This window comes from Helianthus annuus, chromosome 16 (assembly GCF_002127325.2).
Source record: "Helianthus annuus cultivar XRQ/B chromosome 16, HanXRQr2.0-SUNRISE, whole genome shotgun sequence".
NCBI classification, from domain to species: domain Eukaryota; kingdom Viridiplantae; phylum Streptophyta; class Magnoliopsida; order Asterales; family Asteraceae; genus Helianthus; species Helianthus annuus.
Genome location: NC_035448.2, coordinates 104504706 through 104576794, shown reverse-complemented (window position 1 = coordinate 104576794; position 72089 = coordinate 104504706). Strand labels below are relative to the sequence as shown.

At 40.6% G+C, this 72089-nt stretch overlaps 3 protein-coding genes and 1 non-coding gene across 4 annotated transcripts; 2 read left to right on the top strand and 2 right to left on the bottom strand.

Annotated features, from left to right (window-relative positions):
- Nucleotides 1–39840: 39840 nt before the first annotated feature.
- On the bottom strand, nt 39841–39912 carry TRNAN-GUU. The gene has a single exon. It is a non-coding gene; the product is annotated as a tRNA-Asn (tRNA).
- A 3987-nt stretch (nt 39913–43899) lies between these two features.
- LOC110937770 (probable protein phosphatase 2C 33) lies at nt 43900–50700 on the top strand. The gene is made up of 5 exons (XM_022180228.2): nt 43900–44849; nt 45470–45832; nt 46548–46665; nt 48203–48426; nt 50009–50700. The coding sequence occupies exons 1-5, from the start codon at nt 44598–44600 to the stop codon at nt 50459–50461; spliced, it is 1410 nt and encodes a 469-aa protein (XP_022035920.1). The 5' UTR covers nt 43900–44597; the 3' UTR covers nt 50462–50700.
- Nucleotides 50701–53801: 3101 nt separating this feature from the next.
- Nucleotides 53802–56364, bottom strand: LOC110937771 (aquaporin TIP3-1). Its single transcript, XM_022180229.2, has 3 exons — nt 55884–56364; nt 54892–55145; nt 53802–54391 (listed from the first exon to the last, which is right to left on the bottom strand). The coding sequence occupies exons 1-3, from the start codon at nt 56011–56013 to the stop codon at nt 54002–54004; spliced, it is 774 nt and encodes a 257-aa protein (XP_022035921.1). The 5' UTR covers nt 56014–56364; the 3' UTR covers nt 53802–54001.
- Nucleotides 56365–61220: 4856 nt separating this feature from the next.
- LOC110934115 lies at nt 61221–62609 on the top strand. Its single transcript, XM_022177305.1, has 2 exons — nt 61221–61633; nt 61769–62609. Exons 1-2 carry the CDS (start codon nt 61221–61223, stop codon nt 62607–62609), a joined length of 1254 nt encoding a protein of 417 aa, XP_022032997.1.
- The last annotated feature ends 9480 nt before the right edge of the window (nt 62610–72089 follow it).

Here is a 72089-nt window from a genome sequence, read left to right as displayed (position 1 = left end):
CCTAATTTTACGTCAAGCCGACAGCGGTGGTGTTGGTGGTGACGGTGTTAGCGGTGGTGTTGGTTGGAGATGGCGAAACAGTCATGACACTAGCATCCCACGGCGTTAAGTGAGGAGAACAGTGACGTCGGCATCCCATGGGGTAATGGTTGCTGATTTGGGTTGATTGCAAGGTTAGGGTTAGGGTTCCAGTGGGGATGGGGTAGTGGTTGCTGATTTGTTAATTTTGCTGGAAAAAAATTTGAATTGGGGGTGTTTGGATAAGGAAAAAGGGGTTAAATTTCTGATTTAGCAGCCTGTTTATGATCAAGAAAGCTTCTTGTGTACTGATGAATTTCAATGTTGAATCTGGTTCAAAATATGTTTTTGGTTTTTAGTAATTGATGAATGTTAATGTTGAATCTGGTTCAACAATTGTGTAATTTATGCCGGTTTTTAGTAATTAATGAATGTTTTTGGGTTTTGGTGATGGTTGATCGATGGGGTTGATGTTGATGGTGATGTTGGAGACGGTGGAGTGAGTGGTGATGGTGGGTCAGGCGATGGTGGATATAGTGTCATACCCCGGAATATCAGAGCTGGCGTGACTGGACTGGTATCTTCATTGCACAGCGGAAGCAAAAATCTCATAACGTTGTCAAAATAAATATACTTCTATATTTATTTTTATAAGAAAACTTGTATTTAGATAAGTGTCGTCTTTATAACAATATAAGTTTCGTAAGCCCAGTTTTTAACAAAAATCGAGCAGAGTTTCCTCTATTTTTCGAATAACCGGACAATAAAAGTCGTCGTATTTTGTCAAAGCTCAACAATAAATCAATCACTTCAAACACTATATGCTAAAATTTTATGAAATACGACAAAATAAAACGTAACTAATCATTAATCGATTCGGGTCGAGCTCGGCCGCGTAACTATCTAAAATCCAAATTAATGTAACAATAATAATTTGCTATGTTTAAGTTGTTACCGGGTCTTGGTTTGACCATCGATGACCTGTTTGACCGTTGTTGACCCGCGTGTTGACAGTAGACTTTTGTTGACTGGCTTTAACCAGTTGACAGATTTTGACCATGACCCGAAACCGTACCCGACTTGACCAGCATTGACCAGTCAACTCGCTGTGTTGACTCGGTTGAACCTGAACCGAAGACTAACTCAAAACTGAACCGTAACAGGTCTCGAGCCAACCCGAATCCTGCACCACCACTCCAGTCGAGCCGCTCCACCCCCAACAACACCCACAAGCCGCTGCCCCTTCCCGTGCAGTAACCACAGTCGACAACCACCACCATCCGACACCCGACGCCCCTGAAACTGATACGAATCGAAAAAAAGCTCTTAAAGGTAGAAACGACCTGCGATTTGAAAAGGGGATGGCTCAGGCGCTTACCGGAGTGAAAATACTGCTGCCTGTGTTTGATTACGTCCCTTCTGTTGCTCGAATCAGAAGTTGGAGGCTTGATTCATCTTCAGAGGCCTCAGTTTAGGTGGGGCGCCATCGAAACTCACCACCACCGCCGCCATAGCGGCGACGCTGCCATCCACCATTGCCGGCTTGTTCCTGTGGTTTGCTAAGTTTGGAAACGAGAGGGAGTGAGGGAAAAATTCTGGTGGGTGCGGATGTAGATGTGTGGGGTGTTATAGTGTTAGGTTTTGCTTTTTTTTAGATGAAGATAGAAAGAGGAAGCAGTGTGAGTGTGAGTTTAGATTAGGGTTTCTCCAAGAAGAATGCAATGAAGGAGATGAAATGAGGGGGTGTCGGCTGAAGTATGATGGAACAAATGAGGATTTTTAACAAAAAGTTGTTTATATAGTTAAGTTAACTAATGGGCTTGAGCCCAGGCCCACAAGCCTGTTACTAGTGTTTTTAAGCGGCCCAATAAAAATCCAAAGCCCGTTTTCGAACCCGATTATCGTATAACGCCATAAAATATAATCTTAGAGATGAAACGCGTGACAACCCGAGATTTCAAGGCCTTTCCGTTTGCATATCATTGATCTCGCAATCCTGTTTTATAGTTCACCTTCCATTGTATCATTTTATTAACTTTGAATGATTGAGAATTTATGTGTCGTGATTTACTGCTTAAAGCTTTAAGTTAAATGTTTAATAGAAACTTAGTGTGATAATAACCTGAATAATATCCTTAGACGAAACATGGGCCTTTCACAAGGGATCTTTCGTCATCATGAGGCCGACGAAACATGTGTCTCGTCGGTGGACTAGAAATTCGTCGCAAGGGGCTTCGGCCCAGAACCAGTTGTGGCCCAATGGCCTGTTTGACCTATTTAAGCGAGTATGAGGATTACGAAACATTTTCTTATCAAACCCTAACCTATCTCTGATAGTGCGATGGCAGCCTGTTCCTGTTTGAAGCCTTTTCGTGTATTGTTATCTTTCTTTCGCTCTAGTCAATCTACGTGAACAACACTTCCCGGTTAGTCCTTGTTCTTACAATCCAGATTTGATTTCCTGTGTGATTGATCTTGTTCTATTTGAGGTTTGATGATATGAATGCTTTGTAATGACAGACTGATTACGAGTGCTTGAATACCATAGGGTGACTGTTTAAGTGTGAGCAAGTAACAAATCATACTGAGCAAACCAAAGGTGAGTTCACTGCTCTTTTTCCAAGCATGCGTCCCGGGTTGGGACATCTGGTAAACGTTCAGGGAAGGGAATGTCGGGTAATGGGTTTGACTGGAATGTTAAACCTGGGTTGTTGGTTAATACACGTATGTATCTATCATTCAAGTCCCTCCTACCGATCGTTGCTTGTTGGGCAACGGGGTACTAGTTAGTACCGCTACTTAGGTTTGGCACCCTGACACCGCACCGAGGAGGTCGGGAGTGAACTAGTGACCCCTGATGTGCACAAAATGCAACATATAAATTACATCAAGTGTGGCATAAAACTAACCCTTTTTTTAGTACTAATGTTGTAAAAAGTGTGTTTTTGTTTTCCTTTTGTATTTTCGGGATTAAATGAGCTCAAATGAACAAAAGAAGCAAAAGGCAGCTAAATCTAACATAATTACAAGAAAAGGAACAAACGTGGCATGCCCGACCACCGACAGCATCTTCCCAAGCAAAAACAAGAGAACAGAAGGCTGAACACGCCCCGTGCTCAGTGAGCACGGGGGCGTGCCCAAGTGTCTGCAGAAAAGACAAAGTTGTAGAAGCTTCTATCACCCACCATGGGGGCGTGCCCAGCGGACACGGGGCCGTGGTCAACTCTATGATTCGCAGAATCTGAGGAAATCTTGATAGTACAGATACGCTTCTGCACACAGGGTCGTGCCCAGCGGACACGGGGGCGTGGTCAACTAATGCAGACAAACTGCAATTAATGAAGAAAGAGAAGGAGGATGGACATGGGGCCGTGCCCAATGGACACGGGGCCGTGCCCGAGCTGCTGTTCAGGCTATAAATAGGGGTGCTTGGCTCATTTGCAAACCATCTCTTGGCACACCACCTCTCTCACACTTCACCCACATTCCACCACCACCACAACACCATCATCCACCACCATCATCCATCATCCATCATCCATCATAGAGTGTGTGAGTCGTCTCGCGATCCAAGATTGATCATAAAAGTTCTTGACAATCAAAGGCCATGTTTGCCTAAGTCTCTTACATCACTTGGTGAAGACAAGTGTCTAGTGTAATACTTTTTATTTTTAATCTTTTTGCACTTTTTATTTGGTTATGTATTAATGACTTTAATAACTAGTTTCTTATGTTGAAGGTGATTCTTCCTTATCATTTGTATGTGGTGTCTTGGCATTATTTTACTATCTATATAAAATAAAAGATTTTCACCATTCATATCTCCACGGTCTCTATGGAGATATGTTGGCTACCTGGTCGGGGGTTAAGGGAATGGTTTGGTAAGAGTCTTGCCTTGTTCAGTGTATAGATCCTGCAAGGACCTGGGTCAAATTTAGTAGGACCTCCTTCAATACCCACCGGTATTGAATGGCGGGGTCCAAACTCTTTGATCCCCTCATATGTAAGCTACTATTAAAACTTTAACTCGGCTACTTAGGACTGTATCCCTACTGACTCAGACTACTTAGCCGAGGGTAACGTCACCTTCAAAAGAGGGCCCTACCACATTATGCATTAATAACTTAATTAATTATCTTTCAATAATCCGACCCTTTAGGATTGTATCTCTGCTGACTCAAACTACTAGGTTGAGGGTAAAGTCACCTTCAAAAGAGGGGCCTACTACAATAACTAAGATAATCTCTTAAAAATTGCAAAAGTGCGGTGCGGAAATAATCAAAGGTTACACTACACACGAGTCGGATCCAAGTGATTCATCTTGTCTATCTGTTTTTACTTTTATTTTCAGCATTTTTAGTTTTTATTTTCTAGTTTAAAACATTTTTCTAAACTTTTGATTTGATAAGACGTTGAGGATAAACCGGTACTCAAAGCTCTTGTGTCCTTGGACGACCTCGGTATCTTTACCAACACTATACTACACTCACGATGGATGCACTTGCCCATATATGTGTTTGGTGTTAGTAAAATATTGTGTTTTATAGATTTAAAACTTGACTAACGTGTAAAAAGGGCTAAAAATATATATATAAAAACATACAACACCACACACGCATCAACCCCCATCTTGACCATTGCTTTGATAGAGGCAATGGGGTTTAGGGCAAATAATCTGGAGCCATCGGCGGTAAGCGTGTGATTAACAACATCGTATCTGTGAAACACTTTAATCTGGTAACTGGTATCTAAACACGTTAACAAAACTTTGAACTCACCAGCGTTGTCTAACACACTTGTCTGCATGCTTGCAGGTCGTTAGATTCTTGATATGGACTTGCTATCTGGGAGTGCTGGAGTGGTCATGGGTCGAGACTCTTGGATACTTGTTTGCTGACTATGAACATGTTTTGAAACAATTGATTTACTGATTACATTATGCTTCCGCTGAACATTTACTTTGGTTAAACTTATGACTTGGATTTATATTTTGAAATGAATGGAATGTTTTATTTAAATATTATGCATAGTTCAATGTGATTGGATCCTGGTACGTCACACGTCCCGCGGTGAGTCTGCATGTGGTATTTTTGGGGTGTGACAGTTTGGTATCAGAGCCACTAGTTATAGTGAACTAGGTTTTAAAACGTTTTATAAAACCAGACTATAACCGAACAACTTCGGAAATCGACCATGACACTCAGCTCAAGATTGCAAGGTTCGTCTTCTGTATACTTTATGCATTACTTGTTTAGTAGTCACACACTCACAGCTTGCATGAAACGACATACTAGATATTATGGTGATTTTATAGCGTGACACTACTCTCCGACTTTTGTGATTCATAATCCTGTAATACCTTCTGTTTTGCTACTTGAATGCGGGGAAACTCTTAGTGCAAGATAAGAGGCACTGACATGAGCATGCAAATTGCCTTATTATTATGGGTGCACACATAATAATAATGTGAGGTGCATGTGAGTCCCAGTGAGGCTTAACGAGCGTGAGAAGGGTTCTGCCCTATTATTTGGTGTAAACTATGTAGTTTGTAGATGTCAATGTGATATTTGACCCCTACCTTATCTTGACTCTTAAATTTGTTCCCTCTCCTTATATAGAATCATGAGTGGACGAGGTCATGGATGTGGTCACATCGCGATGACCTAGGCTGAGCTGACAAACTTAATCAACACACGTGTGGCTGAGGCTTTGGCAACCTACCAAGCCGGTACGATATGTGCCATTTACCTTATTTCTTGTGTCACGTACACAACTCTTACCCCTGTGATGTATTTTCTTTCATCCATTAGGTCAGCAAGCGCATCAGAACAACCCGCCTGCTTGCACGTTTAAAACATTCATGGATTGTAAGCCATAGACGTTTAGTGGGACTGAAGGGGCTGTGGGGTTACTGCGATGGTTTGAGAAAGCGGAATCGGTGTTCGCCATGTGTAACTGTCCCGAGGGGGACCGTGTGAAGTATGCTACAGGCACTCTGGAGGATGGTGCCTTAATTTGGTGGAATGCTCAGGAGCAAATGCTGTGTATCGAGATGGCTAACGCCACTACCTGGGATGACTTTAAGGAGCTAATGCGGGAGGAGTATTGTCCTCGTGATGAGATTCAGAAACTGGATAATGAGTACTATAACCTGAAAATGGAGGGATCTGAAATTGAAGCGTTCACGAAAAGGTCTCATGAGCTAGCAACTTTGTGCCCTAACCTGTCTAGACCTCCACCTCGACGAATTGAGTTGTATCTCAAGGGCTTAGCACCAGCTGTAAAGGGGTATGTCACTGCTGCCAACCTAAACAATCTGCCCCAGATCATCTGTTTGGCATACAAGATTACTGACCAGGAGGTTGAACGTGGCTCATTGCCGCCACGTGTCTCTGCTACTACCTCTGCTGCTACGGCTACCACACCTGCTAGTGATAACAAGCGCAAGTGGAACGATACTGACAAAGCAACCAGTGCGAGCCAATCTCAGAAAAAGCTTGACAACAGCAACAACCGTAGTTTCAGCCAGTTGTCCTCAATTAACCAAGGCCAGGGCAGCAACCAGAGTCAAGGCTCCTATGTTGGTAGGAAGCCAAAATGCAACAAGTGTGGGTATCATCATCATGGGCCGTGTGTTCGAGCTTTCCATAGGAGTAACAAGGTGGGTTATATGGCAAAGGACTGTAGAGCTCCGCACCCAAAGCAGCCGCAACAGCAAAACCAACAACAGAATCAGCAGCAGCAGCAAAGGCAACAGCCCCATCAGAACTAAGGCTTTAAGAAGGGGTGCTATCAGTGTGGGGATGAGGGTCATATTAAACGGGATTGCCCTCAGCTGAATCAGAATGCCAACGATAACAACCGCCAGAACAATAACAACAATGCTGGAAACAACAGTAACGGCAACAATGGGGGCAATGGAGCTCGTGGAAGGGTGTTTATGATTGGTGCTGGTGATGCTAGGAATGACGGCAATGTCGTGACTGGTACGTTTTCTGTAAACGATCTTTTTGCTTCTGTATTATTTGATTCTGGTGCCGATTGGAGTTATGTTTCCCTAGAGTTTAGTCAGCGATTAGGGTTAACTCCAACACCTTTAGAGGTTAAGCAAGTAGTAGAATTAACTGACGGCAAAACGATTGAAGCTTCGCATGTTCTGTTTGGGTGTAAATTAGATCTTGTGGGTCAAGTGTTTGATATTGATCTCCTTCCTGTTACCCTCGGTAGCTTTGACGTAGTGGTTGGTATGGATTGGTTGTCTAAACATCAAGCTGAGATTTTATGCAAGGAGAAGATTGTGCGTATTCCTCTCCCTGGTGGAGAGTCATTATCGGTTCAGGGACATCGCAGTGGTGCGATGGTTGGTATCATCTCAACTATGCAAGCGCAAAAATGTATACGAAAGGGGTATCCTTCTATTTTGGCACTTGTTACTGATACTCCGTCAGGGGAAAGAAAGATCGAGGATCTGCCAGTAGTACGTGAATTCACCGATGTGTTTCCTGAGGAGCTTCCTGGTTTACCTCCTCACCGTCAAGTGGAATTTCAGATTGACCTTGCACCAGAAGCAGCCCCAATTGCTCGTGCTCCTTATCGTTTAGCACCTGGAGAGTTGCAGGAGTTGTCTAATCAACTGCAAGAGTTACTGGACAGAGGCTTTATTCGACCCAGTTCTTCGCTTAGGGAGCCCCAGTTTTGTTTGTAAAGAAGAAAGACGGGTCCTTTCACATGTGTATTAATTATCGGGAACTCAACATGGTGACTATCAAGAACCGTTATCCATTACCATGCATCGACGACTTGTTTGACCAGTTGTAAGGGTCAAGTTTTTATTCAAAGATCGACTTAAGGTCAGGCTATCACCAGATGAGAGTCCGAGAGGAGGACGTTCCTAAAACGGCTTTTCGAACGCGTTATGGGCACTATGAGTTTTTAGTCATGCCATTTGGGTTGACGAACACGCCAGCGGTCTTCATGGACCTCATGAACCGTATATGCAAACCGTATCTTGACGATTTCGTTATAGTATTCATCGACGAAATTTTGATCTACTCAAAGAGCAAGGAAGATCACGAGCGGCACCTACGTCTCATTTTGAAACTCCTGAGGAAGGAGTAACTCTATGCAAAGTTTTCTAAATGTGACTTCTGGATTCGGGAGGCACACTTTCTTGGACACATTGTTAATGAATTGGGGATACACGTGGATCCTGCAAAGGTTGATGCTATTAGGAATTGGGCGGCACCAAAGAATCCTTCGGAGGTGCGACAATTTCTTGGTCTCGTTGGGTATTATCGAAGATTTATTAAAGACTTTTCGAAGATCGGGCAACCTCTTACCTCATTGAGACAGAAAGGCGTTGTATACTCGTGGGGAACAAAACAAGAGGAAGCTTTTCAGCTACTGAAACAAAAACTCTGCAGTGCACCGATTTTGTCTCTACCTGAGGGTACCGAGGATTTTGTTGTATATTGCGACGCCTCTATTCAAGGTCTCGGTTGTGTGTTGATGCAACGCGAGAAAGTCATAGCTTACACCTCTCGACAGTTGAAGGTCCATGAAAAGAATTACACGACTCACGACTTGGAGTTAGGAGCCGTGGTGTTTGCGCTCAAAATCTGGAGGCATTACTTGTACGGTACTAAATGTACTATTTATACTGACCACAAGAGCCTTCAGCATATATTCGACCAGAAGGAATTGAACATGCGACAGTGTCGTTGGGTAGAACTTTTGAACGACTATGATTGTGCCATCAAGTATCATACGGGTAAGGCTAATGTTGTAGCTGATGCCCTCAGTCGGAAGGAAATGAAACCAAAGCGTGTTCGCGCTCTGCAGCTCACCATTCATTCTAACCTACCTGATCAGATCAGTGCTGCACAAACTGAAGCGTTGAAAGAGGAAAACATTGAAGCAGAATACTTAAGGGGCATGGATAAACAACTTGTAGAGAGATCAGATGGTATCCTCTACTTCATGGAGCGTGTATGGATTCCTGTATTCGGTAACCTTAGAGAACTTGTGATGGATGAAGCACACAAGTCTCGATAATCTGTTCACCCAGGTTCAGATAAGATGTATCAGGATCTCAAAGTCATGTATTGGTGGTTGAAGATAAAAGCTCACATCGCGACTTACGTGAGTAAGTGTTTGACATGCTCGAAGGTTAAAGTGGAATATCCGAAACCGTCTGGATTGCTTCAACAACCAGAAATACCCATGTGGAAATGGGAGCAAATCACAATGGACTTTGTCACTGGTCTACCTAGAACTCAGAGCGGGAAAGATACCATTTGGGTGGTCGTTGATCGTCTCACGAAGTCAGCACACTTTCTAGCAATCAAGGAAACGGATAAGTTCTCACAGCTAGCTGACGTCTATCTCAAGGAAGTGGTTTCTAGGCACGTGGTGCCGACTTCTATTATCTCTGACCGTGACCCGCGTTTCATTTCAGATTTGTGGCAGTCGATGCACAAATTGTTTGGCTCACAGCTCAGCATGAGTACTGCCTATCACCCACAGACGGATGGTCAAAGTGAACGAACCATCCAGACACTAGAAGACATGTTGCGGGCGTGCGTTATCGACTTTGGCAAGGGTTGGGAGAAACACTTGCCTTTGGTAGAGTTTTCTTACAACAATAGCTACCATACCAGTATTCAGGCAGCTCCATTCGAAGCATTGTACGGACGAAAGTGTCGTTCACCTCTCTGTTGGGCTGAGGTGGGTGACAGCCAGGTCACAGGCCCTGAACTTGTGTTGGAAACTTCAGAAAAGATTGTTCAGATCAGGAATCGGATGGCAGCAGCGCGCGACCGTTAGAAAAGCTACGCTGATAAGCGTAGGAAACCTTTGGAATTCGAAGTTAATGATCATGTCATGTTGAAGGTCTCACCCTGGAAGGGTGTGGTGTGTTTTGGAAAACGCGGCAAGCTTAACCCTCGTTATGTAGGGCCATTCAGAATTCTAGAGCGAATTGGTAAAGTGACCTACAAGTTAGAGTTACCTGCTGAGTTAGGTAACATCCATGATGTGTTCCATGTGTCGCAATTAAAGAAGTGTTTGTCCGATGAAACACTAGTCATACCATTTCAAGAGCTGAAAATCGATGACAAGTTGCAGTTTATCGAAGAACCAATAGAAATTATGGACCGGGAGGTCCAGGTCCGTAAGCACAGTCGTATTCTGATAGTGAGAGTTCGTTGGAACTCAAGACATGGACCGGAGTTCACGTGGGAATGTGAAGATCAGTTGAAGCTCAAGTACCCACATCTATTCCCGGCTGACAAGTCTAAGTCTGGCACAACTAGTGAATTTCGGGATGAAATTCCCATTCAAGTTGGGGATGATGTGGCACCCGCGGATAATACTCAGTCAACCTGATTTAACGTCATATTATTTGTGGATTGCTTAGGAAATTTCGGGATGAAATTTCTTTCAAGTTAGGGATAATGTGACAACCCGAGATTTCAAGGCCTTTTCGTTTGCATATCATTGATCTCACAATCCTGTTTTATAGTTCACCTTCCATTGTATCATTTTATTAACTTTGAATGATTGAGAATTTATGTGTAGTGATTTATTGCTTAAAGCTTTAAGTTAAATGTTTAATAGAAACTTAGTGTGACAATAACCTGAATAATGACCTTAGACGAAACATGGGCTTTTCACAAGGGATCTTTCGTCATCATGAGGCCGACGAAACATGTGTTTTGTCGGTGGACTAGAGTTTCGTCGCAAGGGGCTTCGCCCCAGAACCGGTTGTGGCCCAATGGCATGTTTGACCTATTTAAGCGAGTATGAGGATTACGAAACATTTTCTTATCAAACCCTAACCTATCTCTGAGAGTGCGACGACAGCCTGTTCCTGTTTGAAGCCTTTTCGTGTATTGATATCTTTCTTTCGCTCTAGTCAATCTACGTGAACAACACTTCCCGGTTAATTCTTGTTCTTACAATCCAGATTTGATTTCCTGTGTGATTGATCTTGTTCTATTTGAGGTTTGATGATATGAAAGCTTTGTAATGACAAACTGATTACGAGTGCTTGAATACCATATGGTGTGACTGTTTAAGTGTGAACAAGTAACAAATCATACTGAGCACACCAAGGTGAGTTCACTGCTCTTTTTCCAAGCATGCGTCCCGGGTTGGGACATCTGGTAAACGTTCCGGGAAGGGAATGTCGGGTAACGGGTTTGATTGGAATGTTAAACCTGGGTTGTTGGTTAATACACGTCTGTATCTATCATTCAAGTCCCTCCTACCGATCGTTGCTTGTAGGGCAACGGGGTACTAGTTAGTAGCGCTACTTAGGTTTGGCACCCTCACACCACACCAAGGAGGTCGGGAGTGAACTAGTGACCCTCATCATGACCATTGCTTTGATAGAGGCAATGGGGTTTAGGGTAAATAATATGGAGCCATTGGTGGTAAGCGTGTGATTAAATGATGTGTCAAACGAAAAGCATATATAGTTTCGTATGAGACGGCTGATCGTAATTAGCACATGCTACAAGTTTATACCGGCACCACAAGGTTTCGTAGCGAACGAAATATTTCAATAATAGCGGTGATCAAACAAGTGTCACCTGTGTTTTACATGAAACGCTCCATTACGATTAGCCCAAGCTACAAGTCTATACCGACACCACAAGGTGTCGTAGTGATTGAAATAATTCATTAATAGTGGTGACTGAACAAGCATCACCTTGGTTTGAAATCAAGTGAGAGATTCAACGAAGTAAATCTGAATATCTTTTTAAAACAATTCTCATAGGATTTTCAATTGAAAACGAAACAAATAAACAATGTTTTCGAGCGAAGATGAAAAGCAATAAATATCAAAAAATGTTCGCTCGATGGTGAAAGAACCATTAAGAGGTACACCAGAATATTTAACATGAACTTGCGTACCATTATATTAACACACAATTGCATTAAGACTGATTTAACACAATAAATCGAACAAGCGGATTTAATATCAATAAGCAAATAAATAATTAAATAATTAAATACGTGCATGATATGAGCAACGAGGTTAGCGCAAGCTTCAAACTTGTGAAATACGCCACCACAAGGTGATCGTGATCAAAGAAACGATTCAATGAAGTCGAAAACCAAACAAGCCTGTTATGGTTCAAAGCAAATGAAGTGCTTGTTGGGATTATTTCGAATATGATGGCCTAAATCCATCATATGGAATCTTGAATCGAATATATATTACGAGCAAGTTCAATCAATTGAACTTGGTAGAAACACAATCCAACAATAAATTCATGTATCAATAAGATATTTTCAACATGGCCACAATGAAACACCATGTATACCACTCAAAAGAAAATGAGTTTTCCAAGAAATCCATTGACTCGATACCAAGGAGTCAACATTTTGCAATAATACGGGTCATCTAGGTTACAATGCAAAGATTGAGTATAGCGAAATAATATATGAAATGTTGATAAAACAACCATCCGAAGTGAAACCACATGCGTAACAAACAATGCATGTGTAACATACGAACTTGTCAAGAAACAACCAAATGAGTATTCACTATCATGAAAGAAATCCACGTGATACAATGACCATTAGGAGGAGTAGAATTGTGAGAATCCACTCACTATATGCAAAGAGTCGAAATTTCAACAAAAAGAAATTTGAGGACTACCTGGAATTTCGGGTGATAACCTGTTGTTAGACGACATCACCATGGAATGTCGAACATAGCCTAGTCGCCATTGTTGAGGTAGGGAGAATGCAAAGACATGTGACTTCTTTCACAGCGCCAACAATTGTGAGTCTCTTCAGACTAAGTATCGACTGTTGTGGAATCTTGTGAAATCTTCTCCCACTAACGAGATTAGCATCATTGTTGTCTTGTCCATTTGTGTTTTCCCCAAGGCCTTGCCTCAAAAGTCGTGTGTGATATACCTTGACGTTCGCTGACGTATAGTTTAAGTTTCATGTATACTTGTGCACCAGCATTTCATTCCACGTAGAATGTGATGTGCTTCGACATCCGTTGACGTATAATTTGAGTTTCATGTATTCGTGTGCACTAGCGTTTCGTTCCGCGTAGGTTACCTGCTCGGGTAAGTAAGAAAGCAAAGACAACATAATATAATGGCGTTTGCCTGAGTTGTTAGTCACGGTTTCTAAGTAATGACCTTTAATGGATTTTGACATAAATTCTCCAAAGGTCCTAGACGCATGTTATCAAAACTCTCAAAGTTTTGCTTACCGTATGTAATTGTTTCGTGTATCGTGTATCAAACACAACTCTTGTGCATGTTTAAAATCAAAATAGTTGACTCATTGTTCTTGACAACGGTTGGAACCCAAATTCGAGTCTTAGGCGTTCTGTACGTGTTCAAGTCTTGATAATCTAAGTCCCCAGAGGAAAGTGAGGTTAAAGCCTAGGTATCTCTATAGAAACCTAATTCGCTGAAACCTATAGCTCTGATACCAATCTGTCACACCCCAAAATACCAGAGCTGGCGTGACTGGACCGGTATCTTCATTGCACAGTGGAAGCAAAAAGCTAAGACTTCTAAACAATTCGAAATCCCGTGGGTTCTCCTATTCCAACCGTTCCATAGTTTCAAAAAATGCAACCTGAGAAAGAACATGCAAAAAATCAACATAAAGTTGTGCGAGTTCATAGTTTGTTTGTTTTGTATCAAATGCGTTTTAAAACACTTGAAATCTTGCATTTGAAAAACCGGTTTGTGAGATCTTAATATCTCAAAGCATTTGAAATGTCGTCTTTGTATATCGGTAATGAAATGTTTGTTGTTATGTTTATAAACCGATATATGTAACTGTTGAGTTTGTAAACCAGTAATGAAATGTTTTCTGTCGTATCTGTAAACTGGTATTGAAATGATTTTTGTTATCTTTGTAAACCGGTATTGAAATGTTTTATGTTATATTTGTAAACCGGTATTGAAATCATAGTATGTAGGATACCTATGGAATCTAAGGATCAATCAGTGTGTAGCTAATACACTGACCTATGCCATAAGTAAGTAACCAAACTAAGACAACTTTGTTATCAATTGGGATCGCGAAAGCACTCATAAAGGGTTACCAAACCCGGAGTGGAGCGCGCCTCAAACTCGATAGATCTATACCTTTTGCACCTTGGTCACTACGTGATTAATGGTTACTAATGTCATCCTCCTACTTACGCACAATGATTTGTTATCATCTAATTCCATAGATACATATCTAGTGTTATTGGGCCTTTGCCCATGTCCTTGGGCCTTTGCCCATGTCCTTGGACCTTTGCCCATGTCATTGGGCCTTTGCCCACGTCATTGAAACTCATGCATGTTTCGAAAACCTTGTATTGTTGTAAGAACCGGTATGTTTAGCTTAAACCTTTTCTTAAACCATTTGAGTTCGTTGAAATCCTGTTGCGAAATGGTTTAAAAACATGTGATTTTTGTTTATCGAAACATTGTGTTATTGCAAAACTTGCATGTTTTTCCACCCCCCGAAAACATTTATAAAAATGTAAAACAGTAAAAAGTGGGGGTTATGAACTCACCTGGATATTCCTGTGCAAAGCTAGCTTAAAGTGTGATTCCGTAGTGTCGTTCCAAGAACGTGAAGTAGCTAGCGTGCAACTATGACATTCCTACGAAGGAATACTTATAAGTTATCTAATTTAACGTAGCTAAACTACGTGTCCGAGCTCTACCGAGTCGTTAACAAACGACTCTACGAAGGTGTTCTTATTTTGATTTAACCAGTTCATGGTTATTTGATCCCGTTTATAATCGGGGTAAAACTAAGTCTCGGAAATGACTTAGTTTTCGAATGTTGTAAAATATATACTCATATTTATGTATGTAATCAAATATATACACACGAAGTCGTGTTACTCGTCGTAACTAGAAATACATAGGTGAATAGAGGTACGTGTCGTGCTCGGTTTAGACATTAGTAACGAATGATTTTTGTAAGTGTATTCGAAGTCTCGACACTCGAAGTAAGTATAAATAATTATATTTATGTTATATTTTTTCCTAACACTAGACTTTTGAAATATTTCCGAATCGTTAACTTTGGGAATAAATGTAAAACATTATATTTATCTTATAAAATATTTCCGAATTTTTGGGCTTTTGAAATAAACATAAACATTATATTTGTTTGTAAAAACGCTTGGAAATATTAATGTTCGTAGTAATTATAAACATTATGTTTATTTATAAAAGCGTTCGGGATATCGATGTTTGGAATAAATATAAGCATTAAATTTATTTTAACTAGGTATCGGTTTCAAAATCTCACAACGTCGTCAAAATAAATATACTTCTATATTTATTTTTATAAGAAAACTTGTATTTCGATAAGTGTCGTCTTTATGACAATATAAGTTTCGTAAGCCCAGTTTTTAACGAAAATCGGGTAGAGTTTCCTCTGTTTTTCGAATAACCTGACAATAAAAGTCGTCGTATTTTGTCAAAGCTCAACAATAAATCAATCACTTCAAACACTATATGCTAAAATTTTATGAAATACTACAAACTAAAACGTAACTAATCACTAATCGATTTGGGTCGAGCTCGGTCGCGTAACTATCTAAAATCTAAACTAACGTAACAATAATAATTTGCTACGTTTAAGTTGTTACAGGGTCTTGGTTTGACCGTCGATGACCTGTTTGACCGCTGTTGACCCGCGTGTTGACCGTTGACTGGCTTTGACCAGTTGACAGATTTTGACCGTGACCCAAAATCGAACCCGAGTTGACCAGCATTGACCAGTCAACTCGCTGTGTTGACTCGGTTGTACCGAAACCGAAACCTGAACCGAAGACTAACTCAAAACTGAACCGTAACAGGTTTCGAGCCAACCCGAATCGTGCACCACCACTCCGTCGAGCTGGTCCACCCCGAACAACACCCACAAGCCGCTGCCCCTTCCCGTGCAGTAACCACAGCCGACGACCACCACCATCCGACACCCGAGGCCCCTGAAACTGATACGAATCGAAAAAAAAGCTCTTAAAGGTAGAAACAACTTGCGATTTGAAAGGGGGATGGCTCAGACGCTTACTGGAGTGAAAATACGGCTGCCAGTGTTTGATTATGTCCCTTATGTTTCTCGAATCAGAAGTTGAAGGCTTGATTCGTCTTCAGAGGCCTCGGTTTAGGGGGCGCCGTCGAAACTCACCACCAACGCTGCCGTAGCGGCGGCGCTGCCATCCACCATTGCCGACTTATTCCGGTGGTTTGCTAAGTTTGAAAACGAGAGGGAGTGAGGGAAAAATCCAGGTGGGTGCTGTAACACCCCGTGTTTCGAAAGTCAAAGTCAAAGTCAACATTGAGGTCAAAGGAAGAAAAGATTGCTAATTGCGATCTGTCTCTCCTTGCTCAATTCCTGTTTTGACTTCTTTCACTTGTAATTAGTCTATTTTTATTTTCGCTTTAGTTGTATTATGTGGAGTATCTATAAATAATCGCATGGTAATCACTATTTATCGCATGTGTCATCGCATTATCACTGTCGCAATCGCACTCGCAACTCGAACTATGCATTTTGGTTATTGATTACGTGTGTGTGTGTGTGTGCCTTATGTGTTACTTGTGTATGTTTAATTTATGTTATGTGTGGTAATCAATGGAAACGCAATCGAACTCAGTCGCAATCGAAATGGTATGATAATTGGTGGAAAAGAGATAGTGCAAGATATGAGTGGTTGGGATTAAAAGTAATTTGACTAGGAAACGCTCTCTCGCATCGCAATGCTCGTAATCGAAATCGAAACAGCAAAACTCGTCGCACCGAACACTCGAATCAAGCGACTGATCGATCAGGCGACCAGCCGATCGACCAATCGTTCGATCGGACTACTGTCCGATCGGACAGGATGTCCGATCCGGCTGCCAAACGATCGACCAGCCCTTTCCTCTTTGGGTAACCCTATAAATAACCCTTGTCACTTTCATACTTTCTACTTTTGGCAACTGACGTCCGACCAGCGCTCTCCCCTTGCTTTTTCTCCAATTTCTCGCAATCTCGGTAAGGTCTCCTCCTAAATCTTGTACTTCCTTGATCTACACGCACTCCTACACCTTTCTATCTTTTGAATCTTAACCTTTAACCGTGAAATCACCAAGATTCAAGGTGTTCTAGGATGACGTCATCATGTGTTCTTGAAGAACTTCATGTTTTGGCCTCAATCCACAAAGAACAACTTAGATCTAACTGATTTCCACATAAACAAAGAAAGATCTTTCATAGATCTAAACATATTCACAATGGAAAGGATTGAAAGATGGTTTTCCAAACTTTCTTTCAACTCTTTTACACTCAATGCACTCAAAACCGATAGAATCGGAGCTTGTGCCGACTTACTACTCATTCTTGTGGTTGTCTTGGTGCAAGATCTGTATTCTATCCACGAGACTACCGATTTCGGGTTAAACATAGAACACCGTCACGAACAGTTAACTGACGGGATTTGGGTGGTTCCTGTCCGATTGCGAGTACCAAGTATTGACGAGGTTTCTGTTGTTTGGCACGATATCACATCATCTCGATAAAACGACAAACAATCAAAACAACCAAGTGTAAGACGCACAGGTCGACCAGAACGGACTACTGTCCGAACGACCGGTCAGCCGAACGACTTGCACCTTGGTCCCACCTAAATTTTCAAATTAACTCTCAAGGGTTTTGGAACACCGAACGGATTGCCGTCCGATCGAACTACCACACGATCGACCGACCATCCGAATATGTGATGTTTCAAAACTTCAAACACTTAAACAATTTTCAACATGTTCAAAGGATGCCACCCGATCGAACGACCGTCCGATCGTGTGACAACCTGCTGCGAACTTGTTCTCACTGAAGTGCCCAACCAATCGGGTTGCTGTCCGATCGAACGGCCGTTCAATCGACCAACCTGAAAGGTAGAGATACTTCAATGTTTTCAAAATGCTACAACAAAAACTTCAAAAGTCAAGCCATCATACACAAACACATCTTCTCCAAAGGAAGAAACAATCCACTCGAACGGCCATCCGACCAGACGACCGTCCAAGCGGACTACCACCCGCACGACTGGCTGTTCGATCGAATTACCACCCGATCGAACTGTTGTCCGACTCACTTGTACTCTGCACCGTTTTACGCGTCGCTTATCATTATGCTATCGGTCTGTTCAGGCTAACCCTACTCTCTAGCGCTCCCTTCAATCCATCAATCGCTGTGAGTATACTCGATCCCTTTTGCTTTACGCACTTTTGGGTGTTACATACGTTATTTATACTAAATCACATCGAACACACTACGCAATACTTTAAACGCTAACCGTTATCCCATGTTATACGTGACTTAATGAATGCTTGTTTGTTATGTATACACATGGAATGTTGTCTACCTGCCTTAGCTACGGTAGTACTATTTGTTAAGACTCAGCACCCGTTCACTCGGGGGTTGTTATGGACAATTACCTACATGGCTCACAATGGTGAGAATGTATCGCGAACTGCCTTGGGCAGTCAACCCGCAGTCGTTGGTATCGATAGGTTCATGTCGATAACTAACATGCCTCATTTTACATTGTGTATGTGCTGGCAATGTTGCAGAAATCGGCCTAGGCGGCCGATTAATCGGCTCCTAGGCGCTAGGCGGTGAGTTAGTGACTAATTTTTAGCTAGTCGGTCCAATTAGGCGGATATGGTCAAAATCGGTCTTAGGCGGTCAAAATTGGTCCCAGCCGGTCAAAATCGGACTAATCGGTCCATGTTTTACAGCCCATTAAACACAAAATTTGACCCATTTTTGAATCTGGCCCATTGTTTTGCAGCCCAAATATTACTTATAAACCTATTTTAACATTTAATTTTAGGTATTTTAACATTTAATCCCCTCTATCTTTCACTAGTTTACATATGGTTCCTAAACTTTTAAATTTATTAATAAAAAGTATAAAGTTATCTCCTAAACTTGTAAATTTATTAATAAAAGTATAAAGTTATCTATATATATACAAAAATTTGTAAAATTATACTTAAAAAGTCCAATCCGATTAATCCCTATTAATCCCGATTAATCCCTAGGCGGTACCTCACCGCCCGACTAGCGCCTAGCGCCTTCTACAACGTTGCGTGCTGGTTATGCGTAACGCTTTCGAACTCTATATGCTATTATCAAACTTGTATGCTCGCCTTTACACTATGTGTATTGACTTTTACTTTAACGTATGTGACAGGTGCTTAAGTTGCTAGGATGCTTATTTGCATGGTGATGAAATCGAGGCTAGGGAAGGTCTAGAAACAATAAACTATTGTCTGTAATAAAAAATCTAATTTGTCAGAAAAGAACAATTTGCCCAGATCTTTTCTGTAATAATTGTGTTATCTTATATGACATGGTATGGTATGGGACGTATTGCTTTAAATATTTGGTAAATATAGTTGTTATGGAAACTTCTGGACAACCTGTTTCGCTCAGTGCAGCGCCCCGATGTTTCCGCCATCGGTTGGGGTGTGACAGATTGGTATCAGAGCCATAACTATAGGTAATTAGGCAAGACTCGACCTAGTCCGGGTCGATGTCTTAGAGACCTAGTCTATAGTTAGGACCTAATAGACCGACTCGTACATGTCCAGTAGGGATTATGTATGAGCTTATTGCTATTCCTCGCTATTCTCGCCTACGCTACACTATCACTGCACTCGAATTTCAAATTGTGAATAAGCAATTAAGTCGAGATTAGGTGTGGAAACCGCAAACTCTCGATTAAATTGCTTGTTTGATCTGTATTTATCTATAAAACGCGAGAATTCGCGTTAAACCAGGAATGAAAACCATACTTTAGCTCGAATTTTCGTCTCTATTATATCAAAATAGGAAAGAAGTTGTTAAGCTAGGGGTGAAACCCTAACCTTGACGACTTGTTCCGACTTTTACTTGGTTTTCCAAAACTCTCACCAAAGTCTCGACGGACTCCAACGACCTAAAGACACGATATGACTAAAGGGATGCGTGCCAAACGCCCAAAATCGAGGCAGAAGCACGGCCCTGAAAGTCAAAATGTGTACGACAAGTCCTTGAGAATAGTCGAATCATTTTGGTTAGTCGATGTCTAATAGCCGCAGACGATCTATTTCTCGATTTTTATGTGTTTCGATTCTGAGCCCGCAACTGCTGACTCTGATAATTCATCGATTTTATGTGTTTATGTGTATTTACCTGTTTATGTGTTTAAATTTTGGAGAATTATTCGATTTTTTTGCTTTCACTTCGTTCGACACACGAGACTTGCACCACACTTCTATCTCAAAGCGCTGACAAATCGCTAATTAAGGACGACCCTATGATACGCTTATACTATACTAATCGCTATGCTAAACGCGATCACTATATTCGAACGAACGCGGACTTTGAATGATAGGTTTCTGTATTCTGACTGCATCTTGTGATTACATGAGTATGTGCTTATATGCCCTACGTGCTTATGTGTTTATGTGCTTATATGTCTCTACATGAATATGTGCTTATGTGTCTATGTGTTTATGTGATACATGTTTCACTGTGTTCCTGAGCTTTAGTAAGTATTAGACGTGTGAGGTGAGGTTCGATTTATGACGTGTCTGAGACCTATGACGATGTCTGTTGCAGACAATGTCGACTGGACCATCATCTGGACCTCGTCACCCACGACTCACTCGCCAAGAACAGGGGGACAAACGCCTTGCTGCCATCCTCGCTAAACAAGTGGCCAAGGTTGTGCCTCAGATCGTGAGTGAGATTTACGAGAATGTTAGCAAATCGTCTGAGGAGTCCAGAACCGAAGCCCCTAAAGTTGCTCCCAAGACTGCTTTCAGCTTCAAGCAGTTCAAGGCTTGCGGTCCAAAGGAATTCACTGGAGAAGATGGCCCAACGGCTATGTTCCAATGGTTCGATTCAATCGAAGTCACTCTACGCCAGAGTGGATGTCCGAAAAATCTCCGCACCCTAAACGCGACCGGCGTCTTCCAATCCCGCGCTCTAGACTGGTAGACGGCCGAACGAAACAAACGCGGAAATGATGCAGCCTATGAGCTGACGTGGGAAGAGTTGAAAGCCATCATGATGGACGAATTCTGCCATCCCCATGAACGCCAAAAGCTAGAGGACGAATTTTGGAACATTAAGCAGAAGGAAGGTGACAACGGTGCCCTGAGTGCTCGCTTTAAGCAGCTCAGCATCATCTGTCCCGATCAAGTGAAGACGCCCGATATGGCAATCAAGAAATACATCCGAGCTCTACCCGACTGTGTTACGGATTTTGTGCATGCTGCAAACACAGCAACGATCGAAGAAACTTACTTGCTTGCCGCTGAAATCAACGACAAGCGGGTAAAAGCTGGTTTTTGGGATAAAGCTTCGAAGAGCCTGCACCAAGTCACCGCCGCACCAACCGCTGAAACCGCCACCGCTTAATCGTCAAAGTCCTCACACCGCAAGAAGAAGAAGAACACCAGCAGCTCCAGCAACAAGAACTGTGCTGCCACTACCACTACTGCTCCACTTCAAGCCGTACCGGCTCAGCAGTAGTCTCACCACCGCCCAGCACCAGTTACTTATGCACTGCCCGCAAAGCGTGCATACACAGGCCCCCACCCTGCTTGCCCAACATGCACTTATCATCACCCGGTGGGTCTTGCCTGTCGTTTCTGTGCTCATTGCAATATGTACGACCACTTCACTGCTAACTGCCGTACTGGTCCCCGTCAAGCGCCAGCTCAAGCCACTGCTCATCAAGCTCTGCTCCCAGCCCCACAAGGCCAACAAGCGACTCAGGCACCCGCGGTCAACGCCCGAGCCTGCTTCGCATGTGGTGAACCACTTAGCGAACATGTGCCCAAACAGGGTTGTGAAACAAGAGCCCCAACAGCAGCAGCCTCATCAGCAGCAATAGCCTCAGCAACAGCAACAAGCCGCACGTGCCAGAACTTTCAACATCAATGTGCGCCAAGCCCAGGCTGACAACAACGTGGTCAATGGTACGTTCCTTGTGAATGGTATTTATGCTTCATGTTTGTTTGATACTGGAGCCGATAATTGCTTTATGTCGTTTGAATTCGAGAAGCTCCTTAGTCGTAAGCGCTCCCATCTCCCCTAGACATTCGATGTAGAAGTCGCCACCGGAAGAACCGTCGCCGTTAATTCTGTTCTTCGTGATTGTACTCTCGAGCTCAACAATCACATCTTCCCAATTGACCTTATTCCGATGCAACTCGGAAGTTTCGACGTCATAGTAGGCATGGACTTTCTTCGCGAAAACCATGCTGAAGTTGTGTGCTTCGATAAGATGATCCGATTCTCGCTCGCGAATGGTGATTTATTGTGTGTCTAGGGTGAAACTGCTTCGAAAGGTCTCAAACTCATGTCATGTGTCCAAGCTAGCAAGTATCTCCACAAGGAATACAGAGCTTTCTTGGCTAACATTGTAGTAGCGGAGAAGGAAAAGAAAGGAAAGACAGAAGTGAAAGACGTTCCTGTGGTCTGTGAATTTCCTCAGGTGTTCCCTGATGATCTTCCTGGACTTCCGCCAAGTCGTGATATCGACTTTCGTATCAACCTCATCCCTGGAGCCAACCCTGTTGCCAAAGCTCCTTACCGACTCGCACCGTCCGAAATGCGTGAACTCGAGTCAGCTTCAGGAATTACTTGAGAAAAGCTTCATTCGCCCGAGCACCTCTCCATGGGGCGCACCAGTCCTTTTCGTCAAAAAGAAGGATGGGTCGTTTCGGATGTGCATCGACTATCGGGAATTGAATAAGGTAACCATCAAGAACCGCTATCCCCTGCCTCGCATTGATGAATTGTTTGATCAGCTACAAGGTGCTACGTGTTTCTCAAAGATCGACCTACACTCAGGCTATCATCAGTTACGCATTCAAGAGGAGGATATACCCAAAATCGTGTTTCGCACTCGTTATGGTCATTATGAATTCGTTGTTATGCCTTTCGGTTTAACCAACGCACCCGCGGTTTTCATGGGTCTGATGAATCGAGTGTGTAAACCATATCTCGACCGTTTCGTCATCGTGTTCATCGACGATGTCTTGATCTATTCCAAATCGAAAGCCGAACACGCGCAACATCTACGTTTGGTTCTCGAGCTATTCCAGGGGAATCAACTCTATGCCAAGTTCTCCAAGTGTGAATTCTGGCTAGAGGAGGTTCAGTTTCTTGGTCACATTGTCAACAGTCAAGGTATTCATGTCGACCCCGCGAAGATTGAAGTAGTTAAGAGTTGGATTACGCCGAAGAACCCGTCTGAAGTCCGTTCTTTTCTCGGATTAGCGGGCTATTGCCGACGATTTATCGAAGGATTCTCAAAGATCCCTGTGCCGCTTACCGCTCTTACGCATAAAGACAAGCCTTTTGTTTGGGGAACCAAACAAGAGTCTGCCTTCCAAACCCTCAAGCACATGCTTTGCAATGCTCCTGTTCTCACATTGCCCGACGGAAACGACGAATTCATTGTCTATTGTGATGCTTCAAACCTTGGTCTTGGTTGTGTCCTTATGCAGTGGACAAGGTTATAGCTTACGCATCTCGTCAGCTCAAAATCCACGAGAAGAACTATACAACCCGCGATCTCGAGCTAGGCGCGGTTGTTTTTGCATTAAAGATTTGGCGACACTACCTGTACGGCACCAAGTGTACGATCTTCACCGATCATAGGAGCCTACAACATATCTTTGATCAGAAAGAACTTAATATGCGTCAACGCCGATGGGTAGAACTTCTCAACAATTACGACTGTGAGATTCGTTATCACCCAGGCAAAGCAAATGTCGTTGCCGACGCTCTTAGCAGACGGAGTTATTTGCTCAGCATTCGTAATACCCAAGCCAAATACGATCTCGAAACCCTCATCGGCGAAGCCCAGCATGCCTGTTTTAATAAACGCACTTTGAAGAAGGAAAGAATCTATCACGATGTAGCTCAGCTTGTGAATAAATCGAATGGGATATTTCACTTTCTGGACCGAATTTGGATCCCTAAACGGACCAATTTGCGACAGATATTGATGGACGAAGCCCACAAATCTCGGTATTCTATTCATCCCGGTGCCGATAAAATGTACCAGGATCTTCGCTACAAGTACTGGTGGCCTGGCATGAAAAAGGGATATTGCTCTCTACGTTGGGAAGTGCCTGACTTGTTGATGTGTGTAAAATGCAACATATAAATTACATCAAATGAGGCATAAAACTAACCCTTTTTAAGTACTAATGTTGGAAAAAGTGTCTTTTTGTCATCCTTTTGTATTTTCAGGATTAAATGAGCTCAAATTAACAAAAGAAGCAAAAAGACAGCTAAATCTAACATAAATACAAGAAAGGGAACAAAAGTGGAATGCCCGACCCCTCGACAGCATCCTCCCAAGAAAAACAGAGAAGACACAGACTGAACACGCCCCATGCTCAGCGAGCACGGGGCCGTGCCCAAGAAGCAGCAGAAAAGACAAACCTGTAGAAGCTTCTATTGCTCACCACGGGGCCGTGCCCAGTGAACACGGGGGCGTGCCCAAAGTACTGCAGGGGCATTAATTGTAATTACGAATTACAATTAATGAGGAGAGATAGTGTCAGACGGGCACGGGGCCGTGCCCAGCGGACACGGGGCCGTGCCCAGGCTTCTGTTCAGCCTATAAATAGGAGTGCTTGGAACCATTGCAACTCATCTCTTGGCACACCACCTCTCTCACACTTCATCCACCACCCACCACCATCACAACACCATCATCCATTGTCCATCATAGAGTGTGTGAGTCGTCTCGGGATCCAAGATTGATCGTAAGAGTTCTTGACAGTCAAGGCCATGTTTGCCTAAGTCTCTTACATCACTTGGTGAAGACAAGTGTTTAGCATAATACTTTTTATTTTTAATCTTTTGCACTTCTTAATTGGTTTTGTATTAATGACTTTAATAACTAGTTTCTTATGTTGAAGGTGATTCTTCCTTATCGTTTGTCCGTGGTGTCTTGGCATTATTTTACTGTCAATATAAAATAAAGGATTTTCACCATTCATATCTCCATGGTCTATATGGGAGGTATGTTGGCTACCTGATCGGGGGTTAAGGGAACGGTTTGGTAAGGGTCTTGCCCTTCTTCAGCGTTTAGAGGTCCAGCAAGGAACCTGGGTCAAATTTAGTAGGACCTCCTTCAATACCCAAAGGTATTGGATGGCGGGGGTCCAAACTCTTTGATCCCCTCATAAGTTAACTACTATTAATACTATAACCCGGCTATTTAGGACTGTATCCCTGCTGACTCAGACTACTTAGTCGAGGGTAACGTCACCTCCAAAAGAGGGGCCTACCATAATTTGCATTAATAACTTAATTAATTATCTTTCAATAATCCGACCCTTTAGGATTGTATCCTTGCTGACTCAAACTACTGGGTTGAGGGTAACATCGCCCTCAAAAGAGGGGCCTACTACAATAACTAAGATAATCTCTTAAACAAGTGCAAAAGTGCGAAAATAATCAAAGGTTATACTAACACACGAGCCGGATCCAAGTGATTCATCTTGTCTATCTGTTTTTATTTTTATTTCATTTTTCAGCATGTAGTTAGTTTTATTTTCTTAGTTTAAAAAAAAATATTTTCCTAACATTTTGATTTGATTAGACGTTGAGGATAAACCGGTACTAAAAGCTCTTGTGTCCTTGGACGACCTTGGTATCTTACCAACACTATACTACGTCCACGATGGGTGCACTTGCCCATATGTGTGTTTAGTGTTAGTAAATATCGTGTTTTATAAATTTAAAACTTGGCTAAAGTGTAAAAAGGGCTTAAAATATATATCTAAAACATATACACACTAGCACGCATCAAGTTTTTGGCGCCGCTGCCGGGGACACAAGGATTTTAAGAAAGTTAGGAATCAACGGCCTAATCATTTTTTTTATTTTCTTTTTATTTTTTGTTTAGGATTTTCTTAAATTTTCAGCTTCTGCAGAACTCAGCACGGGCGTGCCTGCTGAACACGCCCCGTGCCCAATCATTGGAACTGGCAATCTTGTTTTAAGTCAAACAGTAAGCTGAACACGGGGCCGTGCCCACTCAACACGCCCCCGTGCCCAAGATTCAGTTACTGAAAACAAAACCGTAAGATCCCGACGGTTGGTAATTTCTGACACAAAAATGAGTGATAATGATTTTTTTTTACTTTCGGCACTCTTATGGTACGTGGTGTCATTTATGTGGAGGCAAACATAAAGAATTAGAATGTTACTTTCTAAATTATAAGACCCGCTATATAGACCCACCGTCTCCCTATAACCTTAAGAGGGGCGAAAGTAAAAATAATCACTATCTCTCCCTCGAATGCGCCCAACCAGATATTCTAGGAGAAATGCTCCTTGACGAGCTATTTCAACTAGAAAATCTAGTTCTAAATTGGTTAAAAGAGCTTAGGAAGGATTTCATTAATCCATCCCAAGACAATGACCATGAAGAAATGTTGGGATCGCATTCCAACAACCTCGTTGCTCCCAAAAATACCTTCAATTCTAGCAAAGACTTGGACGATAGTCGTCCCTGTGCCGATTATGCCGTGAAGGACTCTCCATCGACTTCGTTCGGTGCATACATAGACCTGAGCGATTCGGCATATACCTTCTTTAATGAGAGCCCGGGAAAGGGTTGGACTTGTCCACCTACACATAGCATAGGAATCACCCTCACCGACAACCTCTTGCGTTCTCGTCTTAGTCTAGAACAATTAAGGTATCTTAGGCACTTTGGGGTTGTTCCAACCAGTAAGGAACCACCCGATATAAATAAGTTCCTTAGAAAATGGAGAAACTCCATAAGACAGCTTCCAGACACGGGGCCGTGTCCAGGTCAGCACGCCCCCGTACCCACCTAAAAGATTCTCTGCCGATTTTGTCAGAATACGGACAAAATGTGTCAGGATTTTAACTGGACACGGGGCCGTGTCCAACCAACACGGGGCCGTGTCCAACACGCTGTCGTTTTCTTTAAATGCAGCCTGAATCCTGCTCATTTTTTACCACTTCAAAAGACAGAGATTCCTAGGATCTTCACTCATACTATCCTAGGTAAGTTCTAAAAGAAGGTTCCAAAGAACCCTCTTGTCTTTTCCACTTTTTTTCATTGCCTTCTCTTTCAATTTTTCATAACATCTCCTCCACTAAAGCTTGGAAGCTCCATGATTCCAACCTTTGGTGTGAAGTTTGTAAGGTTATTATCCAAGGGATCTTACTCAAAGTAAGTTGTATAACTTTGTTTTAAATTATCCGTGCTTAAAACTCAAACAAAAACCATAAAAATAATTTAAAACTCCAAGATTCCTTGATCTCAAAACCTGCAAACAACTGGGCACGGGGCCGTGCTCATCGAGCACGGGGCCGTGTCCGAGGTACTGTTTCGTAAGAATTGAGCCCTTTTCGGTCTATTTCCTCAGAAATGGCGAGCAGGACAAGCGGAACGTCTTCATCAAGAAATAACCGACACGGGAGAAGATCATCAACGGCGGAAGACTCTCTTGTAAACTATGTTTACGCCCTAAGAGAGGCTATTGATGAAATGACGGGGGTGGAAGAAGCATTGGTCGACCGTATCAACCATCTAACGGTGGGACTGGAGGGATGTCTCCGAGAGGTAAACCTCTTGCGCCAGAGATTAAACCTCCTCGCCTCTCCTCCTTTGGTACCTATAATAACCCAAAGGGCATGGAGCGTGGTCCCCAAAGTCATCATACCCGCCGAATGGTACGCCATACACCCGGAGCCTCCGCAGGGGATAGTACAAGGAGTCCCGGTGGTTGTTCCCTCTCCGCCGCAAGATGTTGAGGAAAATGAAGCCACCTTCTTCCTTCCAAAGGAGATAGAAGAATGGCTTTAACAACATCTAGGAAGAAAACCATCGGCCAAGAGTCCTACTACATCGGGAACCTATTCCCGAAATTTTCTTAACAAAAAGTAGAACTCTTTATGATAACTTTGTGTACCTCCTGACCTAATTAGTTAAGATTTTTCTTTATATTTCTTTTTTACTTTTTCTTTAGGAACGTTGTGTAAGATCTCTCTATGGTTTTTAATGGAATGTGGTTTTAAAGTTTGAATGGTGTTATAAGAAATAAAACACACTTGGGATGGTCAAGGATAACAAGGGAACGAGAAACATAGCCCCATGCACGAAAACAAGGCCATCCGACAACAATTTCTTCATTCCAGTAAGCTCAGCACGGGCCGTGCCCGGCTAACACGGCCCCGTGCTGAACATCCTGCAGACAAACGCCCAGTTCAGGTAACTGGACACGGGCCATGTTCACCGAACACGCCCCCGTGTCCAGGCTTCTGTTTCTTTTCTTTAATTATTGTTACTGGCACCTGAACACGGGGCCGTGCCCGGTCACCACGGGGCTGTGTCCAGACTGCCAGTAACCTAAAATTTTGCTTTTAACACCATTTTACACATTCAGTCAACCTAAAAACTTATTTTTGGGACACATTGAGGACAATGTGTAATTTAAGTGTGGGGGGGGGGATGCTAAAACCTTGAATTTTGCAAGTCCTAATAACAAGCCTTACACAAACTCTATTGGAACCGCTAATCACCCCAATTTTTTTTCAAAAATTTTCATTTTTTTTCTTGTCTAAGTTTAAGTTGGGAATTCTAAGTCTAACAAGGTTATATTTTTATAAGTTTACAACCGATAGCGTCGTGATAAAAAGAACCAACATAAGAAAATTATGAAACGGCATGACAAGCTTAGTTAAAATTTGATTATATATACTTGATCACATAAAAACCCATTCCCACAAAAGTGAGTTTTGAACCTTTATTGAGCATACAAATATACATCTTTACGCTAAATGCTCATTTTTCGTTTCTTGTGTGAATAGCCGCTTGGTTCTTACGACTCTAGAACTTGCCACGACAATTCATTCCCGGTCCTTACCAACTTAAACCCAAGTAAGTAAATGATGGAGGCATTAGGACTAACCATTTTCTTTCAACACCATTTTTTATTTTTCTTTTCACCTACCCAAAAATTCCCCCTAGTTACCCCCTTTGAGCCTAAACCTTTTCATTTCTTAACCCAAAACCCTTTTTACCCACAAAAAACCCTTTTTATTTTTACCTTTTGTTTTAGTAACAAGCTCGGTTTTCGTGTGACTATGAAATATATATATATATATATATATATATATATATATATATATATATATATATATATATATATATATATATATATATATATATATATATATATATATATATATAGGGGAAGGATGTATAGAAAACCCACTTTAATTTAGAAAACCCGGGAAACTTAAAGCTCCCGATGTTTTTTTTTTTTTTTTGAAAAATTTACACATGTTATATACATGTTTTTAAGGGTTTTGGGCAAAAAAAATCAAAAAAGCGCGGAGTAGATATTTAAAAAAAAAATAAACAAGTTTTGGTGTAACACATGTTACATTCATCTGATATATTTGTAACATGTGTTACACCAAAACTTGTTTATTTTTTTTTTAAATATCTACTCGGCGCTTTTTTGATTTTTTTTGCCCAAAACCCTTAAAAACATGTATATAACATGTGTAATTTTTTTCAAAATAAAAAAACATCGGGAGCTTTGAGTTTCCCGGGTTTTCTAAATTAAAGTGGGTTTTCTATAGATACTTACACTATATATATATATATGTATATATATATATATATTTTACAATGAAGTTGGAAATAAACAAACAAAGCTCCTAAAACAAAAGCTTGTTTGAATAAATACTTCATTAAAAATAGAAAGTCACAAAAACAAAATGTTTTACGAAAACCAACGCTTTTTACGCCATTCGCCCTTTTCTACTAACCACTAACCCAACTACCCACCTTTAGCCCAAGCCTAGCTCTTCACCCAAAAAAAAAGTCCTCTTGATATTTACAAAGGTATAAAGTTAAAAAGGAGGAGGATTGATTGCTTGGCAAGCTTATGGTAGGAATAAGTTCCATGCCGCTCTCGAGTGATTCACTAAAAATACACCTTCGGCCGAGTGTGAGTGATTTCCCCCGTGAGGTATATGAACCTGTATATAAATGAAATTTTAGAAAGGCATGTTATGCCTTAATAAATAATTTACCTTATGAAAAGTTTTTAATAAATCATGACGAATAGGATTGTAAATAAGTAAAAATAAAACCTAAACAATCTTGGAAATTCCCGACACTCTATGACAAGCCTAAAACCTTCTCTTCTACCCATTCCATTTGGGAGTGTAAGCCACATATTAAAGAGTTTTGCTTAAGGACAAGCAAAGATTTAAGTGTGGGGATATTTGATGTGTGTAAAATGCAACATATAAATTACATCAAATGAGGCATAAAACTAACCCTTTTTAAGTACTAATGTTGGAAAAGTGTATTTTTGTCTTCCTTTTGTATTTTCAGGATTAAATGAGCTCAAATTAACAAAAGAAGCAAAAAAGACAGCTAAATCTAACATAAATACAAGAAAGGGAACAAAAGTGGACTGCCCGACCCCTCGACAGCATCCTCCCAAGCAAAACAGAGAAGACAGAAGACTGAACACGCCCCGTGCTTAGCGAGCACGGGGCCGTGCCCAAGAAGCAGCAGAAAAGACAAACCTGTAGAAGCTTCTATTGCTCACCACGGGGTCGTGCCCAGTGAACACGGGGGCGTGCCCAAAGTACTGCATGCGCATTAATTGTAATTGCGAATTACAATTAATGAGGAGAGATAGTGTCAGATGGGCACGGGGCCGTGCCCAGCGGACACGGGGCCGTGCCCAGGCTTCTGTTCAGCCTATAAATAGGAGTGCTTGGAACCATTGCAACTCATCCCTTAGCACACCACCTCTCTCACACTTCATCCACCACCTACCACCATCACAACACCATCATCCACCACCATCATCCATTGTCCATCATAGAATGTGTGAGTCGTCTCGAGATCCAAGATTGATCGTAAGAGTTCTTGACAATCAAGGCCATGTTTGCCTAAGTCTCTTACATCACTTGGTGAAGACAAGTGTTTAGTATAATACTTTTTATTTTAAATCTTTTGCACTTCTTAATTGGTTTTGTATTAATGACTTTAATAACTAGTTTCTTATGTTGAAGGTGATTCTTCCTTATCATTTGTCCGTGGTGTCTTGGCATTATTTTACTGTCTATATAAAATAAAAGATTTTCACCATTCATATCTCCACGGTCTATATGGAGGTATGTTGGCTACCTGGTCGGGGGTTAAGGGAACGGTTTGGTAAGGGTCTTGCCCTTGTTCAGCGTTTAGAGGTCCTGCAAGGGACCTGGGTCAAATTTAGCAGGACCTCCTTCAATACCCAAAGGTATTGGATGGCGGGGGTCCAAACTCTTTGATCCCCTCATAAGTTAACTACTATTAATACTATAACCCGGCTATTTAGGACTGTATCCCTGCTGACTCAGACTACTTAGTCGAGGGTAACGTCACCTTCAAAAGAGGGGCCAACCATAATTTGCATTAATAACTTAATTAATTATCTTTCAATAATCCGACCCTTTAGGATTGTATCCTTGCTGACTCAAACTACTGGGTTGAGGGTAACGTCGCCTTCAAAAGAGGGGCCTAATACAATAACTAAGATAATCTCTTAAACAAGTGCAAAAGTGCAAAAATAATCAAAGGTTATACTAACACACGAGTCGGATCCAAGTGATTCATCTTGTCTATCTGTTTTTATTTTTATTTCATTTTCAGCATTCAGTTAGTTTTATTTTCTTAGTTTAAAAAAAATCTTTTCCTAACATTTTGATTTGATTAGACGTTGAGGATAAACCGGTACTAAAAGCTCTTGTGTCCTTGGACGACTCGGTATCTTACCAACACTATACTACGTCCACGATGGGTGCACTTGCCCATATGTGTGTTTAGTGTTAGTAAATATCGTGTTTTATAAATTTAAAACTTGGCGAAAGTGTAAAAAGGGCTTAAAATATATATCTAAAACATATACACACTAGCACGCATCACTGGTGCAAAGGTCAAGGCTGAACACCAAAGACTCTCTGGCTTACTCGAACAACCGACAATCCCTATGTGGCGCGGATAGCGTCCTACTTTGAGACCCGCTATATTCTTCATACTGTCGTTCTAAGGCCGTTGTAACAGCGTTGTCTACTAACGCTTTCAATTCAACACCCGTTATATTAATTCGGGCGTTATCATTCTCATTCTCATTCTCCTTTGGATGACTATTAATTTCGTCCGAGTCAGCCATTGAAATCTTGAGCTTCTACATAAGATAATGACAAAAGTCTTATTCGGGAGTTTATTATGGAATTGCCTTTTTATGGCAATTCATTAACCATGGTAAACATAGACCATATCTGGTTAATTTGTTACTCACATTTATTTAGGATTTTAATATAACTTATCCTAATTACAAACAATATTGTTAGTGGCACAAAAGCCTAGTCATAGGGACGTTTTAATTTATTAGCCATGATTTCAGAGAATCAAAGCACAAAGGTTTGAACATAGTTCTTTACCTTTCCCGACAGGGAGTCATAGACTACAACTGTCTTTTGTCTTATATGACAATGAATATGGCCCGTAGGCACTACATCACTAATGGATGCTTGATATGTGGTTATCTAAATCGATGATTTAATCCATGATTTATAAATCATTAAATTAGGTTTGGAATCCGTTGAGGGATCTTTGTGTAAAAATGACACGTGTGATTTTAACGAATCACGTCTGCCAGAAGTGTTAACAATATTACAGAGGTTAACAGGAATCTGAATCTTATAATCATGTTTTACCATCTTGGCCGGGTCTTAAAATAACACGAAGGCTAGCTTATACCATTAAGATTCTTCATTTAATAACTGGTAGGCAGATTAATTTAAAAGGAATGATTTTTGATTTATTTACTTCATATATTTATGCATATAATGACAAAATGAAATTTATAAACTTAACATTCCAATACCTATAAAAAGGATTACATACTGCCCTAAACGGGACTTTTAATAGACGAATTACCTACGCAGAGGTTAAACTAGAAAACAAGTCCACGCAGGGACCAAATACTAGGATAGATGTCCACACAGGGACGGAAAGATAAGTCCGCGCGGGGACTGAAAGGCAAGTCCTCGCAGGGACTAAACACACAACAAATGTCCACGCAGGGACTAAAACAAGTCCACGCAGGGACTAAATACTAAGACATATGTCCACGCAGGGACTTGATTGAAATAGGAATTACAATAGTACATATAGAGACTAATGATCTCGCTTCTTCTTCCCCTTTAACAGGTTTGCTAGGCCTTTGAGGAATCCACGATTGTTCTTACGCTCTTGCTCAAAATCTCGTTCCACCCTATTTAAGCGGTGGAGAATTTCTTCCTGTTCCGGTGGGGAAAAACGTGGCTGCTGCGATAGCTGCTGAACCGGAGGTCTAGCAGGTGTTGGATACCCATGAGCTGAGTATCCCAGTCCCCAAGGATTTCCATAAGGTCCTTCTGGATGGAGGGCGTTGTAATTGGCCGCTACCAAGTATGGGTCGGCGTCAGCATAATTATAGTGAGTGTGAGTCGGCAGCTCAAACGGGTTATATGCTGTGGAACCGGCATATGTAGGTATCGGGTTATCATAACTGAATGGTGGCGGAGGTGGTGCAACTGGTGCAGAATTCACCTCTGCAGGGTGGTTCGAAAGTCCGCCCTTTTGTGGGTCTTCAGGCAGTGGCGGAAAATAACTTCCACTTGAGTGGCGAGGGGTGCTAAAGTGAAAATCCCCTCCTCATGTGGACATCCGCGCGCCTGTTCTCCTACGCCTTGGCGGATCCGGAGGTGCTTGATGAACTGGTGGCGGTGGAGGCGGTGGCGTAACTGCCACCAAACGTGAATCCTCGGAGGGATCCTGCTGCTGCTGTTGTTGCTGCTCATGAGGCGATGAATGGTGAGAGGGTGTAAAGTACCACTCACACTGGTTGAACCTCGCCTGATAACTGTCTGGACCCTGATAGGGTGTTCCGTGGAAGGATGATCCATCAGAGATCTCGATTGGATGGTTGGGGGTACCTCTTGCAGGTTCGACGGGATCCGTATCCTCGTCTATATCTATCGCATTATCTTCGGAGAAATGGTCCTCTGGTCCTAGAGGGTTAAAACCTATTGGTTCCTGGACAAAGTTTGTCGGGTTGAATCGGCCCTGAAAGACAGGAGTAGGGTCGCCATAGGAATGGTGCGAAAGGGATCGCTGGAGAGGTATATATGAAGGCTGAGGGTTATCGGGCTCGTTTTCTGAGTTCGGCCCAAAAGAGTGACGGTAGGAAGGTGTTGAACTGTGTGAGGTAGACCGTCTAGCGGGCTCAAAGAGGTTCCTCCTGTTCCTCCGAGGTTCGTCACTCCTTGTGCTCGAAGGAGCTCGCATGTGTGAAGGTCCGGCCTCGTGATCATGGGTAGTGATTGGCCCTTTGCCTCTTCCTCCTCTTCTAATTGCTGGTGGCATATTTCCTGCTTAAACAATTTTAAATCAACAACAACCAATAAAGGACAAACTAGAACAACAATTCGAATTCGTCCTATGTTCTTGTCTAGACTCGAGTATGTGCAATTGTGTCATTGAGATTAAACACATAAGGATAGTGTTTAATTCACTCAACGTTGGCTCTGATACCAACCTGTCACACCCCGATTTCCACACGTTTCACCGGTGGGCCCGATGGGGGATTACCGTGACGTAGTTGGCAACAATACAGTCAAACAACACAATATTTAAATGCACAGCGGAAGCAAAAGATAGATATATTTCAACTGAATGTTATTGTAATATCATGTATCACAAATAGTTGAAAATAATCCACATGGGATCAAAAATAAATAGGAACATTGTTCAACAGCTTGACGTCCAAGCTTGCGAGACTTATTGTGGATGCTAGGAGAAAGCCAGCCTAGTTCGTTTAGTACCTGCAGTTAACCTTTTTGGGAAAATACGTCAGTTTACACTGGTAAATACATTCAACCGACACTTTTGTAAAAGGTTTATTAAAATTGATTTGAATGCACATGGCACAAACTTTTATAACTTGGGATAATTATTTTAGTATAATACTTGTAAACGAATGACATGTTTCTTTGCGTTCAGTAGCCCGTTCCGTAGACCGGGTTAAAGACTAATAGACACACCACAGGTATAATACCCACAAGGTTAATCCTTAAGTGAGATACCATTTTTCATATGCAGCTGTCAGGTGTATGCCTACACCTCGTGCTTAGGTCGTGGCAACCTCGTAAGATGATGCCAGGGATATCCGGGACATGGTCATTAACCCCCCAAAGGCTTTAAGCAAACAAATCAAATTTTTAACGGGTCATCTTGACAATACATAACCACTAATCGATTAAGGTCAAATGCCCGACCAAGCGGTATTCTATATACCGTACCCCAAGCCCGTATAGGGAAATAAGTTAAAAGTATTTACCTTTGCAAGCATAATTCACAACAGCTAATGCAAGTAGCTTTTACCGGATCTCCTATTCTGGAATGAAGGTTTATAATAACCTATTAGAATCCTAACGGGTCTTTGATTAAGCTTAAACTTAGACCGGTTAGTTTTAACGAAAGATACGGTTCGAACGCACGATTAAGCGAAGACCGGAATAAAATGCGATTTAGACCCGACAAGTTTGAAGACTTGTTTAATATGGGTAATCCAATCACATTCTGGATTTTGAGATAAAAACGACAAGGTTTGACCCGTTTCGGCTAATTTATGTAAACTAGTTACATAAACCGAACCGAACGCGTAGATAGCGTGACGGGTAACCGTAAGAGTCCTACACAGGTTTCCTAAGTTAATATGCTCTAAAGAGGTTGTGATATCAGTAGGATATCTTCCATTATGCCCATAACGAGTTTAATCCCAATATACGCCCCGAAGGGGTATTTTGGTCGTTTTAAAGATTTATAAAAGAGATTTCCGGGTTATACAGGAAATCTGAGTTTTCTGACCAGGTTATAAAGTTCAAAATACTTTATTTATTATATGAAATCAGTAGCACTTGGATTCGGGTCAAAATACCATGTTGAACTCATTTTAGGTCCGAAAAGGGTATATTCGGTATTTACCGAATCAACGCCATAACCGCAGGTTATGAGCAGGTTAAAAATAATTAAAAATTTTTAAAAATCCCAAAATATTATTTTACATCAGTGTGTAAAAGGTTTGGTGTCGAAATTTGGGTTTAGATAGGCTTTATGCTAATTGCGCTGTTTAATTACTAAAGTTTTCTTACTTGCGCTATTTAGCATAACTCCTATTCTAGACCTCGGATTGACATGAAATTTTAGGGACATGTTTAGAAATCAGCAACTAAAGTTATTGTCCTTTCACATATCCAAATTCTCGTTTTAAGGTAAAAAGGGCATTATGGTCAACTTTAAGCATATAACGGAAAATGTGCAAACGACTCGGACAAACTACGAACCAGCCACAGAGGGTTATACCATCATGTAACCTGGTCCTAAGAGAGTCCTAAGGCATATCTAAGTCATACCAAATCGGGTCAGAACTGGAGTCAAAGCAAAAGTCAAAGTTTTGCGACTTTCGGTTCCGAACCGGGTCAAAACAGTAAATGGTCAGATCAAACAAGCTTAGACCAGTTATAATACTTATTATCAAGTTATATGAGTGATAAAACAGGTTACATGCCATCTACATTATTAATTATGCGTTAAATCAAAAATTAGCATTATGTTGACTTTTTCTAAGCAGCTTTGACCCGACATTTGGACTAGTTAGAGTGGGAATCAGAGGGTGCCCTTTTAAGGGTTTAATGCCCACATAATTACTAACATATAACTACCTTTGATTCGACTAATCACTGGACCATTAGTGATTAATCGTTAAGTCAACCGTTAATTACGACGGTTTGACTTCTAAGCTATAACTAAGCAAAAACTTAACTAAGAAGGGTTAAGCACACTTACTGAAGTCCTATGCATGACCAATGATGCTTAGTGAAGACACTTGAGCTCCAGAAAAGATCAGAAGTGTTGAATGAAGGTGTGGTTACAATGGTTGCATACAATGGCCTTTTATAGTGTTCATGGATGCATTAGATCATGATACACAAGTCTACAAGTGTAACCAGATCATCAACAAGTGTCTCTGAGGCCTAGGGGTCGTTTAGGGGGCGCCCATGCTGTTGCAATAATGGTTTAAGTCGGTTAAAACACCAAACAGTGCTGTTGTTGCCTTTTTCTGTATCTGGGAGGCTGACGCGGCCCGCGTAAGACCTTAACAAGGCTTACGCGGCCCGCCTTAATCTCACTGTCAGAAATCAAATCTTCCTATTGTCCACGCGGCACACATAAGCTCAAGGTAACTCTTACGCGGCCCACCTGAGACCTGCTGTAGGATTTTTCAAATCTTTTTACATTATTGCAGCTGGCTCTTGGCGTTTCGAAGGGGTAACTTTGCACTTTGGGCCTTTCTTATTTACGTATAAGGGCCTCATGACTTTTACCCAACTTATTAATCATCGATTAGTTTATTACTACCCGAAAAGTCATAACTTTCAATGTTGACGCTTTTAACCCCTCATGTACGAATTCGATCATAACTTTCTCATTTTATAACGGAACTTGATGAAATTTATATCGTGCATTCTAGTGAGCATATTTTACCGTTACAAAGCCTCGGGTTTGTTAAAGGGTCACTCAGAGGTACAACTTAAACATGTTGACACATTTAACCCCTGTAGCTTGTAATCTCTCACTTTCTTCCACATTTCGTTCCGTATGATCCATGATTCATTCGTTTGAAGGTACGAGCATCATGTAGGGTTACTGTAAAGTATATTTATCCTTTGTTGACACTTTGAACCCTTGAATTCAGATACTTTCTATGTTTTTCAACTTTAGTCCCTCTGTAGTATTTATTACCACGTGCAAACTTATGACACGTGTCATTACTTTATAGGACGCAAATTTTCGAGGTGTTACACGCAATTAACCGGTCCTGAGCTATTGCAAGAAATGACTGACAAAATCCTCCAAATTCGAGACAACTTGTTGAAAGCTCGGAGTCGACAGAAAAGTTACGCCGATAAACGACGCAAGCCCCTTGAATTTGACGTTGGCGACTACGTACTCCTAAAGGTATCACCTTGGAAGGGTGTGGTCAGATTCGGCAAGAAAGGAAAACTAGCGCCTCGATATGTTGGACCATTTAAGGTTCTGGAAAGGATCGGAAAAGTTGCCTACAGACTCGAACTACCGGAGGAAATTAGTAATGTCCACCCGACTTTCCATGTGTCAAACCTACGAAAGTGCCTGGCTGAGCATATTTAATTGTACCTCTCGATGACCTTCAAATAAACGAAACACTACACTTCATGGAGAAGCCCGTCGAAATCATGGATCGCCAAACCAAGCAGCTCAGACGCTCGCGCATTCCTATTGTGAAAGTCCGGTGGGAAGGCAAACGAGGCGCAGAGTTCACTTGGGAACTCGAAAGTGACATGAGGGCGAAGTACCCGCAGCTGTTTGTTACGGCTTTGGCCTAATTTCGGGACGAAATTCCCTCAACTAGGGGAGGCTGTAACACCCCGTGTTTCGAAAGTCAAAGTCAAAGTCAACATTGAAGTCAAAGGAAGAAAAGATTGCTAATTGCGATCTGTCTCTCCTTGCTCAATTCCTGTTTTGACTTCTTTGACTTGTAATTAGTCTATTTTTATTTTCGATTTAGTTGTATTATGTTGAGTATCTATTAATAATCGCATGGTAATCGCTATTTATCGCATGTGTCATCGCATTATCGCTATCACAATCGCACTCGCGACTCGAACTATGCATTTTGGTTATTGATTACGTGTGTGTGTGCCTTATGTGTTACTTGTGTATGTTTAATTTATGTTATGTGTGGTAATCAATCGAAACGCAATCGAACTCAATCGCAATCGAAATGGTATGATAATTGGTGGAAAAGAGATAGTGCAAGATATGAGTGGTTGGGAATTAAAGTAATTTGACTAGGAAACTCTCTTTCGCATCGCAATGCTCGCAATCGAAATCGAAACAGCAATTCTCGTCGCACCAAACACTCGAATCAAGCGACTGATCGATCAGGCGGCCAGCCGATCGACCAGCCGTTCGATCGGACTGCTGTCTGATCGGGCTGCCAACCGATCGACCAGCCCTTTCCTCTTTGGGTAACCCTATAAATACCCATTGTCACTTTCATACTTTCTACTTTTGGCAACTGACGTCCGACCAGCGCTCTCCCCTTGCTTTTTCTCCGATTTCTCGCAATCCCGATAAGATCTCGTCCTAAATCTTGTACTTCCTTGATCTACACGCACTCCTACACCTTTCTATCTTTTGAATCTTAACCTTTAACCGTGAAATCACCAAGATTCAAGGTGTTCTAGGATGACGTCATCATGTGTTCTTGAAGAACTTCATGTTTTGGCCTCAATCCACCAAGAACAACTTAGATCTAACTGATTTCCACATAAACAAACAAAGATCTTTCATAGATCTAAACATATTCACAACGGAAATGATTGAAAGATGGTTTTCCAAACTTTCTTTCAACTCTTTTACACTCAATGCACTCAAAACCGATAGAATCGGAGTTTGTGCCGACTTACTACTCATTCTTGTGGTTGTGTTGGTGCAAGATCTGTATTCTATCCACGAGACTACCGACTTCGTTATGCCCGTCGCCTATCAGCGTATTTTTTTTGTTTTACGCGCCCGTAACTCTTCCTCCGGGGTGTTGACGGTGATTTTCAAATCTCCCCAAGTAGGATTCGAACCTACGACCAATCGGTTAACAGCCGACCGCTCTACCACTGAGCTACTGAGGAACAACGGGAGATTCGATCTCATAGAGTTCCATTCCCGTTCTCAACCCTTAAACATGGAACACCGTCACGAACAGTTAACTGACCGGATTTTGGTGGTTCCTGTCCGATTGGGAGTACCAAGTATTGACGAGGTTTCTGTTGTTTGGCACGATATCACATCATCTCGATAAAACGACAAACAATCAAAACAACCAAGTGTAAGACGCACAGGTCGACCAGAACGGACTACTGTCCGAACGACCGGTCAGCCGAACGACTTGCACCTTGGTCCCACCTAAATTTTCAAATCAACTCTCAAGGGTTTTGGAACACCGAACAGATTGCTGTCCGATCGAGCTACCACACGATCGACCAACCATCCGACTATGTGATGTTTCAAAACTTCAAACACTTAAACAATTTTCAACATGTTCAAAGGATGCCACCCGATCGAACGACCGTCTGATCGTGTGACAACATGCTGCGAACTTGTTCTCACTGAAGTACCCAACCAATCGGGTTGCTGTCCGATCGAACGACCGTTCAATCGACCAACCTGAAAGGTAGAGATACTTCAATGTTTTCGAAATGCTACAACAAAAACTTCAAAAGTCAAGCCATCATACACAAACACATCTTCTCCAAAGGAAGAAACAATCCACTCGAACGGCCATCCGACCGGACGACCGTCCGAGCGGACTACCACCCACACGACTGGCTGTTCGATCGGATTACCACCCGATCGAACTGCTGTCCGACTCACTTGTACTCTGCACCGTTTTACGCATCGCTTATCGTTATGCTATCGATCTGTTCAGGCTAACCCTACTCTCTAGCGCTCCCTTCAATCCATCAATCACTGTGAGTATACTCTATCCCTTTTTGCTTTACGCACTTTTGGGTGTTACATACGTTACTTATACTAAATCACATCGAACACACTACGCAATACTTTAAACGCTAACCGTTACCACATGTTATACGTGACTTAATGAATGCTTGTTTGTTATGTTTACACACGGAATGCTGTCTACCTGTCTTAGCAACGGTAGTACTATTTGTTTGGACTCGGCACCCGTTCACTCGGGGGGTTGTTAAGGACAATTACCTACATGGCTCACAGTGGTGAGAATGTATCGCGAACTGCCTTGGGCAGTCAACCAGCAGTCGTTGGTATCGATAGGTTCATGTCGATAACTAACATGCCTCATTTTACACTGTGTACGTGCTGGTTATGCATAACGCTTTCGAACTCTATATGCTATTATCAAACTTGTATGCTCGCCTTTACACTATGTGTATTAACTTTTACTTTAACGTATGTGACAGGTGCTTAAGTTGCTAGGATGCTTATTTGCATGGTGATGAAATCGAGGCTAGGGAAGGTCTAGAAACAATAAACTATTGTCTGTAATAAAAAATCTGAGTTGTCGGAACAGACCAATTTGCCTAGATCTTTACTGTAATAATTTTATTATCTTATATGACATGGTATGGGACGTGTTGCTTTAAATATTTGGTAAATATAGTTGTTATGTAAACTTCTGGACAATCTGTTTCGCTCAGTGCCGCGCCCTGATGTTTCCGCCATCGGTTGGGGTGTGACAGGTGCGGATGTAGATGTCTGGGTGTTATAGTGTTAGGTTTTGTTTTGTTTTGTTTTTTTAGATGAAGATAGAAAGAGGAAGCAGTGTGAGTGTGAGTTTAGATTAGGGTTTCTCCAAGAAGAATGCAATGAAGGAGATGAAATGAGGGGGTGTCGGCTGAAGTATGATGGAACAAATGAGGGTTTTTAACAAAAAGTTGTTTATATAGTTAGGTTAACTAATGGGCTTGGGCCCAGGCCCACAAGCCCGTTACTAGTGTTTTTAAGCGGCCCAATAAAAATCCAAAGCCCGTTTTCGAACCCGATTATCGTATAACACCATAAAATGTAATCTTAGAGACGAAACGCCTAAAAGTTTACATCGGATGTCGATATAACGATATTTGACGCGTATGATCGTCGTCGCGTTAAAACGCGTAACTTGCTCCGTTTGTCGTTTCTAACTCGTTTTTCGATCCATTTTCAACTACGGGAAATAAAATTTAAAAACGAAGCTAAATATATCATAATATATTAATATCGAGACGGAAATTCGAGTCCGGTGCTTCCATTTCGTCGTTGATTGTCGGCGCGTTACTGTTTTCGCGTTTTTCGTTCACGTTTGTGCTTTGTGTCGTTCGAAAGGATAATATTTCGCAAAACCACATTCACATGTTTAAATTATACGTATAAAATTTGTATTTGTCGGCGTAGTCAGTATTTTGAACGGTGTCAGTTTGTTATCGCTTAATATTCAGTAGATTTCCCGAAAATCCTCACACGCGTACTGTAACGTCCGATAAGCGTTCCTAGGCATACCAAGAGCCTAATTAAGTTAATTCGTGCCTTAAACACTACTTATTATCGACTTAAACGTTTGTTAATCGCGAAATTAGAGGCTGTTAATTACCGGTTGTCACAGATAGTGGGTGGTTGGCGGAAGGTGAGGGTGGGAGGTGGTGGTGGTTGGCGGCAGGTGAGGGTGGGAGGTGGTGGCGGCAGGTGATATGCTATGTTTTATTTGTTTTCAAAAAATAATTTATAAATTAGGATGTGAAAAGACAACGCTACCCTCATGTGCACTGCACATGACATAACTTAACTGAAAATTATAACTGAGTTTGCCCTAAAGGATATAACATGCAGGATTTTGAAACATTAAGTACAAAACTCATCAATTTTAAAGGTAAAAGACAACGCCTGAAATTTAAAACAAACATAAAGGACAAAACTTGTAATTAATTAACTCTTTATATAAACTAGGGTTTCTAAGCTAGTAATATAATATAATATAATATAATATAATATAATATAATATAATATAATATAATATAATATAATATAATATAATATAATATAATATAATATAATATAATATAATATAATATAATATAATATAATATAATATAATATAATATAATATAATATAATATAATATAATATAATATAATATAATATAATATAATATAATATAATATAATATAATATAATATAATATAATATAAGAAACCAACTTTTAGACACGTGTCATTCATTGAAGGTATCCTCAAAACTATACTTATCTTATATTAACTAAATAAATAATAAATTAATATTAAATTATATTACTTTAATAAAATATTATCCTCAAATTTAAATTGTTAATTTAGTATATTTTTAAAACAAATACCTCTCTTTTCTACTTATCTTATATTAAATATATAAATAATAAATTAATATTAAATGTTATCCAAATTTATTAAAAATATAATTTTTTTTATTATTTGGTATACAAAATTATATTTATTCAACTCGTGTATAACACGGGGTTTTTTAAAATATATTTTTTTTTTATTATTTACTATACAAAGTTACATTTATATAACACGTGTAATACACGAAGTTATTACTTGGTAGATTTTTCAACCCGACTATACACGAGTTTTTTAAAGATACGACGTTTTTAGTATTTAATATACAAAATTACATTTATTTAATCTATGTAATACACATGGTTTTTAAAAATATAACTCTTTTTTAAATCTATTCCACACGTGTAATGTACGAGGTTTTTAAGGATGTAATTTTTTATTATTTGGTAGATTTATTCAACCCGATTATACAAGTGTTTTTTTAAAGATACGACGTTTTTAGTATTTAGTATACAAAATTACATTTATTTAATCTGTGTAATACACATGGTTTTTAAAAATATAACGTTTTTATTATTTGATATAAAAATTACATTTATTTAATCCGTACAATATACGATGTTCACAAACATATAATTTTTTATTATTTAATATATAAAATTACATTTACTCAACCCACCCGTGTAATACACGAGATTCTAATCTAGTATAATATAATAAAATAAGTAATGATTATTATCTATTATTATCTATTCAACAAAGATCAACAAAGAACAGGATAAGTACATGGATTTGGGTCGAGATCCATCATCTAACACCCACAGGACACGGTCTGGTCTACTCATTCACACAACGAGGTCACATTCTCTCTCTCTCTCTCTACCTTTCTCTCTCTAAAACTCTCCTTCCATCGATCGATTTGTGTATACGACATTGCGTGTTTTCCGATCTCAATTCTCTCGTTTCTTGCGATTCTATCTCCCTAATTTCTGAATCCACCTGTTCCTGTTCTTATAGATGCATAATCATATCCTTTCAATCGTTTGATCTGAGCTGTTATTATTGATTCATGATTAGTTAATTACATCCGATTAAACGAGATTATAGATTAATTAGCTGGATTTGTTGATTACTAATTGATTTCGTTGCATTTTGGATCTGTTTAGATTGAATTATTTGAATGTAAACGCTGGTTTTGATGTACATGTAATCATTTTTGTGATTATTAGTTAGTGAGAGAAACAATTGTGGTTGTATGATTGATATTTAACTGGAAGATTCAGAATCTGGTGAGAATTTAGGGTTTGGAATTGGAGAATTGAAAAAACTGTGGTTTTGGGGGGTGAATTTGGAGAATTAGGGTTACACAAACACGAAGGTTTTGGGGGGTGAATTTGAAAGCGGTTGTCACGGATTCGTTAATCGAAAATAGGGGGTTTGGTTGTGCCGCGGGACTGGAGTGCTTGTTGAATATTGTCAGGGCCCTACGGATGGGGTCCTGCTTATCGGGAGAAAGCAGGAGCCCTCACCCAAGCTCCCCGACAACGCCGAGTTTTGGGGTTAAGAAACGGAGAAACTCGAAGAGAAGAACGTCGAGGAGTTCTTCGTTTAATACGCATAGGGAAGATCATTTGCATAGGATTCCGGGGAGGATGTTTCTGAATGGGTCTAGTGAAGTTGCTTCGTTGTTTACTCAACAAGGCAAAAAGGGTACTAATCAAGATGCCATGATTGTTTGGGAGGTATGACACTATCACCTATGACTTCCTTTTGTTTCCTTTCGCTTCATTTCATGTTAACAGTTTCTTTTTAGATATATGATCTAATGCTTTGATTCATGATAATGATGTTCAGTTGTTCACCTAGTTGAAATTGTAGTTGAGTCTTTGTAATGTAAAGTTTTTTTTTTTATGGTTATTGTATTGCTCTTGGAGCCGTTAAGAAGTTAGCTACTTGCTCCCAACGTTAATATATGTCGTCTTTCTCAAAAAAAAAAAAAAAAGTGATCGCTTGATCATACTTGCAAAAAAAGTAGCAACTTACTTTCAGATTTGTTTCATTTTAGTTATTGTACAGTCTGGTTCATTTTAGTAATTTTCTTGTCACCTTTTAAATAATAACCGTAATACCCCTAAACTGATGATACTTACAATGGCCCAGGTGAAACCTTTTGAGGATATTATGGTCATTATTTTAAAAAATGACCAATATGATACAATTTAATAAATTCAGTGACTAAAATAGACCGAATCAAGGTACAATACCAAAACAAACAAAACTGAAATAGTGAAATAACATTGCTATTATTTTACATCATCGAATTTTAACATGATATTAATCACATATTTATTTTGCTTTTCAGAATTTCGGGTCAAGATCAGACACGATCTTCTGTGGTGTGTTTGACGGTCATGGACCGTTTGGCCACATGGTTGCTAAGAGAGTGAGGGACTCACTCCCCTTGAAATTAAGTGCAAATTGGGAAGTCAATACAAAGGGCAGTAACGATGTCCTTCGGGAGATCACCCTTAGCGAAGAAACGAGCTTTAATTCTGAGGATTCCCAGGCTCTTTTAGACCTTGAAATTAGTAAAAACCCTGAGAAATTGCAAGTGTTAAAAGACTCGTTTTTGAAGGCTTTTAAAGTCATGGATAGGGAATTAAGGATGTATGCTAATATTGACTGCTTTTGTAGCGGGACGACAGCTGTAACATTGATCAAACAGGTATTATGTTTCTTTTTAATTACATATATAGGGTAGGGTTCATGCGAAAACCACCTTTTAATATTTTTTTAATAAAAATCGCTAGTTTTAGTCTCCAAAAAAAATTGTTTAAATTTTTTTTATTGACGAAAAGTAGCGATTTTTATTAAATTTTTTTTTTTTTTGTGGTTTTTTAGATTTGTTAGGTATTTTTGGTTGTGTTCACATTGGTTCTCGCGGTTCTCGCAATAAAGGGTGGTTTCTAACGGATCCTTCTCCTGTATATATATATAGGGAGGATATATACTAAACTCTATCTATCTTAGAGACTAAACCCTAACGTAAAAAATCGTTTTGTTTATTAAAAAAGTAGGGAAGATAATATGCATATTTTCTAGTGGCTTTTAAAAAAACCCAAAAAAGACAAGCAATATTTAAAAAAAAAATCTTAAGTTTTTGTTAATAAAATTAATTAAACTATTTAATGTAACATGTGTAACATCATACGTTAGCTCGGATGTAACATATGTTACGTAGGTGTGACATAGGTGTTACAAGCATGTGTTACGTACATATGTTACATAGGGTTTAGTGGGTTTAGTCTCTAAGATAGAGTTTACGCTATATACTTATCCTGTATATATATATATATATGTATATAAACTCGTCACTCTTGAAAACTTAATTTTTAGTGTTTGATATGACACTGAAGTGAATGGTTTATTGTTTGTTGTAGGGTCAGGATCTTATAATTGGAAATATTGGGGACTCAAGAGCTATATTGTGCACTAAAGATAAAAACAATTCTCATGTTGCAGTTCAGTTGACTGTGGATCTTAAACCAAATCTTCCAGGTTTCTTCTTGTCCTTATTTTATTTGATTTTAATAAAATGTTCCTCTATATCCATAATGTTTTCTAGAATCCTAAATCCGTTGTTTAGGCCTGTAAACGAACCAAACGTTCATGAACTGTTCGTGAACTTGTTCGGCGGGAAGTTCGTTTATGTTCGTTTATTTAATAAATTAACGAACATGAACACACGTTTTGTCCGTTCATTTATGTTTTTGAACATACGTTTATGTTAGTTCATTCGTGTTCATTTTATGTTCGTTTCAATTTAATACATAAGTAGTTATATTTATAGGCAAAAGATCAAATACAAATAATCTTAACATACTAAACGTACAGATTGAAGGAAAACTCAAAAAGACAAGGTGGCATTTTTGTAATTACCACCAACTATCAAAGTTACTATACAAATGTGAACTCAACCAAAAATACCTAAAAAACACAATTTTTTTTTAACATTTTTTATTAAAAAATCGCTACATTTCGTTAGCAAAAAAAAAAAAAAAATTTTTTCTTTTTTTTTTTGCTGCTACTAAAAGTAGCGATTTTTTAATAAAAAATGTTAAAAAAATAAAATAATTTGTGTGTGTGTTTTTTTTTATTTTTTTAGATTTTTTTAGGTTTTTTGGGGGTTTAGTTTTTAGCATTTTAGCTTGGGGGGGGGGGGTATTGATAATTACAAAAATGCCACCTTGTCTTTTTGAGTTTTCCTTCAATTTGTATGTTTAGTATGTTAAGATTATTTGTACAAGAACTTTACCCTATATATTTATATTGTATTTAAACATAAAAGGAACTTTCTAACTATACTTATATAAATATAACTAATTAGTAATTGGGTTTCCTAGTAATAAAAATGGGTTTTCCAATCGAATTTATTGTAATTAATCACTAAATTATGTTCATTTGTGTTCATTTCTTCAATTATGTTCATTTGTGTTGTTTATTGTTTGTTAAATTACGTTCGTTTAAGTTTGTTTATATTCGTTTACGTTCTTGAACTGTTTGTTTAGGTCTTAAACGAATACGAACATGCCCATTTTCTTATTAAACGAACATGAACAAAAAGAAATGTGTTTGATTATATGTTCGTGTTCGGTTAAAGTTGAATGAACGAACACAAACATGCATTTGTTCGTGTTCGTTCGGTTCATTTACTGTCCTACTGTTGTTTAGTTGTTATCTTCAGTAGAGGGTATGTTTTAGATTGCTTATCCAAACAACTTATCCACTTATTATGTTTTCCTTTACGGACAAACACTTTTGAGTGTTTGGATGAAGAAAAATGTTCCATGCTTAAGCTGTTTTCATAGTTTGAAATTTTTAATTTTAAAAGGATTATTTCTGGTGGATTCAAAAAGTTGTTTATTTGCTTGAAGTTCACCTACCGGTCCTACCCAGCGCAAACTGCGTTTTACCTGGTCCGGTTAGTTGGCATATGTTGTAACCTTAGGACGGTTATGTAGTCGAGTTTGTAAAACGTATGGTTTATACAATGTATATTGGTTTCTTTTTTAACAATTAAAAACAATGTTTTCAGCGGAAGCAGAACGGATCCGTAAATGCAGAGGTCGTGTTTTCGCCCTTCATGATGAACCTGATGTCACTCGAGTTTGGCTACCTAATAATGACTCTCCGGGTTTAGCCATGGCTCGTGCTTTTGGGGATTTTTGCCTCAAAGATTTTGGTCTCATCTCTGTCCCTGATATCTTTTATCGACGTTTAACCGAAGACGACCAGTTTGTTGTCTTGGCAAGTGACGGGGTATGAATATTATTTCCATTTCCCATGCGGTTTTGACACTGAACCAACATGAAAATCGACCCACCGACTTCTTTAACCAATTCTTACAAACCTCTGACCCCATTTAACTAGGGGGTGCTAAACAGGTCGTGAACCATAAAATTAAAATTTTAGACGAACCCGAACACGACCCGAACCCGAAACTCGTGTCTTATACATGAACCCGAACACGACCGGAGTATTTGCGGGTTGACCCAAACACGACCCATTCAACCCGTTTTTTTGGGAAATTAATATATTAAAATTTTACTACAAAAACACAAATGTATTTAATACAGTTACATTTTAATTATAGAATCTTATATTAATTTCTCTTTTTAAGTTGTAATTATCGCATATAATACACACCCAATTTAGTTTGACATAAAACATATTGTAAAAAATAAAGTATAATATGAATGGGTTAAATGGGTCAACCCGCCAACCCGACCAGGTTGACAAGAACCCGACTCGTTTAGCTAAATGGGTTCAACCTGAAACTTACCCGAACCTGTTTGGACTAAACCCAAACCTGCGAATTTCGTGTTAGGTTTGTGTCGTGTTTTCGGGTCTTTTTAGAAATTCACGCCCCTAATTTATCACATTTATAGCTTGATTACAACATGTCAATCCGTTTGACTTGGTTAAAGGAGTCATGTTCGGGTTAAAGGTTGGTGTGTCCTGGTTACGGTTGATGTCTTTGACCCTAGTCATTTTTGGGTTCAATGATTTAACCCGCCAACCCAAATCACGTTGACCTGCCAACTCGACGTGATTTATCTTAAAGTATCCGGATAATCATGATATCTAATTATTTACAACTGATTATCTAATTATTTAGAGGAATAATGGATTTAAATAATCCCAACTATTGTTAATTACTTAATTGGCTGTCACTGGTCCCAACTACAAAAATCACCACTGGCAGTCCCAACTATTAACATATTGGCCTTCAATAGACCCTAACTAACGGAACCCTAACGCCGTTATTCGCCGGTCGCCGGAAAAAACGTTTTTGGCCGTAGAATTCAACCTTTTCGTCCCAAACTTCTTTGTAAGCTTAGATTGGACCTTTAGCAACCTTTTTCTAGCAAAAGCCACAACTATTAAGGTCGCCGGAAAAATGTTTTTTTTTTTTTGTCGGGACACTCCTTTTTGGCCAGAAAACTCTAACTTTTCGTCCCAAACCTCTTTGTAACCTTAGATCGGACCTTTAGGAACCTTTTTTCTAGTAAAAGCCCAAATTATTGAGGTCGCCGGAAAACTCCATTTTGGCCGGAAAACTCAACATTTTCGTCCCAAACCTCTTTGTAACCTTAGATCGAACCTTTAGGAACCCTTTTCCGGCGAAAAACGGTTTCCGGCGACTAACAACGTTAGGGTTTCGTTAGTCAGGGTCCATTGGAGGCCAATATGTTAATAGTTGGGACTGTCAGTGGTGATTTTGGTAGTTGGAACCAGTGACGGCCAATTAGCAATAGTTGGGATTATTTAAATCCATTATTCCTTATTTAGATAGGAAACATCTTCGTGTAGTGTTTACTTATTGTTAGTAAAATGACAGATTTGGGATGTGCTCACAAACAAAGAAGTTGTAGACATCGTAGCGTCTGCCGAGTCACGTTCAGGTGCAGCTCGAGCAGTGGTCGAGTCAGCAGTGCGTGCATGGAGGTACAAATACCCCACCTCAAAAGTTGACGACTGTGCAGTCGTTTGCCTTTTTCTTACACCACACTCAAATAACATCTCAACTGCTTCCACACTTGATCATGTTGACAAAAACGAGCCGATCTTAAAACCTAGTGGTACAGTCCGAACCAGTGACGGGGTTCCAGGAGATGACGATTTGGCGGATGACAACGTAGATGAGGAGGATCCGGCAACTGTGAATGGCGACGGTGGGATAGACTGGTCCGCCCTTGAAGGCGTGTCTCGTGTCAATACATTGTTAAATTTGCCGCGCTTTGAGCCGAATGAGTCCGAGAAACAAACACCGGAACAGAAGAAGACGAATTGAGGTCAGGTTTCGGTTGCAATTTTTGTGTTGTTTTGTTAGTCGCTTTTATTGTTTTTGATTTGTTTGAAAGAAAAAAAAAAAACAAAGCCTCGACTTTATTAGAGTGTTGGGGGAAAAATGTTAATTTAGTGAGACAATTCTCTTTGGGTATATTTTACTACAATTTTTGTTATATGTTAAAATGAAACAATATGTAATGTGAGTTTTTATTTATTCCATCGTTTGATTTTATGCTGTAATACTATTTTGAGGGTTGATTAATGCATAGTTCGATTATCTTTATCGAATCTATATTGAGTAGCCCAAACGCGTTTGTTCTTCGTATTGATGTTAATTTTTCGACGAGCTATGAATGATGGTTGAAGAAAGGAGGTATCCATTGTCACAAGCGAGAGATGCATCAAGCGTGCATATCGATTGTGGACTAGGGCTTTAACTAGTTTCATAAGTCGTTCACTTTACTATAGTTGTAGCGGTTTTTAATATATTTTATGCATATGTGAATGTTACATATATTTAATCATTTGCCGCTTGCTTCGTATACCAAATATTTACATCGTCGAAAGTCGGGTGCTGGGGACATGCTAACACAGGTGAGGGCAACGGTGAAGACGAAGCATGAAGTATGCATGCGATGGTGTAAAAGGAAAAGATGAATTATCGATCTTCAACGTTTTCTTCGTGGTCAAATACTAGAAGAAGAGAAGAGCTAGTCATGTGGTATTCGTGATCCTCTATTTGTTCGTATTAGTTTTGAATTCAACTTTACTATATATCACACGGTATTTGTGATCCTCTGGTCGTTTGTTTTAGTTTTGAATTTAAAACTACCATATATTAATACAAAAGAAACCTACTATAACAACATAAACATACAGAATCAATTTTAACTAGACATAAGCATATGTATTCATTTCATTATTTTATTTTGAACTCAACACTACTATACATAAAAAGTTCGTTAAATACATGATCAGTGGCGGAGCCAGTAGTTTTCCCCCGAGGTGTCGTTCTTTTTCAGTACATGAATCTATATCAACTCATACGAGTTAATGACTAAGATAAAAGTCATTGCGTTGGTTGTGTTTATTACTCAAGAGGTATTGTGCATTATACATCTTGTCACACAACATTGGGTCATGTTTTTCTTGTGCCTACCATACGACATTGGATCATGTTTTTCTTGTGCCTACCATATTTTTGCATTATAATATTGGTTTGTTCAAAATTACATATATAGTCTTGCATTTTTAAAATTGGAGAAAAGCAAAATTTATATTTATATTTATATATACTACAAATACTATGGAGGGAATAGTGTCAGACAAAAATTATAGATAGCATGACATTTCCCTATTGGTCCAACCAAATTACGATTTTCCCCTGTTTAAATCTACAGTTTTGCCATTGGTTTTGTTTTTGTTATCTCCTAGCCAAATTACGATTTTGTCCTCAGTTCAAATTTACAGTTTTGCAATCGTGTTTGTTTTTTTTTTCGGTCACTTTACGATTTTGCTCCCAGTGTAAACTTATAATCATGCCATCGTTTTATTTTTTTTTTTACAAAACATGGTAATAGTAGTGTTTTGTTTTTAGTTTTTGTGTGAAGTCCCTGTATAAGGACCCAACCCAAAAAAAAAAATCTACATATATAAGAATTCCTAAAGGAAAGTTATAAAAATAGATGTTTGAACATTTTTTCTTAACAAACTAGATAGTTTTGTAATTTTGATAGGCAAACATTTATATTTTTGTAATCTCCCGTTCCAAACGGTATCATAAATTCGGCTTTTTCTTGAAATTCGCTTTAAACCCCAAAAAAACAATGTTCTAAACCTGAAGAAACACCAAACTAATTTGGTGATTAGTTTGAGGTTTGTGCCTCGGCAAATAAGGTTAATTTTCTTTATCTCGCTCAAGCTGTGATGGTGATGATCCTACAAAACACTAAACACACTGTTAATCTCGTTACGAGGAGGGGAATAGAGGAGTTCTCCTCTTAACCACCCTCCGACGTGAGAATACATATATGTTTTGAGGATAAAAGTGTGTGATTAAAGTGAGAGAGCAAGGAAGCGATCCTTAAACCTGGAGGTGAGGTTCACTATTTATAGCCGGAGTGGTTTGGGAAGGGGATGGGCTAATGGGGGGTAGTCGACAACAAGGAATATCCATTTTGTCCCCTCTGCCACGACCATTGGTGCTTCTAGGTGAGAGGGTAGCTGGCGTACGCTGAATGGATCTACGTGTGCTGCCTGTTGTCTTTGTTGTCTTGTCTGTCATCAGCGGCTAAGTGAAGATCGTGGAGCAGTGGTCGGCACACGTTGATTGGTGCTACGTATGCGTCCTTGTGTACCTTTTTGTTTCCTGTACGATTGTTAATCGTGCAACATGATCGGATACAGCCTGTTGGACGCTCATTGGTCCACTACTCTGCCATTTGTAAATTTGGTACTTGTCCTAGGTTTACCTGCGCTTCCTTCCTCCGCGCGACCATCGGGGATATCCCGTGTAACTGGTGCAAGGTCCAGGAAGTAAGGGTTTTCATCCGAGGAACTAAGTGTCAAATCTAGTCCTGTGTTGGCCCTGACCTCACGTGCGGCTTAGGTTACACCTGATTAGCCAGCGCACGTTGAGAAAGCTACCAAATCATTCTGATAAGAGTATGGTCCCTCGCGCGACCTGATTGATTGACGCAGGATTTGAGACCATACCCCTTCAAAACCCCAAAAGAACAACGCAACTCATCCTATTATTTTTAGGATGAATGTACCTCTACTAAATCAGATTAGCGGCTATTTGGTAGCCTCTTAATTATCATTCAGATGCTACATCTTAATGGCTTAAAACCTCTGAATGAATAAGAGATAACCTCAAGTTTGAATGGTTAAGAGGTAACCTCTAAATGGTAAATCATCATATATCACATTCTTCTACCTTCTCATTGATAAAATTCTTAATGATTCCATTAAGAGGTAACCTCTTAATGACCATTCAGAGGCTACCAAACAGCCCCTTCGCTTACTATGAAATTAGATATAACCCCTTACTAAGTCACATTACTAAGATACATTTAGACAACCATGAGATACATATATATCCACCAAGTAAGATTACTAAGATCCATTTAGCCTACTAAGTCAGATTACTAACATACGTTTAGACAACCTTACCAAGTCAAATTACTAGGATAGTTTAACCAACTAAATGAGATTACTAAGATACGTTTAGATAACCCATGATGTACATCTAGGGTCTTAGTTGTTGTCAAGTCCCAAAATGGACCCGACGCATGTCACGTGTTACAATTTTACGAAGTTGACATTTGTACAATAAGGGGTAGGGTAGGTACTCCATTATTTGTTATATTAGAATTCCAAACTCCAATTACATAAAACAAAAACACACACACACACACCACAAGTTACCCACATTCACAGTACCACAAAATACAAACAGCAACGGTAAAAAAAAAACCACCACCACAAAAGTAACGGTAAAACCACACCAACCCAACCCACATTTTATACGTAAAAACTTCTAGTAATCTTCTGGAGCCAGTGGCTGATGGTGCGTGTGAACAGCCACCTCCGGCTGTATTATCCCAAACTCATAGATCAAACCCGCAATCGCACCCCCGATAAACGGTCCCAGCCAGTACACCCAATGGTTGTTCCACCGCCACCCCACCAGGGCCGGCCCAAATGCCCTTGCCGGGTTCATTGACGCCCCCTCGAACGGCCCTCCCACCAGAATGTTAGCACCCACTATTAACCCGATTGCCAATGGCGCTATTGTTCCTAATGTCCCTCGTTTATGGTCGATTGCCGTTGCGAAAACTGTGTAAACCAGCCCGAATGTTAGAACTATCTCCATCAGTAGAGCATTTATGGTTCCAACTCCAGCTGCCACTGTAAACCCGACCGGTCTCTGCAAGTTAGAACACATAACTCATAATAAAGACGTCTTGAAAAAGAGTATCAAGGGTGTTTAACATATATATATATATATATAACATCTCGGGGATCGGGCGCCCCTCCCCGCCCCTTCTATACTTCGCCCCTGGTTTAACCGACAAACCAAAGCTTTGAAATATATATGGTCCGATTCATGGTTCAGTTTTAGTGAGTTGACGGTTTTTTATGGTGCGGAACTTGAAACAACCGAATTAACATTTATTACATTCTTTTTTAAGAATTAAAAACATAAAGTTATGTAATAATAAATTTTTAAAACAAAATTATGTTTCCTAAAAAAATTATTTTGGTCTAAAAGAGGCAAAATTGGACCGACCCAACCAGGACTGGCCGGTTTGATTTGCCTTTTTTTTTCCCCAAAAACTATAGTTAGCCTGAATACTTCATTAAAACCGACCGGACCAAACCAGGTTGTGAAGACTCCTATAGGCTATAACAATTCCAATTGTATACCATTCCATCGGTGGCCAGCCGGAGTAACAACGAGGCAACGATGGCACCAAGAAGTTGGGCCACCCAGTAATACAAGGCTCGAATCACTGACACTCTACCGGCTACAAGAGTACCGAACGTGACCGCTGGGTTTATGTGTCCACCGGATACATTCAAACTTGACGCCACAGCCGCAAACAATGCGAGCGCGTGAGCCAACGCCACCAATAAAAGCCCCGCTGCCGCCAGTCCATGCTCGCCACCGTACATCTTATCTGCATGGTCAAAATCCAACATCAAAACTCATATAAAGGGTTAGCTAAATACACCCCTACATCATTTGACCTATTTAAAACTTCGACCCCACATGATTTGACCTATTGAAAACTTCGAAAATGATCCATTTGGCCCGTCATATTCTTTATACGGCCTATATAAGTTTTTTTTTGAAAGGTATGAATTATTCGCGAATATCTGGAGGTCTAACATACGTCGTCTTAACCGGGTCCACACTAGAGAGCGCCTCGCCTCGCACAATAGATCCCAATTTAAACCATTCAACGAGACGGCTTGTACAAGTAGATTCACCTTTTCATAATGCTTGTATGACAAGCACAAGTGACTTGATAAAGGTATATTTTAGACACCCCTATACCATAAATACACCCCTACATGATTTGACCTATTTAAAACTTTAATAAAGGACCATTCGGCCTGTATATGTGGCTTTTTATATGGATCATATAAGTAGGTTTGCCTTTTCACCCTATCTGGATTAAATTAAAAATAACTGATATGGACGAGTAAAATAAAAATTGTTACGTTTAGCAACTGTCTAAATATATCATCATCATCATACTGAGTAAATCCCACCCATAGCAAAGATAAGATAGGGTTTGAGAAGGGTAAGATGTAGACAACCTTCCCTCCACCCGTAGAGGTAGAGAGGTTGCTGTCTAAATATATAAAAAACAAAATTTAAATTTGTTGACGATCGAAAAACGAGTTCATACTTAAAGCAAGGAGGGAGCCTTCAGCGGCGAAGACGAACATGAAGGTGGAAAGAAACTCCGACAAGGTGGCGCGAGCCGAATCCGGGTGGGTGGCTTCATCGGCCCTCCCAAAGGCGTATCCACGCGGCATACTTGTGTTTTCTAACCGATATGCAAACTTTTATATAGTATTTGATACAAGAGATCAATCTAGAAACATGTAAATGATATTGGAATTGAAGTGAAATGAAGAAGACGGTGAAGAATTGGTTTTATTATGGAGGAGAAGCTAAACAACATTGGATGGACACTTGGGTGACGAGTTAAAGAGAGTTTGACACGTAGGTGTGTGTGTTGGCATGCAAGATAGACTTCTTTCGATATGTTTGTTTCAAATTTTAAAAGATAACATACAAATTTGATTTGATCTAATCGGTCATATCGGTTTTGGGTCTTTCTAGTTTCATTGTCGTGCTATAATGTGAATGGTATTTCTTGATATGAACGGTTTCGGGTCACATGGGTCTTTGGAGTTTTTTTAGTAATATTAAATAGAGGTGTACAAAATCTGGTTTGAGTTCAAACCGGTTTGGTTTGTAAATTGGTCTGATTTTGTTTAGTTTGGTCTTGAATCGGTTTGGATTAAGAATTAGTTTTAGGGTTGAAAACTAGGGATGAGATCGGTACGATACCGGTACTGTACCGGTACCGACACCGTAAATACTGTTATCGAAATTGAGGAAATGTGGATATCGATTACCGTACCGTATTTATAAATTCGGTACCGGTATGGTACCGGTATTTCGGTACTTTACCATATTTGTACTGCTTTGGTGTCATCCATTGTTTTACCTAAAAAAAATTCATGTGCAACACATCCATCCATTATTAATTGAACTAGAGTAATATATAGAGAATGTAAACAAATGGTAAACATATTAAGTAGTCAAAAAAATCAAAAGGTAAACATCTATGGGTTCGACTTTTAACATCCAAATTCCAACATGTCTAAAAAATCATCATAATTGATTAAAAATAACCAAACAAAAGAAATTTGATATTGGTTTTTGTAAAACAATGTTCAAGAAAATATAACTTCATAGTGAGATCTAAGATAATAGCAAAATACATAAGGTCATTATTAAATTCGGTATTAATACCGGTATTTACCGAAAAATACCGCTACCGATACCGTTTTTTACCGATACCGAATTTCGAAAAATCTATTACCGATACCCGTACCGTTTATGATCGGTACGGTACGGTACGGCATCGGTACGGTACGGCATTGGTACGGTACCGGTATGATAGCGGTACGGTACCGGTATTTCGGTAAAAAAATATCATCCCTATTGAAAACCCTAACCCATCCAAACAAATTTAAATCGGGTTCAAGACCGGTTTAGCATTTAAAACGGTTTTTTAGGCGGGCTCAAACTAGTTTGGGTTGGAACCAATTCTCAAAAAAAAAAAAAAAAACAATCTCAAAGGGTCAAATTGCCACAAACTCCCAGGTTAGGGCCGGGTCATCGAGCCTAAACTGGTTTTTCTGTGGACCTCTAATATAAAATGGCATTTTTAACAAGATCATCTCGGGTCATATGTCATGAGTTTTTGAATTTTTGTAGGCTAATTTTAAACCGTATTTCTCGATTGGGGACTGTCTCTGATCATACTGTTTTTGGACCTTTCATGAATTACGCTAATCTTGAATGGTATTTCTTAATTAGATCATTTCATGTCATATGGGTTTTTGTATATTTGTAGGCTAGTCTCGAACGGTATCACTTGTTAGACCATTTCTTGTTATACGGGTTTCCAACCTTTTGTTAAGATTTTATATTTTTATATAATCTTAAATGGTATGTTATGATTGGATCGTTTACGGACTTGTTTTTTTAGTATTTTCAAGGCTTTGTGGGGCTAGTCTTAAATAACAATTTTTATTAGATCATTTCAAGTCATGGGTTTTTAAGACTTTTTAAGATTGTATAGCTTAATCTTTGAAGATATATATCCGAGGCCGGACATGACCCATCAGGGACGAACGTCTCAGGATGTCCGCCCCCTTAACTGAACGAACATCACAAGGAACGTCCGTCCTCTGCATAGTTCCGAAGATGAACCGCCGTTCAAGTGCGTCTGGACGAATGACGTCATCTCAGTTGACCACTATAAATACCTCATCAAAGTACAACGCCAAGTACGATTTTCTGAATCTCCATCCCTATTTTCTCTCTCTACTTTCTCTCTCTTCCAATACTTATCCTCACGCCGGAGGGTGGTCGCAGAGGGGCCCTCCCATATCTGCGGCGAGCCTAACAGTTTTCTGTTTTGCAGGAACTTTTCCCTAGCTCTCCTACAAGATCCAAACCCTCGATTACAGGCTCCGGCCTAAGCTCGATTCTTTGGTTCTTCAATTGGTGCCATCCGATTTCACAAGCTCACAGTCCTTCACCTTAGTGAATTTCTTGAGCAACGAACTGATCTATGGCGGCCTCGAGTTCTATGAATTCGGGATCCATAGCTGTTAGTACGCAAACTACAGCTCCGGCAAGCATTACTTCCACAGTTTCAGCTCCTTTGAGCTCGGGACCAGGAAAAACCTTGCCATTCATATTGATTCCCACCTCCCAAGCATCAGAATTTGATGCGGAGTTTTTATCTAAAAATGCAAGTCTCTTACGAAGACTAAAAGCACAGCAGGCCAGAGACGAAGAGATCCTCGGTTTACGAACCAGGCTTTTCCATGAGGAAACACCGGTAAGGACTATGGGTCCTACAATTTATACTCCACCTACTTTCTCCACAGTAGTTACTTCGGAAACTTATAATGGGTACGTGCAGGGATCTTCAGGACCATCTCCAGCAATGGCAATACGAAATGAAATGCAAATGGAAGTAGCTCCTGATCCGGAACTCACTAAGCCGTATCATCCGGTCTCCATGACTGCTAAGTCCAAGTTCAGTGCTCGTATCACACACGCTAAGCTTCCTCCGAAGCTAAAAATGCCAACCACAGTAAAAAAAAATACGACGGTACCACCGATCCGGACGATCACATGTTTGATTTCGATGGGGCAGCACGAGTAGAGCAGTGGCCAATGCCGGCATGGTGTTTCATGTTCGCACAAACACTAACCGGCGCTGCTCGGGTATGGTTTGATGCTTTGAATGAAGGGGAAATTAATGACTTTGAAGAGTTCCGAAGGTTATTTCTCTAGAACTTCAGCCAACAAAGGCACTACTCCAAAGAAATCACTGAAGTACATAACATCCGAAGAAAGGATGGGGAATCTCTAGATAGCTTCATCGATCGGTTCAACCGAGAAAGCATGCAGATCAGCGGAGTAGTGGACCAGTTGTGAATTTCCGGGTTTTGCCACGGGGTCCGGAACAACCAGTTGGTTGAAAAGTTACATGAAAACCTCCCTAAAACAATGGAAGTGCTTATGGAGAGAGCCAGAGCATTCGCCCGAGGGAAAAACGCATGCAATCCGGCTCTAGAGTCAGAGCACAAGATGTCCTCCTGGAAGAGAAATGGCGGTTCCGTGTTTGATAAAACTCCGTCCGGAAGTAGGGGCAATCGCACCCTTACAACAGAAATGATAGGCCTCAACGAGGAAGAAGCTCCGGGTCAAGGTTTTATAACCTATCGGATCTTTCTAAAACTCCGAGTGAAATTCTCAGTGCCGAAGGAGCGAACTTCCTAGCCCCACCAAAACTCTGAAATCCAGGCGACAAGAACTCCAAGAAATATTGTGAATTCCATCATGCGCGGGGCCACAACACAGACGATTGCTGGTCTCTAAAACAAGAAATAGAGAAAGCAGTGCGGTCCGGTAAATTGTCACATCTGGTAAAGGAAGTTAAAGAAGGAAAATCCGTAGGGAATACGGCAGATAATCCGAACAATCAACCAGCAATTTGCATGATCAGGAAAGTAAATAACCAAGGCATTAAGCGGTCCAATCAACATATGGCCGCTTGGATGCAACAGCCAATTGCTTTCCCACCAATAACCTCCGGAGAAATTAAAGACGGACCAATTATAGTATCTGCAGTAATAGCGGGCCACAAGGTCCGAAGAATCTACGTTGACAGCGGAAGTGCCACTGAGATCACGTACCAACAGTGTTTCCAGCAGCTGGCTCCGCAGACGAAAGCAAAGTTAATACAAGTCTCCATGCCGTTAGTAAGCTTTTCTAGTGAAGTGGTACAGCCGATTGGGCAAATTACCTTACCAACAACTTTGGGAACTGGAAGGTTGGTCCGAACTGTCAATCTAACGTACCTAGTGGTGGGAGCAAGGTCTATCCATAACGTCATATTAGGGAGACCAAGAATGTGCGCTTTCGGTATCATCAGCTCCACCATTCATGGGTCGTTAAAGTTTCCCACCGAAGCGGGAGTGGCGACCCTAGACTCCGAGTCAACAATGCACGTAGCTGAAGTACGACAGAGTGAGGGTAATGTACAACCTCCATCCCTCCTGACAGAAGAATGGGCCATACATCCACATTTTCCAGAACAGAAAGTTGCCATTGGGGCTCACCTCCCAGAACGTACCAAAAAACGATTGTGGAAACTCCTGTCCAGTTCACTTGATGTATTTGCATGGCAAACCTCCGACATGGTTGGAGTTCCCCGATGTTTGGCCGAACACAAATTGAAAGTATCCCATTCAGCAAAACCGGTCACTCAAAGGAAAAGAAACATGGCTCTGGCACGTAACAAAGCCATCTCCGAGGATGTACGGAAGCTGCTTAATGCCGGTATTATCAGGGAAGTACGGTATCAAATATGGGTCTCTAATCCGGTAATGGTAACCAAGAAAGACAAAACCTGGAGAATGTGTGTCGATTTTTCTGATCTAAACAATGCATGCCCGAAGGATTGCTACCCTTTGCCGGAGATCGATCTAAAGATTGATTCCCTTTCCAGCTTCCGTCTTAAATGCTTCTTGGACGCATATAAGGGTTACCACCAGATACAGATGGCTCTGGAAGACGAAGACAAAACAGCGTTCGTCACAAATGAAGGCCTTTTCTGTTATACCAAAATGTCGTTCGAATTAAAAAACGCCGGAGCAACGTACCAGAGGTTGATGGATAAAGCTTTTAAGGGTCATATCGGAAGGAACTTGGAGATCTATGTGGATGATCTGGTCATCAAGAGTCAAGCCGAAGATAACATGATCGACGACATACTCGAAACCTTCACCAGGCTTCGGAGTATCAATCTCAAGCTTAATCCCAAAAAATGTTCCTTCGGTCTAGAGGAAGGAAAGTTTCTGGGTGTATGGATAACGCAATCCGGAATCCAGGCACACCCAGAAAAAATCAGACGGTGATCTCCATGCAACCTCCTAAAACGGTCAAGGAAATTCAATCACTTAACGGAAAGTTGGTAGCTCTCCATCGCTTCATTTCAAAAGCGGCCGATCGCACGATACCGTTCATGAACGTATTGAAAAAGCGAACTGGAAAGGGTCAGATAGAATGGACACCGGAAGCCGATTCGGCGTTCCAAGAACTAAAAATTTGTCTTGGGTCTCTACCCATTTTGACCGCGCCAATCACTGGAGAAACCGTCACTGTTTATCTCTCCGCTTCACATTTCGCTATAAGTGCAGTACTTGTGGTACACCGAGATCAAGCACAAATACCAGTTTACTACGTGAGCCGCATCCTGAAAGATTACAAAACTCGGTACCCGGTAATAGAGAAACTGGCACTTGCTTTGGTTCATGCATCCAGACGCCTCCGAAGGTATTTTCAGGCTTTCAATATAGAAGTACAAACCGATCTTCAGATCCAACAGATTCTCAGAAAGCCAGAGGTCTCCGGGCGTCTCACCAAATGGGCAATCGAGCTTAGCGCCTTCGATATCACCTACTGAACCAGAGGACCGGTAAAAGGTCAAGCTGTGGCGGACTTTCTTGCAGAAGTACCGGTCGGAGAAAATGTCAAAGAAAAATCAGCTCTTCCAAAAATATGGAACTTGTATACAGACGGAGCTTCCAGCAAGGAAGGGTCAGGGGCCGGTTTGATACTGATAGACCCGGAAGGGATAGAGTACACTTATGCCCTACGTTTCGAGTTTAAAACTTCGAACAATGAAGCGGAGTATGAATCCCTCCTCGCAGGACTCCAAACCGCGGCCAAAGCTGGTGCAACCTCCGTACTGGCCCATGTCGACTCGTTACTCGTTGCCAACCAGGTTAATCAAGAATACGAAGCACGGGAAGAAAATATGATCCGGTATTTGAGCCAAGTCAACAGTCTGATCTCCACGTTCGACTCCTGCAAAGTAGTTCATATACCGCGGAGGAAAAACAAGAAAGCCGATGCTTTAAGCAAACTCGCCTTCGTAACATTCTGTCACCTATCAAAAGAAGTGCTAGTTGAAACTTTGCAAGCTCCGGCCATCCATCAAGCATCCGTGATGTCAATCTCCGTGAAAGAAAGATCATGGATAACTCCGATCTTGGAATATCTGAAAGATGGAAAACTACTGGAAGAAAAAGCACAGGCCCGGAAGCTGAAGGTGAAAGCGTTGCAGTATCAGGTTCATGATGGGCAACTTTACCGAAAGACCTTCCTAGGTCCACTCCTCAAATGTCTAACTCCGGAAGAAGCTAGTTACGTCATAAGAGAAATCCACTGGGGTGATATGCGGCATCCACTCCGGACCAAGGATGGTCGTAGCCAAGGCTATGAATGCCGGATATTTCTGGCCGGGTGATGTGTGTAAAATGCAACATATAAATTACATCAAATAAGGCATAAAACTAACCCTTTTTAAGTACTAATGTTGGAAAAAGAGTGTTTTTGTCTTCCTTTTGTATTTTCAGGATGAAATGAGCTCAAATTCACAAAAGAAGCAAAAAGACAGCTAATTCTAACATAAATACAAGAAAAGGAAAAAAAGTAGCCTGCCCGAACCCTCAACGGCATCCTCCCAAGCAAAGAAGAGAAAACAGAAGCCTGAACACGCCCCGTGCTCAGCCAGCACGGGGCCGTGCCCAAGAAGCAGCAGAAAAGACAAACCTGTAGAAGCTTCTATTGCCCACCACGGGGCCGTGTCCAATGAGCACGGGGGCGTGGCGAAAGTACAGCAGACGCATTAATTGTAATTGCGAATTACAATTAATGAAGAGAGAGAGTGTCAGACGGGCACGGGGGCGTGTCCAGCGGACACGGGGCCGTGCCCAGCGTTCTGTTCAGCCTATAAATAGGAGTGCTTGGTTTCATTCCAACTCATCCCTTGGCACACCACCTCTCTCACACTTCATCCACCACCCACCACCACCATAACACCATCATCCACCACCATCATCCATTGTCCATCGTAGAGTGTGTGAGTCGTCTCGGGATCCAAGATTGATAGTAAGAGTTCTTGACAATCAAGACCATGTTTGCCTAAGTCTCTTACATCACTTGGTGAAGACAAGTGTTTAGTATAATACTTTTTATTTTTAATCTTTTGCACTTTTTATTTGGTTTTGTATTAATGACTTTAATAACTAGTTGCTTATGTTGAAGGTGATCTTTCCTTATCGTTTGTCCGTGGTGTCTTGGCATTATTTTACTGTCTATATAAAATAAAAGATTTTCACCATTCATATCTCCACGGTCTATATGGAGGTATGTTGGCTACCTGGTCGGGGGTTAAGGGAACGGTTTGGTAAGGGTCTTGCCCTTGTTCAGCGTTTAGAGGTCCTGCAAGGGACCTGGGTCAAATTTAGTAGGATCTCCTTCAATGCCCATAGGTATTGGATGGCGGGGATCCAAACTCTTTGACCCCCTCATAAGTTAACTACTATTAATACTATAACCCGGCTATTTAGGACTGTATCCCTGCTGACTCAGACTACTTAGCCGAGGGTAACGTCACCGCCAAAAGCGGGGCCTACCACAATTTGCATTAATAACTTAATTCATTATCTTCCAATAATCCAACCCTTTAAGATTGTATCCTTGCTGACTCAAACTACTGGGTTGAGGGTAACGTCGCCTTCAAAAGAGGGGCCTACTACAATAACTAAGATAATCTCTTAAACAAGTGCAAAAGTGCGAAAATAATCAAAGGTTATACTAATACACGAGTCGGATCCAAGTGATTCATCTTGTCTATCTGTTTTTATTTTATTTTTATTTTTCAGCATTTAGTTAGTTTTTATTTTCTTAGTTTAAAAACATTTTTTCTAACTTTTTGATTTGATTAGACGTTGAGGTTAAACCGGTACTAAAAGCTCTTGTGTCCTTGGACGACCTCAGTATCTTACCAACACTATACTACGTCCACGATGGGTGCACTTGCCCATATGTGTGTTTAGTGTTAGTGAATATCGTGTTTTATAAATTTAAAACTTGGCTAAAGGTGTAAAAAGGGCTTAATTATATATCTAAATTATATACACACCAACACACATCAAGTTTTTGGCGCCGTTGCCGGGGACACAAGGATTTTAAGAAAGCTTAAAATCGACGGCCTAATCAGTTTTTTTAAAACGCGCGCACATTTTTCTGCATTTTAGTTTAGTTTGCATTTACAGTAGCCTGAACACAGGGCCGTGCTCGCTGAACACGCCCCCGTGCTGCATATTTTTAGTTAGATACCCAGATACAGAGTCTGAACACGGGGCCGTGTCCACTGAACACGCCCCCGTGTCCAACGTGACCAGTAACTTTAATAAAAACGCCCAGATACAGACCCTGAACACGGGGCCGTGTTCACCCAACACGGGGCCGTGTCCAGCTTCTGTTTCCATCTTTGTTTTTGTTTTCTGGTCCCGAAACTCAGTTGTGGTCTGTTGAGTGATTCTTATGGATCAATACTCAGGAGGTTACAACTACACCTATGATGAGGATGATTATAGGGGTAATTATTGCACTAATTGTCGTAACACACGCTCGGTTCAATATAATAACTCATATCAACCATCCAATTCATACAACCATTATGAGGAGCCCAGGTACGAGCCATCAACTTCATACACATCCTATGAAGACCAAAGGTATGAACCTCCTCCCTCATACTCATATTTTGATGAACCAAGGTATGAGCCTTCATACTCATACTTTGAAGACTCGAGATATGAGCCACCACCTTCATACTCTTATTATGAGGAACCATGGCGTGAACAACCCACCTCATATGAGTACTATGAAGAACAAAGATTCGACCCTTACCCATCATATACTTACAATGAAGAACAATGGGGTGAACCATCTACTTCATATGAGTACTATGAGGAGCCAAGGATCGAACAACCGGATTCAAGCTTTGAGGATCCAAATTCTTTTTCTCTCACCGAAGTGACCAATAGGATATTAGAACACATTAAAACTATCGAACGTTACATGAAAGAATCTCGCGCAAGGGAAGAGGAGTCCCGCGCAAGAGAAGAATTAAATTGTAATAATAACGTAGAGATAGTTGAAAATGTAAAAATGGAAGAACAAGAAAGTGAAAAACTGACACATGAGTTAAACAACGAAAAAGGTGAGTCCGATAACGTTAAATTACAAGAAGAGTCTAAGAGCCAACCGCAGGTAGAAAGAGCCAACCGCAGCATTGTGGAAGGCATCAAAAAGCGCCTGGGTAAAGAGGGCGTCTCTTGGGCGGATGAGCTACCGTACGTCCCTTGGGCTCACCGGACGATGCCGAAGACAAGCACCAGAGAAACTCCGTTTAGCCTGACGTATGGTACGGAAGCAGTCATTCCTGCCGAAGTAGGGATACCCACCCCTCGCGTGCAGCTAAGCCAAGAAGAAAATGGACAAGAACTTCGTCTGAACCTTGACCTGGTCGAAGAAAGAAGAGAACTCACGGCTATCCGAGAAGCAAAATACAAAAAAGAGTTGGAAAAACATTACAACTCTAAGATAAAGGAGGTCCGGTTCAAAGTCGGGGATTATGTCATGCGGAGCAACGAGGCGAGCTTGGCCGAGGGGACCGGAAAAATGGCTCCGAAGTGGGAAGGCCCTTACCAGATCAAGACTGCAGGAAAAGATGGTGCATACACTCTTAGCAAAATAGACGGAACCTCCATTCCTCGCACGTGGAATGGAGTGCACCTTAAGAAATGTTTCTTTGAAAAACTTTATGTTTCAAAATAAGTTTGTAAAACGGAGGTTACGAGCTCCGTCATTTTTAATTCCTTGTAAAGCGGATGGTTTTTCCCGCATCGTTTATTTAATCCCAAGAACTGCTGAGGGTTTTACCCGCAGACTATTTCAAATGTTTTTACCATGAGTTAACCGGAGAAGCAGTGTTGCAAAAGTCGGATTCCTCGGCCGAGTACTCGGCGAGTACTCGGTCCTCGGACCTCCACCTTGGCGACTTCCTCCTAGGCGGTCTCAACTAGTCGGCCTCGGGAGTACTCGGTCCTAGTCGGCGCCTAGTCGGCCTAGTCGGAGCCTAGTCGGCCTAGTCGGAACCTAGTCGGCCTAGTCGGAACCTAGTCGGCCTAGTCGGTCTAGGCGGTCAACGTGGTTTGTTGACTTCTAATCGGTCAAACTCGGTCAAAATCGGCCTACTCGGCCTTGTACTCGGACTACTCGGCCTTGTACTCAGACTAGTCGGACTTGTATTCAGAATATTTGAACTTTAAACATGTTTCATTTTAAATTATACCCAGTTGACATGAATTATGCTTATTTTAACACATAAATAATATATAACAATTAATTTTATTTATATTTACCATGTCCGCGTACTCCCCGAGTACTCTCCGAGTACTCCGATTACTCCCAACTCCCCAGTCGGCCGACTAGGGACCGCCTAGCGACTTTTACAACACTGCGGAGAAGTATAACTCCGGATAAAGTACATAAAATGATATAGATTTGTCATGAAGTTGCAACTCATAAAAAATCACCGGCCGAATCAGGGGGTTAACCCTAAAAGGCAAGGACGAACTGGCCTCGTTCGTATTTCCTTCACTTAGAAAATTATCCTAAGAGAATATTGAAAATTGGATCCGCACCTTTTAAATAAAGAACGTTCTAAAAATTAAAAAATGTGAACGCAAAAAGCATGGACGCATGCACGATCAAGTGGTTACATCAATAATAACCGGATTAATATAGCCGGAAGTCACAAAAAACATTTACACGTCAAAAGGATAATTGTCAGGAATGGTAAGAACACCATTACACATCAAAACAAGGTGCATACCCCAAATTACCGGATATGTCCACCTTCTAAAAGTTACAGTTTAAACAAATCAAGAAACTACCAAGGTGCATGCCCCAATGAGCCGGGCATGTCCACCCTATTCCTCCGGAGACCCACTATTTGCGAAGAAAAGGGCCTCCTTTATCTTGGAAGGTCGGCTTCTCCTGTTTTTAGCACGTCCCGCTCTATAGAAAGTGTTAGAAATAATAATGCAAAAAGAAATTGTAATCAAAGTGGCACGTACCGGCCATCATGTTTGCATAAGCTAAGCGAGCATTATTAAAGGATTCTTCCATCTTCGCCAGGACCGACTTATGCTCCTCATCTTTCTTTTGCAGGGACTCAGAAAAGTTCTTTAACTCCGTAGTTATCCGATCCCTTTCCTCGGATGCGGAAGCAGCCGCCGCTTGGGACGATTGGTTCTAAATCATCAGGGACTTGACTTTTTCCTGATGAGTTTGGGATCTAAAGTGAGCTGAGCAATCTTCTTCTCCGCCTCTGGAGTTCTTTGGATTTTGCGTTTCAGAGACCGGGTTTCCTTCTCTAAGTTCTCCCTCACCGACTCCGCTTCCATCCACCGCCGGTACAACTCCGTCACAAAAATGTTCGATTGAGCCTGATTAGTCAAAACCGTTGCGCCCAGATCCTGGCTATTCATCTTCCGGCTTCTAGCATGATCAATTGGAGTGTTGATATTAAAAAGAAGAGTTCTCGCAACCAGCTCCTCCATCACAGAATCTTTATTCCGAATATCCCAATCCGGAACAAATTTCTCCTCAGCCGTTGCGGGATCGATCTCCATGTCATCTGAAAACACATCTGCATATCGAAAGAATGACATCAACCTAGGTCCGAACCAAGAGGGAGGAAGAGAGGACACTTGATCTTCCTCCTCACCAACAAAACAGTCCGGACCCAAGGATGAACCCAAAGTCGTACCTGAAAAAGTTACCACCTTGTGTTCCCCAGGAGTTTTTCCATCTGTTTTACTTGTAACCTCCGGATTCTCTACGTCCATATTCTCTGTCTCATTAACCGGAAGAAAGCCGCCGGAAAAGACAGGTGTAGGCTTGGATCGCGCCAATGCGGCCTCCTCCCTCGAGAACTTACCACCGGTAAGGTGCTCGTCTAGCTCCACCATCACATCACTGCCCGAATACGAAGAACCTTTTCTACCCTTCTTCAATTTCGGCATCGGAAGAGAATCAGAAGAACGGATCTGTAAAGACTCCATTTTCCTCTTACGAACCGGAGATTACTGTTTTACCTCGAGTGCAACACCTTTGTTTTTTAAAGAGGCAGAAGTGTCACACCCCAACCGATGGCGGAAACATCGGGATGAGACGAAGTGTGTAAAGATTGCTAGAGACGTCATAACACTATGTGACAATATTTAATTAAATTCAAATTTCATTTCAAAACTAAATGTCATACAAATTCAAAAGGAAATAACAACATTGTTTCAACAAATAACATAACAAAAAAAGTTAGATAAATTTAGGTGTGTATCTAGTCCACCCTAAACTTGTTTCATCAATCATCCATACTTCAATAATCAACCTGCAACATGTATTAAAATAGAGTTTCAATGCAAAAGCAAAGAGCGAGTATACAAGTTTGTTTACATAGCATAATAGAATAAAAACTCGTATCCAACATGAACATATTAAAATAGTTTCAACCATGCTAGTTTACGCAGTCCAAGTGATAGCCCAAGTTTCCAATGCGTTAAAGTACCTAACCCAAAGTTTCACGGGAGGTTAATATGTCTCCTCCTAACAATACCCCCAAGACTAACGGGGAGGTGCATTACCCCTATAGCGCTACCATTGTTAAGGCGGAACTACACACAAGGATTAAACGTTCACAAGCACAAAATAGTCTCAAGTTTCACAAGTTTCATGTTTCATGTTTAAAAGGATAGAGCATGTTTCAAATAAGTTTCAAGTGTCACGTGCGTTTAATATAGAATACATGTTGCACCCAAAGTGTTTAAAAGTAAAAATGGTTCGAGTATACTCACGGTGGTTGCGAGCTTTCCCACTTGAAATCCCGCGAGCGAGTTTGGTGGATGGATTAAGTTGGAGCACCTAGTCCTTCTACACAAGGAAACGTAGGTGTGTGAGTTTGGCGTAACGGAAGATTATAAATTTGGAGTTTAACATGTAGAGAAAATAACATAGGTGAAAATAATCATCTCGTACACATAACCCTTGTTCTTGACACTATTAAAACTCAAAAGAGTTGGTATGATTTCATGGATTCAAAGGTCCATTAGAGTCGTAACAAGAGCATGGTCATAGGTGATGTAACATATTCATAACAAGTAACTATTTAGTTATCATTAAGTTTAGTTACTTAGGTATTTATATATAGGATAACTTAGATAATATATAGATTACAAGTCATATAATTCAAGCATGAGGTAGGAGATTAATGTCTCCATTTAGGCACCTCTTTGTGACATAGAGTTCATACATGAGGTAGGAAGAACAAGCTCCCATTTAGGCACCTCTATTGTTCACCACTACACTTGTTGTTATAAACAACAAGGAGGGTCATGAACATACAAATATTAAGGTAATAACAACAACTAATCTATGGAAAAACATCAAGTAGTGAGTGGATTTCTATGAAGGATAGCCCAAGCTAGTCCAACCATCACACATTCAACAAGTTTCATACTTGTACACTACTTGTGGGTAAAACCCTAATTAAAACAGAAAGTTTGTGAGGTTTTAACCTCTGATTTAAGTGTCTCAACCATGATTTTAAGCCTAACCAACCATAAGAGAGGTTGTAAGCATTAGGACATTGGTATGAGATGTGTTAAACACAAGTTGGATGAAGTTTAAACAAATATGTAACAAAACAGAGAGTTTTTGGTCAATTTCGGAGCATTTCCAGGTCTGATTTCTCCAAGGAGAAGTCAAGGAATCAAACTCCATGATTAACCAAGCAAGTAGGAAGAAGAATCAAGTGATTTCATCAAGAAATGAGCAAGTTATGCCAAGTTTTGTGCAAGAGTATGAATCTGTCCGAAAATGCAGATTCTTGCTTGAATTTGAGAGTGTTTTGGTGAGATTAGAGAGTGATGAAAGTGTCCAAGTGCTTGGAGGACCTTGGGTACTTATAGGGAGGTGATTAGGGTTGATTAGAGGGGTTAACAATGGCCAAAACTCGGTTTAAACCAAAGAATCCCGCTCAAAAATGAACCTGGTCGCGACTGTCCATATTTTCTGCAGATATGAGGTCCAGGCGGCCCGCTTGAGGTTTCAGGGTAAGTCCACGCGGGCCGCGCGGGCTTGTTTATTTGGAATAAGTTTCAAAATTTACAATTTGGCCCCTGGAGTTGTGTATTTGATGCTTTTAAGGTAATTTAAGGGCCGTATTTGCCACAAAGGCATAGTTTAAGACATAATTAAGTATGAGGAGTATAAACCAAGTATAATCAAGCGTATAAGTATCAAATCAAGTGTCATTCTCGTTCAAAATACGTTCAATGCATAAGTTTAGTTTAATTACAAGTTTCACACATAGTTTCCAAGAATAACGATTAAACATCGATTGATTCACGAAGTCGAACATACGAGCATACATAGAATGCGTATAACATAAATGTAACAAAATACAAGCTTCATTAATGATCCAAGTCTCGATTTGATAATGATTACAAAGAAAGGAACGACCACAAGAATACAAGGTTTCCAAAAATAGAATTTCAAGCAATGGTTTCTAAATAGGGAAATTATGAAAACGCAGGGCGTTACAGTCTCCCCTCCTTTAGGAAATTTCGTCCCGAAATTTAGGAAGACGTAGGCTTGAAAGGTTTTGGCAATAAGGTGATTATTAAGAAATGAGGCCTTGAGAATTTGAAACGTTTTGAAAGGTATGAAGTTTTGGAGACGACAAGGCCTAGAACTTTGAATAAAGTGATAATTGTCTACTAAGTATGTCTATATAAGAAATAAGAATAGGAAGACGGTTAAACCGACTTGATTGCCAATGAGGTTCGTATAAAAGACAAAAATAATGGAGAATACTAGAAGTATAGAAGTGGACGATTGATTCTTAATAAACGGATACATGCATAAGAATGATATAAGCATTAGATAGACGAAAGTAGCGTGTTAAAGATGAAGTCTTGTCATGGATAATCGGATATAATGTGTTTGTGAGTTGTCTAAGGTTATAACAGGTCTAAATGGTCTGTAAAACACTGAATTTCTCATAGCACGCTTTATGAAATTTTGGTAACATGGTGAAAACACTTATATATAGGAAGTACCAGCGGCGTATCCACCACATTTTGACCACGTTGCATTTGTTTCATATTTCGTGCAATGTTTCGTTCTGTGCCTTACCATACACAGTAGTACACTCTATGGTTCTCATATGGCCATTACTATAATCTCGTGTGCACCCGCGATTATACCAATCGTCGCATGATCCGCATATCTTGTACTAGTTGCGTATGAATCAAGGTATGCATAAATTTTGAAAATAAGATTGCGAGTGTATAGGAATGTAGCATATAAGTACGTTTGTGTTCCAAATAGTATAAGACCAACGTAAGTGAATCCCTTCGGTTTCGCTCACGTATAGGTGCGAAAGTATAAATTTTAAGTAGGGATAAGTCACGAGCATAGTACAAGTTTAAATATGAGTACGCATGTGAGCATAAACACCAAAACGTATGACAAGAGTACGAGCACAAGCACAATGTGTGAAAAAGCGGGTTTAATTGTGAGTACAAAAATGAGTGGACGTGGGCCCAAATGTAAATCGTATAAATGAGATTATATATATGAGTACGAGTATACCATAAGTTGTATAAGCGCGATTATCACTATGAATATAAGTGTAGTCATAATTGATTTAGTATGGATAAAATATATATGAGAGTGAAGATAGGTTTAGGCATAGTTGTACAGGTATAGGTATAAGTAGGATGTATGAGTATAAGCATGAATATGAATATTAGTGTAGACGTAATTGTATAAATGTGAGTGTAAGTATAATTGTATTAGTACGAACATA

Excerpts from the sequence above, each read along its gene's own strand:
- LOC110937770 (XM_022180228.2), top strand. The coding sequence starts at position 44,598 with ATGGGGTCCTGCTTATCGGGAGAAAGCAGGAGCCCTCACCCAAGCTCC. Across the intron at positions 44,850-45,469 it reads ATGCCATGATTGTTTGGGAG|AATTTCGGGTCAAGATCAGA; the intron begins GTATGACACTAT and ends TTTGCTTTTCAG. Across the intron at positions 45,833-46,547 it reads CTGTAACATTGATCAAACAG|GGTCAGGATCTTATAATTGG; the intron begins GTATTATGTTTC and ends TGTTTGTTGTAG.
- LOC110937771 (XM_022180229.2), bottom strand. The coding sequence starts at position 56,013 with ATGCCGCGTGGATACGCCTTTGGGAGGGCCGATGAAGCCACCCACCCG. Across the intron at positions 55,146-55,883 it reads AGGCTCCCTCCTTGCTTTAA|ATAAGATGTACGGTGGCGAG; the intron begins GTATGAACTCGT and ends TTGACCATGCAG. Across the intron at positions 54,392-54,891 it reads GGCTGGCCACCGATGGAATG|AGACCGGTCGGGTTTACAGT; the intron begins GTATACAATTGG and ends TCTAACTTGCAG.
- LOC110934115 (XM_022177305.1), top strand. The coding sequence starts at position 61,221 with ATGCAACCTCCTAAAACGGTCAAGGAAATTCAATCACTTAACGGAAAG. Across the intron at positions 61,634-61,768 it reads GCATCCAGACGCCTCCGAAG|AGGACCGGTAAAAGGTCAAG; the intron begins GTATTTTCAGGC and ends CTACTGAACCAG.